Below are 72089 nucleotides of genomic sequence, written 5' to 3' on the forward strand. Positions count from 1 at the left end.
GGAGCTAATAATTCAGGGGGGCTAATAATTCAGACTTTAACTGTGTCTGTGTGTATGTACGTATGTATGTATGTATGTATATATATATATATATACAGTATGGATGGATGGATGGATGGATGGATGGATGGATGGATAGATGGGTGCATGGATGCATGGATGGATGGATGCATGGTAGGTAGGTAGGTAGGTAGGTAGGTAGGTAGGTAGATAGATAGACGTCATTATATAGATGTAAGCAACTGACTGTTGGCCTTTTTTTCTTCATATTGTGGCAGGACTGCTCACATACTTGAGGAACATCTCTGGGAGTTGTGAGCCGTACTCAAATCCCTCATCGTAGGTTGTAAACTTCTCCAGGAACTCCTGCCTGCTGAGAGCGCTGCTGGGCGAATTACAGCGGCCTAGTAAATTGCTCATCACTGACGGATACATCACACTCCTGTAAATAAGATAAGAAGACGAGAATTTGTCTTTTCAAAGAATGTACATATATTAACATATTATATTGGTTTGCCCCGAGGCAACAAGCCAAAATCTGGTGGTGGGGGGGTGGTGTAAATTTTATGATTGTTTTATTATAAGGGACCCCTAAGCACCTAAAAATTGCGGTGAAATATTTTTCCTTCTAAAACAAACATTTATGCCATACAGGGTAAGGGAACGTAACGTCTATTATATAGGTTGCAATATTTGTGTATTTAATTTTTTATCATGTAATTTGTATTACAAGATTGCTGTAACAATCTTTAAAATTAAGGCAATTTAATGTCATATTAGGTTTCTTGAAGAACCTGTTAGAAATGTCATATTTTTGTGATTTCATGTTTTTATTTTTTTAATTTCCCTGTTTATTAATGTTTTTGAATTGCATTACGGGACCTTGATCTTTCTTTCAACAACTTTTAACCTTGAAAAGTAAAAAAAAAGTGACTTATTAATATTTTGAATAGTTTAAAGTGATGTATTGTCTGTTGGTGTTGTATATTACACTACAAAAACCTTGTTATAAACTGGCAGGACATTTTCTCTTACTTTACAGACTTGTTAAATATATACTTTATATCTATATTATTTCAAACTACTAAAATGTAAAAAAAACTTAACTGTAGAGTTGAAGTTTCAACATCAAAAGTCGACAGAGCAGAGAGCAACATCCCATAATGCAATTCACAGCCGTAAATAAACAGAAAACTGTTATTTGGCAAATTATTTACAGTGTAAAAAGGTTTATAAGATTTTCAAAAGATTGTGACCAATTATATTTAGATTCTTCTATATCATTACAATAAAAACTATTTGGAACATTTTACTTTTATTCTAAGAGTGAATTTGTAAGTAATTGATAATGCTCCATAATATAAATGTACATTATTAAGCGCAGTGTGTTAGGCCTACTGTTCTCTAAGGGAAACTTTAGCCCAATGTAAATAATTGATGTGAGAAGACTATACTTGATGAGCTCATTTAGCTGTCCAGATCCTTCGCTTCCAAGGCTCTCCAAATGGTCATTAAATTCTTCACAGAGATGAGGAGAGAGCATCGCCGTGTTGCCCGGAGTCAGTCTGCCTTTGATTATAGCCGAACAGGTCGGATGGGACTCAAAGAAGTTGTCTTTGCTGATAGAAGCTGGACAGGAAGCCAAACAAGGTTAACACGAGTCACATTAGTCGGAGACTACAGTATTGATGACGCTTCAGCATTGAAAATAAGCCGGTCAAGGACACGGTAATAAATCATGCGCTGAGTTCAGAGTCTAAGGTCACGTTTAAGAGACTAATTGTGTAGATTAAACAGCTTTAGCAGTCAATTATAATGGCAAAGACTGATACCTGTGTTGTGAACGGGTTCTTGCACTGCTTGTTCAAAATCAACATCTTTGGAGGTGAAGAAAACTCGGAAGTCCTCATTTAGGGTCACAAATGTCATTCTCTTCCCAGCAGCCACCACTGTGAAAACTGGACCATACTGGAGGAAAAAAACACACTGTTATTTTATACTTTACAGGGTTAGTTCACCCAAAAACTTTAATTATCTGATAGTTTACTCGCCCTTATGTTGTTTAAGCCTTCTTTCTTCTGTTGAAAACAAAATAAGATATTTTAAAGAATGTTGGTTGCTACCATCAGCTTTTATAGTAGGAAATCACTTATTAATGATATATAACTGCAGGGTAACTGTTTATACACTCACTGGCCACTTTTTTAGGTACACCTTACTAGTACCTGGTTGGACCCTCTTTGGCTTGAGAACTGCCTTAATCCTTCGTGGCATAGATTCAATAAGGTACTAGAAATATTCCTCAGAGATTTTGGTTTATATTGACATGATGGCATCATGCAGTTGCTGCAGATTTGTTGGCTGCACATCCATGAGGCGAATATCCCATTCCACAAAATACCAGAGGTGCTCTATTAGATTGAGATCTTGTGACTATGGAGGCCATTTAAGAGCAGTGAACTCATTGTCATGTTCATGAAACCAGTCTGAGATGATTCGCGCTTTATGACATGGTCCATTATTCTGCTGAAAAAAGCCATCAGATGATGAATAAACTGTGGTCATAAAGTGATGGACAATGGGCAGCAACAATACTCAGGTAGGCTGTGGCGTTGACACGTTGCTTAATTGGTACTAATGAGCCCAAAGTGTGCCAAGAAAATATCTCCACACCATTACACCACCATCACCAGCCTGAACTGTTGAAATGAGGCAGGATGGACCCATGTTTTCATGTTGTTGATGCTGGTAAATGGCAATTTGGGGCCAAATGACACCCAACCATCCAAATGTCATAGCAGAAATCCAGACTCATCAGACCAGGCAGTGTTTTTCCATTTTTCTATTGTCCAATTTTGGTGAGCTTGTGCGAATTGTAATCTTAGTTTTCTGTACTTAGCTGAAAGGACTGGCACTCAGTGAGGTCTTCTGTTGCTGTAGCCCATCTGCCTCAAGGTTGGATGTGTTGTGCATTCAGAAATCTTTTGCATATCTCGGTTGTAACGAGTGGTTATTTGAGTTCCTGTTGTTTGGAACCAGTCTGGCCATTCTCCTCTAACCTCTGGCATCAACAAGGCATTTGCATCCACAGAACTGCCGCTGACTGGATAATTTCTTTTTTTCTGACCATTCTCTGTAAACCCTAGAGATTGTTGTGCATGAAAATCCCAGTAGATCAGCAGTTTCTGAAATACTCAGACCAGCCAATCTGGCATTAACAACCATGCCACGTTCAAAGTCACTTAAATCATCTTTCTTTCCCATTCTGATGCTCGGTTTGAACTGCGGCAGATTGTCTTGACCATGTCTACTTGCCTAAATGCATTTTGAAATTTGAATTAATTAAAATTTGCATTAACGAGCAGTTGGACATAATGTACCTAATAAAGTGGCCGGTGAGTGTATGTAATAGCTTTTACTATTTTACTTTTACTCACCCTTACCATAACTTTAACTAATTATCAAGTAACTAAGTAAATGATGACAGATTTTTCATTCTACGTCCTTTAAAATGTATTACTCCTCTCATACCCAAATGACCGAATGTTACCTAAAATGCAAATGATGTACAAAAAACATGCAGTTCAAAAACAGGCTATTTGTTTATCTACCCCATGGTGAACTTTAAAAGCACTCTCTTGTGTGATTTCTTTCCTTGGCAGATGCAATTAGCGTATTTTGGAGCAAACTGATTGTTAGTTACCATGCTTTCACAGGACTGTGCCCAGAACAGAAATTGTGTCAAAAAGGGCCTGTGTGTGCAGCAGTTGTCCTAGTTGCATAAATTAACGGTGAAGAGGTGAAGACAAACTCGGTTAGTGTGACACAGCACAAAAACAAAACACGTCAATATTGACCACGGGGCTTTAGCTGATTGTCTGGGTAATGGTTTTGTGGTTGGTGATGAAAGTATTGAAAGTATAATGGCATACATTTATTTATTTTTTTTTTAATATTAGGAGGAATACCATATTGCCATTGCAATTATTATGCAATATGTAAAAATTAAGCAATTCCTTCTTCAATAAGCAGCTTGAAATAAGTTTTTATATTTATCGTTTATTAATATTCATAATCTGCAGCTTTATTTAAGTAAAAAAAAAAACATCAATCTGTTACTCTTAAAAATACTGCTCTAGAAATCAAACTATTAATAAGCGCTTTTATATTTTTATACAGTAGGTGAGAGCAACAGGTTCATCAGAATTTGTAGGGGAGGAGCTGGACTTCTGGACTCATTGGCAGACCCTGCATGTTTTATGCTACAAACTGTCTGGTACCTTTTTAATTAGTCTGCATTTTTAGATATTCATTAAAATATATGTAGGTTAATTTCACTTTTAACTAGTAACAAATTTATAAAAATGTTCAAAATGAATGGAAAATCTTATGCAAATCTGATATGCAAAAGTACATATGCATATGCAAATCATATAAGTACAGTTTTGATTCCACATGCAGGTTATTTTCACTTTTAAATAATAACAAATTTATGAAAATTTGCAAAATAAATGGAAAATATTATGCAAATCTGATAAGCAAAAATACATATGCATATACAAATCATATAAATACAGTTTTGATTCTACATGCTCGTTATTTTCACTTTTAACTAATATCAAACGTATTAAAATGTGCAAAACAAATGGAAAATCGTATTCAAATCTGACATGCATAACCCAATAAGTACAGTTTTGATTCGTCATGCAAGTAATATCTCAAGTTTGCAAACTTACTTTGGCTCTGGCTTGCTGGATGAAATGCAAAGGTGCTTTGCCAAATTCAAAAGCAGCCCCAAACCAGGGTATCCAACCTCTTATACATGGTGGAGCATTGGGGTGACTTTTACCAAAGAGAAGATGAAACGAAATAATCACCACAGACACCGTCAGAATTAAAGTAATCCATTCCATGGCAAACTGAGATCCAGTGACGCTCTACTTGAACGCATATAATGAGTCTGTGCAGGAAAAGAGGAGTTATTATATGTGGACACGTATTAGATCGGATTCCCTCACTGCGAGCATCAGGGCCATCATGACACTGAATCCTCCCATCACACCGCTAACTCCGCCCACTGTAAACAACCCAAACATCCATTAACCCTTACCATTTTCGCTTCAGCTCCTCCTACCATAACGCTAGTCCCTCCCACTACGATCTCACACCATTACTTAGTCCTCCTACAGTATTATTAACCCCGCCATTTATTTTGATAGCTCCGCCCACTGCGCGACAGGCGTAGGATGCTGCTGACTGAGCAGTTCTTCATATTCAGTAGAAAGAAACAGCATGAATAACGGAGAGTTTAATATATCAGTTTTTAGTGGCTCAGCAATAAGGTCTATATAGCTATTGCAAACTGTATCTTATATCTGTAAAAATACAAATACATGAATAAATAAGATACATTTAGCTCCTGATTCATGTGTACAGTACATACAGTAGGTCTATATAAAGTTAAAATACTTCAAATAGGCCTAGTTTTATATTTTATAGACTTCACAATATATGCATTAAGTATTAAATGTTATAACCTACATACATACAGTATATATACAGTTGAGGTCTGAATTATCAGACCCCCTGTTTATTTTTTCCCCAAATTTCTGTTTAACTGAGAGAAGATTTTTTTCAACATTTCTAAATGTAATAGTTGTAATAAACAATTTATTAACTAATAACTTATATATTTTATCCATTATGACAGTACAGTAAATAATATTTGACTAGATATTTTTCAAGACACTTCTATACAGCTTAAAGTGACATTAAAAGGCTTAACTAGGTTAATTAGGTTAACTAGGCAGGTTAGAGTATTTAGTATTTCAAGTTATTATATAACGATGGTTTGTTCTGTAGATTATCAAAAAAATAGAGCTTAAAGGGGCTAATAATTTTGATCTTAAAATATTTTTTTTTTATTAAAAACTTTTTAGCTGAAATAAAACAAATAAAAATTTCTCCAGAAGAAAAAATATTATCAGACATACTGTGAAAATGTCCTTTATATATAATTTCCTTTATATATATATATATATATATATATATATATATATATATATATATATATATATATATATATATATATRTATATATATATATATATATATATATATATATATATATATATATGCATGTTTATTTTATTTAAAACATTCATTCATTCATTTTCTTTTCAACTTAGCTCCTTTGTTAATCTGGGGACATCATATTGGAATGAACCTCCAATTTATCCAGCATATGTTTTACGCAGCGGATGCCCTTCCACCTGCAATTAATCATTGGGAAACACCGATACACTTTCATTCACACACATACACTACGGACAATTTAGCTTACCCAATTCACCTAAACCACATGTCTTTAGGCTGTGGGGGAAAACTGGAGCACCCGGAGGAAACCCACGCAAACACAGGGAAAACATGCAAACTCCACACAGAAACGCTGGCTGACTCAGTAGGGGCTTGAATTAGCGACCTTCTTGCTGTGAGGTGATTGTGCTACCCACTGCACCACCGTGCAGCCCCAGTTTTTAAAACATTTGTTATTTTGTTTAATTTTGAAGTAAATTTATGTTGAAAAAGTGTGTTACAACTAGAGATTGCTTGTTTTGACACAATATTTAAAACTTTTATTATTAAAAAAATATTGTATTATTAAATGTATTGAATTATATATGTATATGTGTGTGTATATATATATATATATATATATATATATATATATATATATATATATATATTTTTTTTTTTTTTTTTTTTTTTTTTTTGATAGGGCATTACATCTGGGCCAATCAAAAAAACTCCTTAGCGTTTAGCCCTGTATGAGTCTAAATTTTCATTCATAATAATTTTATGAATTTCTTAAAAACTTTTAAAATTAACTTGGTGAAACCTGCAGAAACCCTGCTATTTTGTATGCAGCTACAGATTATAAAAAATAAAAAATAAAATAGAAAGATCATTGCAAAGTTTAAGAGTCTAAACCACCAAAAGTTTCAATGGTGCCTAAACTGACTTGTTGTGGGTCAGTTCTTAAATTGTATATAAAGTAGGCCTGTTTGTGTCATGCAAAACACACACACACACACACACACACACACACACACTTGCATATAAAAGGCAAAAGGCATGAAAATATGTAGGGTGCAGTAAAAGCCTTTATAATCTTATTCGTAAGTTATATGGTTTAAAAGTATTTGTATTTCTTTTCACTAACCCTTAAATAAGAGTGGAAGATGAAAAGCAAAATAATAATATTAATTTTTATTGTAATCTAAATTGTGCAGAGTGTATGTGTGTGAATGTGAGAGTGTATGGGCGTTTCCCAGTGATAGGTTGCAGTTGGAAGGGCATCCGCTGCGTAAAACATATGGTGGATAAGTTGACGGTTCATTCCGCTGTGGCGACCCCTGATGAGTAAAAGGACTAAGATGAAGGAAAATTAATGAATGAACCTACATATAACAGTATAAAGTAAATAATATATTTAACCAATAGCCCTAAAACTTTTCAAATATTTTTTTTCTATTTTCAAGCAAACCTATTATATATGCAGATACAGATATATAAAATGCATAAGGCATGAAAAGCATAAAATATGATACAGGGTGCAGTATAGGTATATATTATCTTATTCGTAAGTATGGTTTAAAAGAAATTGTGTTTATCCCACGCCTTTTTATTTTCATTCACCCTTAAATTGGAGTGGAAAATGAAAAGCAAAATAATAATAATGATAATTATAATAATTTCATGGAATTTTAAGGTAATTTGAACCTAAGTATAAAGCACATTCAAAATACATTTTTAAATAGGAGTGGAAAATGAAAACCTAAATATTATTAATAATAATATTAATAATAACATAATCATTTTTAAATAGGCTATTTAATTTATTTAGGATTTTATCAATTGGATCTCGCAGGATATGTTGTCAGTTTTAGGGTTAAACAAACCACATTTATACAGGTGCATATCTTCATGAACATTTTGTTGCAATCTAATTTAATAATAACAATTAGTCAAATTAAATAGCTAATTCGATAAAAATAAAATATCAGACTTCGTATTTTGTATTATTACCAACACATTAACAACATTCATTGAACAAAATTAACTATTTCAAAGCACTTTACAGGCTTTTACATATGAAAAAGCAGATTTGATAAACAGTCGCTGACGGCACATCTGTGACGCCACACTTCATCCGGGTCCTCCGCGCCTCGGCCATGACGTCACGGGGTCCAGGAATGGCGGCGCTGTCTGCAGAGGGAAGCAGCCCAAAGAGCCCGAAACTTTCTTCCTAACATCACCCAGCGGCCTCACGAGCTCCACCGCCCCGCCGACGGCCGTACCCGCCTTCTAAAGAGCCCGCGCGACGGCGGAACCCGCTCTCGACGCCGTTACCGCCGAATTCCGACGTTCAAGCCCCTATTAGTTTGGTTGACTTTGCGAGGGCCAAAAGACAACAGCAAAGACAGCGACTAACGGTACATAAAAACAACAACAAAGCACCCCGAAACATCCTCTTTCGAGTCCGTCCGTTTCACGGAAGGAGCTCGTTTGTGTTTTGCTAGTTTCTCGTCTTGCTCGTCCACCGCAAGGCTCGACACTGGCCCGATAAGGCGAAGAAAACCAGCCACCAGCTGCGGGTTTGATGCCACGATGGAGAGTTTAACACTGAGCGATGTCGAGCAGAAATATTACTCTGAACTCTTCCTCTCCTGCGATGTGGACAACGCCAAAAAAGTGGCTTCCAATGGCAAAGTTCTGGAGCTCTTCCGGGCGGCCCAGCTCTCAAACGAAGTGGTCCTTCAGGTAACGTTACTAGTGTGTGTTCATTGCATCTCATTCAAGCATATAACTTGTGCATTAGTCAGCAGATCTATGTATGTATGTGTGTATGCATGTGTGTGTTTGTACACATAAACAAGTTGAAATGATAGCTTGAGCTGATCAGTTCAGAAATGCCAGGAACTCTGGTGGATTATTATGGGCGATGTCAAGAAGAGTGTTTAGACCGGTTGATGAATCAGTCTGATTGTTGCTGAGTTGCACGGGTGAAGAAGGGTGATGATGCATCAGTAGGGTTAAACTTTGCTTCCTGTTGTGCAAGGCTGTAGATTTATTAGTTGTGCCTGCTTCCTTTTGAATAGAAGCATAAATAGTCATTTTCTGCTTTTGTCATGAAATGTGTACATGCTCAATGACTTTAGAAATGTGTATCAAAGCAATCAAGCAATAATGTGTGGTGGTGTTGTGCATATGATGTGCAGACCTCACTCAGACTTGTTGATTCAAGTAACAGACATTGACCATTTTATATGATGGGTTACAACAGTCAAGCTTCTTTTCATGGTTGATGGTTCTTAAAACAAACCATAAATAAATAAAAACATATTTAAAATTTTAATTAGACTTCTGTCTGTGTTTTATTGTAATGATTAAACACTAATCTATTTTATAGGGTGTAATAACTAAAAATGCTTTGTAGGCATGGGATGATAATCGTTTTCAAGGTATACCGCAGCTTGGAAAGGTCAGGGTTTTAAAAACACAAATTTTCTGTAATACACGTTTACTGTTCCAAAATATTTTAAATGTTTCTCAAAGTAAAATATATTGTTTTCAAAGGTTAAAAGTTTTAGTTTTTTTACCCAGACTTTTCAAAGGAACATATTTTACAGCTGTAATCACAATACCGTTAAACCAGGATATTTTTATCCAAGGTTATCATACCGTCAGAATCTTGCACCGGCTCATGTCTAGTACTTTTAAGTATTTTCTATGTTCAGACAGGGGATGTGCATGCAGGGTCCTAAAAAGTTTTAATGTCTTAAATTTCAAAATGAAAGTTTTATGCTTTAAAGTATCCTAAATTCACTGAAATATTGTGTCTTAAATCTTTTTAAACAGGTTTTTCCTATGTCCATGTAAAGCTACACAATCGTACCAACACATTCAAATCACTAACGTTTCATCTTAATAAAAGTTTTTACAAAATTTTATTTAATAACTCTTATTTGTTAACTCGGTTTACCAACTCTATTTCTATTTAATAACATATGTTTTAATTATCTTCCTACAATAACATTTATTTTTATGTTTTAACTGGGCCCTTAGAAAACAATCCTTAGCGTTTAGTCTTGTAAACTGTATTTTCTTGTAAGTCTGAAATTTCATTCATAATGGTCTCATAATGGTCTGAACCTAAAGTGAACTGGACTGACACGGTTTCAATTTCAATCCGCTAGAACTTCTATGTTAAGCTGCTTTGGCACAATCTACATTGTAAAAACACTATAGAAATAAAGATAAATTGAATTGAATAAAACGTTTTATATTTGACTTGATGAAACCTGTGAACCCTGTCAGAGTAAACAAAGGTTTCCATCCAATTCAATTGCAAAAGAATGATAGTGCTCTTTCCAATGAAGTCTTATTAGTTAACATCAGTTAATACATTCAAATCAACTGTAAGAAATAACCATACCATAGTTATGTGTTAAAATAAACTATTTGTTTTAAAATACAACTGAATCGTTAAAAACCATTTATGAACATGAACTTTCGATTTTAATGTATAGTCACTACCTTTGAAATGAACATCATCCAATGTTTTTAAATGCTTCCTTTAGTCGTCATTACACTGACTAGTTGAATTAAATGATGTGTAACCTTACTTTACAGAGTTTACGAACATAAAACCTATGAATACACACAGAATTTTCAATGGCGTAAAAACTTGCTGGATAAGTTGGTGGTTCATTCCGCTGTGGCGACCCCAGATTAATAAAGGGACTAAGCCGGCAAGAAAATGAATGAATGAATGAATGTCATTTGGTACTGTAAAAAACAACCACAAATACAACAACCTGAATTTTAATAAAAGGCACTTTAAACGTTTAAATAATAAATAGTTATTCACAGTATTTTGAAGTGACCATAATATCCGAGACGTCCACATTCACATTATTACAATATGAATAACTGAATAACAACAGTCCCCAAGGGATGCTCAAGCACTGGTCATGCATGTAATCACATTTAACGTTATACTTTTTAAAATAAGATAATGTTTTACTTAATAAGATTATAAGAATCCTGAAAAATGTGTTTTTTTCCTAATAGCAAAAATTGAGGTAGATTTGGTTTTATTTTCGCACATTCAAACTTTCTCCTTAAAATAATTTTATAATTTTGGAAAAGTATTCTTTGCAAATAAATATTGAAGTCATATTAGCAGCCAATAGCTATGTTCCCATCCACCTATTTTTATGCGCATTTTGAATATGCGCATAAAAAACTGTTGTTTGAAACTCCATGATGCGCATAAAATTTTAAAATGCACATAAAAAACATATGCGCATAACTGAGTAGGATAAACTTTTTATTCGATAAGAAAAGATGCGCATAAACTGTGATGGAAACACTTTTACCGCACAAACTCCAGCATGCGCATTAACAAAAGGTCATGTGATTTTGTTAAAAGAGATGTGTGTTGATAAAAATGTGTGTAAATGGACAAACCGTCAGGCTGAGCACACTGTAAAACATTTGAAATGTTGTTTTGGTTATTATAAAACGCCTTACCGTTTAAGTATTAGTGTAATTATAATATAAATGACCTCCAGAATCTAGAGTGTGTGTGCTCTGCGTCTGACACCTTCAAACGCCACCGCGCGTTCACTGCATGTCAGGACTGCTTTCTGAGGCACAAGTGATTATAAAGAAAAGATTGATGCAGCTTCTCCTACTGCAGCAAATTCAGTTTTTACTGTTGATATTTGGCGCCAGTTAATCAGGAAGTGACGATTTTGTTCGCTTTGACTCGTTGGATGGAAAGCTGCTTTATTCACATGTCTTTTATGCGATAATCCAGTTTTGCGCATAAAGTTCATTCGCATTTTTGGATGGAAACAGCTATTGTCTATCAAAGTACAATATTGTTTACTGTCAAATAAATACTGCTAATGTTGTTTTGAAGTCATGCGTACAATCGATTTCTGACCGAAAATTCAAAGTACCATAGTAAACAATATAGGGAGCGTTTCAGAAATTGTCACTGAAAGAATGTGCAAATATAAAACCAACTTTACCTCAATAGGAAAATTGTCATGATCGGAATGCCACCGCCGCTTCATTTTGAGCCAGGAGTGTGTTTGAGAAATCAATCATATTAATGCAGATTACAGCAGTTCATTAGATTGTTGTCCACATTCTTCTCTGAAGGTTTAATACTGTAAAGCTTCTTTTTATTCTTGATTATTCTTGATGTGCCATAGAGAGGTATTTTGTTTCAGCACTGAAGGGTGCTGATGATGAACACTGTTGCTCTAGTCGGCATAAGAAAGTTGCTTCTAAATCAGTGTCCAAAGTTTCTTGAAAAGTTGTTTTGTTTATTGTGTCTGAGCAACGGATTTATTGATCAGCAATTCTAAAGTAATTGACAGGGGTCATCAAGGGCATTTGGTTGAAGATAAGTGAAATACAAACAATGTTTTTGTCCTGTGGTTTAATCTTGCATGATTGTGTTGATTAAGTATTTTGGAATTTTGCTCAGTGTGCCAACTTGATTTAAAAATTCTGTCTTTTTTTCCTTTTAAAGTTGGTTTGTATTTCATGCTGCCATTATATTTGCCATTTTCTCTGGTATTGTTTTACAGGCAGCCGATAGATGGCATAGACCCCTTTCTCACATATTTTATTTGTTTATTAAATGCTACATTAAATGTTGTGTTTTTATACCTTTTAATCAGGGTTGAACAATATATAATTTAAAATACAACAATATATAAAGAGTAAAAGATAAAGATACATATGTTTTTATTATTTATGCAATGATGACCAAGTTATTTTACATTTGATTTTTCTAATTTATGTATGAACTCCCCACAAAACCCTAAATAACTGTTTATTTCACTTTTATTTTTGATCTGTCGCGTTTGTATATGCTTGTAAATTATTAGGATATTTATTAGGATTGCATGATTTATTGAAGAGTAAAAGATAAAGATGTTATTAATTTAAAAATTATTTATGCAATGACCATGCTATTTTATGTTTGTTTGTTCACTTTTTGTACTTGATTACCATTAGACTTTCCAGAAAACCATAAAGCACTCTTTATTTACACCCAGCCAATCTAAATGAATGAAATCTTTCCAAATAGAGCTATCCAGATCATCTGATGAAGTAATATTCACATCACAATATAAATTGCAGCAAAACAAAATATGTTAATGTCAGATTTTTCCAATATCGTACAGCCCTATAGATGGTTCAGTTAGATTGTGCTTTTGTTGTTTTAACTTTTTGTTTCTTAAAGTAGTTGAGATTACAGATTTTGTCTTCCTGTGCTCAGTATCATTTCAGTTTAATGCCACCTTAGTGCTTTATGCAGTATTTTTTCATTGTGCATTTATTTGTGTTTAATATTATTTTTAGTTTATGTTATTGTATGTACACCTTTGCTTTGTAGATATGGTAGATAAATGAGGGTAATTCGTCCAGAAATAAACATATTTATAACTCTTACTAGGGCTGCACGGTATTTGAAAAATCTAACATTGCGATGTTCTGTATATATATTGCAATAAGATTCCAATGACACCAGATGACTTAAATCTTTTTATTTGGAAAAAAAATTATAATATTAGTTGGATTGGGAGTTTTTTGTAGGGCATAAAATATATTAATCAATCTAAAGCTTACATAAATACAATAAGGAAAAAGATGCTATTGAAATAAACAGTGTTTTATTATTCACAGTATTCAATTATACAGCATTTGAATAATCAAATATGTAAAATTACGTTGTGTAGTTTTTGTTGTATAAATAATTTGAATTATCCACAATTTATTATGCCTATAAATACTAAATAAATCAACATACAGTCACAGGCCTAAAAAAAACACACATGTAGATGGTTAATTATTTTCCAGACTCAACATTGCGTATATTCTCAATAATCACATTGCGATATCCATCGTGAAACAATAAATTGTGCAGCCCTAAGCCTTACCATTATTTGATTTAATATTTAGGGTTAATATACAAAAATATACATTTCATTATTTTGTCTTCCCTAAGTTTTTCCAAACATATATCAATGTCCTCAAAAATAAGATATTTTGAACAGTGTTGCTGTCTGGACAGTTGACTATAGACATTAAATTGATAGTGTTTTTTTTCTACTATGTCAATATATAATTTGTGTAATATGTAGTCAAGAGCAGATCTCAACTAGTTACCAACACTCTTCAGACTGTTTATTTGTATCCTCATACAGGTTTAAACAGTCCACTCAATGTCAGTTTATCTGATTGACAGTTCTGTTTCCATTTATCTTAGATTACTGAGCTTTGCGGGGCCACACGTCTGGGCCATTTTGGCCGGAGTCAGTTCTACATTGCACTGAAGCTCATTGCACTGGCCCAGTCTGGACTGCCCCTGCGCCTCGAGAGCCTGAACACTGGTGGGTAGCATTAGCTTCTTAAAAACCTAATAACTGTTTCTTCAGCAAAACAGAATGTTCTTTTCATTTGAACTTATCACATCAGTGTCATTTTGCACACACTCATTTTTACAAATGAATCCATTGTGACAGTTGCAGCACATTACATAACAAGAATTAGGATAATCTTACTGGCTCTTTGATGAAAAGGGCTAAATGTGTTTATCGTGAACTACAAGAGCTGACTTTTAGGTTCAAATCTTGCTATAGTACGTTGAAATCAAAGTAAATTCTTCCTTTCTCTCTTACATTTGGTTGTTTCTGTGAATTGCTTGTTGTTTGTGCCTTTAAGCCAAATGCAAATGCTTCTGTTTGTGTGTTGTCTGTCACGGCTTGTCTCTCTCTCTTTCTCTCTCTCTCTCTCTGTATATAACTACTGTCTGACATATAGCACTGTTTAGCTCTGCATGAATTTTGGAAAAGTTACACAGAAAGCTTTATAAAAGCATGAAAAATCGACTGAGGTATGAATAAGTAGGAATAAAACCCATAGCCTTGAAGATACTGCAAGGAAATTACTGTCAGTGACCTGAAGTTTAGATATATTTGGGATCAACTTGGTTTTTTGTAGATTTCTGTCTCATTGATTTTGAAGTTGTTTAATTCAGTATATCTTTTACATGAATGTTCGTAACACAATTATGCTTAAGCAAGCAATCTACATGATCATGTAATGATTGGTTGATGATGATTGTTTTTTTTCTCACCATTTCCTCTTGAATTTCTTTCTCTTGATGAACACAAAAAATATTCTGAAGAATGTAAGCAACCATTAACATCCATAGTATTAACAACAACAAAAATCTATTGACGACAATGGCTGTTTTTTTAAGCATTCTTCAGAATATATTCCTTTATGTCCATTATAATAAAAAAATAATCAGTTAATCAGGGATTTTAGATTAGCTCTGGGTAAAATGTATGACACGGACAGCAAACAGCCAGCAACACAAAACATGGGAGGGTCAGTTTGATTCATTTCTTATGCGGGAGTCAGCACTGTTGAAGATGAAGTGATTTCATTATCAGAAATATAATGGATTTGAATACATTTGCAAGGCAAAATTAAACATTGTTGATACAGAAAACTTTTAAGAAGACAACTTAAAAATATATCTGTCATATCAGTAAACTCTTTTTAATAATTTAATTTCACAAGCAGCTGAAAAGAAAGTAATAAATAAATAAATACATAAATAAATCAATATATATATATATTTATATATATATATATATATATATTTATATATATATATATATTTATATATATATATATATATATATATATATATATATATATATATTTATATATATATATATATATATATATTTATATATATATATATTTATATATATATATATATATATATATATATATATATATATATATATATTTATATATATATATTTATATATATATATATATATATATATATTTATATATATATATATATATATATATTTATATATATACATATATATATACATATATATATATGTATGTATGTATGTATGTGTATGTATATATATATATATATATATATATATATATATATATATATATATATATATATATATATATATATATATATATGTATGTATGTATGTATATATATATATACACACACACACACACACACACACACGTATTTATATATGTCTGATGTGTGTTGTGTTTGCAGTCAGGGATCTACCCCTTCCTCGCTTTGTGATGGGCAAGAACGAGCAGGAGACGAGGCACATGGTAATGTTCACAGACGCAGAGAATCAGGGGCCCTTCCTCCCCAGACCTCCGGGCCGAGTGCAAGCCAAAAAAGTGTCAGCGCACGAGATGATTCAGCCCTGTGTGCCCACTGCTGATCCTCAGGTACTTCATCCTGAGAATATGTAATGTAACTGTTGTGTTGTGTTTAGATTTAACCAGCTATATCAGCCACTATCTATCATATTGTAAATTCCAATTGAACAAAAGTATCGACAAAACAGAAAGAAGGTCAGTTTTTGCACTAAAGGAAAGTGATAGTTCACACAAAAATGAACATTTCATGTTAAGTTACGCAACCTCAGATCATTCAAGATGTAGGTGACTTTTTTGCAGTAGAACATTGAAGAATATTTTGAGCTAAATCCCTGGTCATTTTTTACATGGACTGATCATTTCACTTCACAAGACCTCAGTAGGACCTCTTCATGAGCCTTTGCTATTGATTTGGATTTGTTTCTGTGTGTTCATTCATTCATTCATTTAATTTTCGGCTTAGTCCCTTTTTTAATCTGGGGTCGCTACAACGGAATGAACCACCAACTTATCCAGCATATGTTTTACGCAGTGGATGCCCTTCCAGCTGAAACCCATCCCTGGGAAACATCCATACACACTCATTCACACACATACACTCCGTACAATTTAGCTTACTCAATTCACCTATACCACATGTCTTTGGACTGTGTGGGCAACCGAAGCGCCCAGAGGAAACCCATGTGAACACGGGATGTACATGCAAACTCCACACAGAAATGGCAACTGACCCAGCCAAGGCTCAAACCAGTGACCTTCCTGCTGGAGGCAGTCGTGCTACAGACTGCGCCACTGTGAAGCCTCTGTGTTTATTTTAACCAAAAAAATGTATTCAATGCCTGTATATGAATCAACGAGGACCATGGATTCAGCTCAAAAGCTTCTTTAATGTTCTGCTGAATAAAAAAGTCATTTTCATCTTCGATGAACTGTGGGTGATTTTAACCTGGAATTTTCCCCCAAATTTTGGGTAAACTCTCTTTAATTGATTTATTGTTCATTATTGTTTGTTCACCTAAATAATTATTTGGAAAAAATACTTAATTAGGACTTAGCCTTAGACTTTATAAGCCACATGTCATGTCTATAAATACGTGTTTTTGATCTTTATGCATATTTTGGCCTATAGATGAATTTATTCCAGTTAAATTAGTGGTGTAACGTATCAAAGTTTTCCTGGTTTGGATCATACCATGGTTTTTGAGTCACGGGTCGAACCATTTTTCACATCAGAAAAAAAGTAAGGAGATAAATGTCATTTGCTTTTATACTGAAATATTACTGCAAAAAGCATTGTTTTAACAAACAGAACTTATAACCTGTAATTTTATTAAAAACAAAAATCAATAAAGAACTAGCTGAAAAAAAGGAAATATTCAATACGAAAAATGATCTTGGCTACTATTGCTGATAGTGCTAAATATAGAAATCTAACATATTGTACAACATCATATTTATCTTAAAATGATGATTCAACAATTCACACATAAAACTTCATGTTTCATTATAGACCTATCAATTTTGAAAACCTATTCAGTGACATAATTTTGATGATTGTTTGTCGCCACCCATTGGTTACTTAGTGTAATTGCTACAACATTCGCCAGGGTCAAGTTCCAATAAACTTTCATTTTAATTTTTCGCTTAAACATCAATGTTTGTATCTAAAAAATAAACTGTTATTCCAGTACTTCTGTGTTATTTAATTGTAACAAACTGAAAAAGTGTAAAAACTGAATCTCTTTTTATCTAATGCAGATTTGATGCAGTGTTTAGAAGAATTGATTTACATATGCAAATCATTATAATTTATCATTTATGTTGTGACAGTTTAAATTGTGATCATAATCTTTTAATGTTTAATTGTGCAGCTTTACACTAAAATAATTTGAATGATAGCTTCTATAAATTATTAAATGAAAATTTTAGTCTTGGTTCAATCCTTGGTTCATTTTGTTTCCAATTGTGATTTCTGGACATTGAAACTTAAAATAATTATTTATAATTATTATTTATAATTATTATTTAATATATATAAATATATATACATGTATAGAACTATATTACAATAGTAATATAAAATATAAGCAATTATATATCAATTTGTTAAAAAAAAAAGCAAAATAACAACAACAACTTTGTTATCCTGACCTGCGGTCCGTTCTTCGTATGTGGATTACTTAATTAGTTGGATTTGGTTATTGACCTTTCAACGTGATCCAGGATCATTTCGTTCTTCAAAATTTAGAGTTGTTGTCATAGAAACAGTTATGGTAGCTCAAACCTGCTCGGGAGCAGGCTTATTTTATATAAACAGGAATAGATCTGGTCATTTAAAGCAAAGTTAACACTAAAAGTTTGTACTGAATTCTGATATTTTCTTACAATAGTAGTTATATACACTTGGGAAAATAAATATTTAAAACAATATGTAAGTTTAAAAAATATATAAATAAAACTTATCAATAGATATGTACTTCACAACACACGCAGCAATCTTAGATCAGTTTATCCAGACATCTTAATTTGATTCACAAACTTGTTTGAAGAACCAACTTAGGCAGAGATCAGTTATCAAGATTAAAAGATCCAGGATTTGCCAAATTATTTTGGATAATTTTAGAGAGGTACGAAGAACGGACCCCTGTGCTTATTAAAAACCATGAAAGAATAAATGATCACAGATCTGAATGGCATTTATTTCCCAATGATGGGTTGCAGCTGGAAGGGCATCCGCTGTGTAAAACGTATGCTGGATAAGTTGGCGGTTCATTCCGCTGTGGCGACCCCAGATTAATAAAGAAACTTAATCAAAAAGAAAATGAATGAATGGCATTTAGTGTGTTTTGTTTTTCTATATTTCATGCTGTAGGTAATTTTTTGTTTTTTCTGAGAAACAATAGATTCTAATGAAAGGAGCGTTCACTCCAACTTGCTCTAAAGAGTCTGTATAAAGTGTACTGTCTGGATCTTTTAACTGACGACTAGTTCTGCTTTTCCAATGCATCTGTTGGTTGTAGGTGTTACTAAGTAATAATTTAGTTTTCTCTGACTCCAGCCGGACACCACATCTCCTGTAGTGTCTCCACACCAGTCCCCTCCGACTTCACCCCTTGCCTGGAGGAAGCACAAGCGACAGGCCAGTGGTGGAAACGTGGACAGGCAGCCCTCTGTGCCAGGAGTTGTTTGGCCACATTTTAGAGAAGCACAGCCAGGTACTCGTTGGTTAATGATAGATATTTAAGTAACAAAAAAAGTTTTCTTACTGAAATAGCTTTATCATATCATGTCATATATAAGTATATCATATTTAATTATATTTAGGAATGCCAGTCAATAGCAATATGTAGTTGCAAAATTCTGCATAAATTACCCCCTAAAAAGTTGCAAATCATTTGTGTCTTAAATACAAAAAGCATCAAGTGGCCACTAATAAAGAAGCTTTTGAAAAAAATGTTTTAAATCCGCATTTAATTTAATACACACAAATATTTTGAAGATTAGTTCAAACAAGTGCATTCTTTCAGTTCATTCATTGAGGAATTTTTGCCCCATATATTGAATTTTAGCAACCCATAAGTATTCTCTAGGCAGTAAATTGTCCGGCATGATGTTTGTAACCAATCATCTGTATGAAATGTGCAATGTATTAAGCAGATTAGAGTATGGGCATTATTATGAAAAATATTAATGTTATATATAATAAATGTGTATTTTGCTATAATTAACTAAATTAGTGCATTTAATTAACATTTTGTCATGATGCGTTACGTTATGTTACAAGATGTTATTATGTTGCGTTACATCGTGTATTGTCATGTTGTGGTTCCTAATGTTACGTTCGGTTACCTTATGTGGCGTTGTGTTATCTTATTTTATGTTGCGTTACTTTACGTTACGTAGCATTATTTAATGTTACATTGCGTTACGTTACATTGCATTACACTGCTACATTGTGTTATGTTATCTTATGGTACGTTATGATATGTTATGTGACAATTATATTGCCTTGTGTTGCGTTGGGTTACCTTATGTTACGGTGCGATACTTTGTTATGTTACCTTACCTTGTGTTTTGATGCGTTACGTTGTGTTATGTTTTGTCATGATACGTTGCATTATGTTATGTTGCGTTTTCTTTGTTACGTCACATTACCTTGTTACCTTGTGTTATGTTATCCTATGGTACGTTATGGTATGTTTTTTTTACCACTACGTTCCCATGTGTTGCGTTGGATTACCTTATGTCACGGTGCGTTACCTATTATTACGGTGCGTTACCTTATGCTATGTTGCGTTACCATATGTTACGGTGCATTACCTTATGTTATGTTGCGTTACCATATGTTATGATGCGTTACCTTATGTTACTTTGGGTTACCTTATGTTACGTTGTGTTATGTTATGTTACGTCTCATTACCTTATGTTATTTTATGGTACATTGTGGTATGTTATGTGACAATGATGTAATATAACATCGTTTATTAGATTTTTGCTAAATATCTATTATATTTATCCTTTTTAAAATATTTTACCCTTCTCTTTTTCTTTTCCTGTCTTCCCTCAGGACCAGTTCCAGGTGACGGGATGTGGTCGGCTCATTCACCTCCTCCAGTCCAGGAAAGTTGGGTCAGCTTTACAGACACACCTCCCTCCAGCACACTTCCAATGCATCCTCCCTCAGCTCAGGTAATGCAGCATTAGCCTCCATGAGTATTTTTATAGTGTATAAAATAAAGTCTGTCAGCACTAGCCTGCTGTTTGCGAGGGTTTTCTGACAGAACAGATGTTTACTGTAGTATGCACACCAACACAAGGGGGATTGTTGTAAATATTTGTCGAAGCCCAAATGGATGCTAATTATCATTCAAATAAGTAGTGTATGCTTTATGTTTATCAAGACCTGGGATCCTCTGATTTGTTATTTTAACTGTCTTAAATGTGTCACCATTTTTTTTAAACATTATACTCTGGCATACAACTGAATAGCTGAAGACATTGCATGAATGCTGTGCCACTATTTATACTACTGATTAAAAAGTAGGAAAGAATAATTGACAGACTTTTACAATTAAAATTCTCATATTCATCAGATTGAATAGTATATATATAAAAAAAACATTTAAAATTGTTTAATAAATTTTAGTTATTCTTAAACACACACACACAAACAGAAGCTCTTATATTAATGGATATAACTGTTTGATAAAATGCTTTTAAATGCTCCAAAATTATACATTTTAATTCATTTTAAAGTGGGTTTACTCAATGCTGAGCACTATGTATGTATGTATGTATGTATGTATGTATGTATGTATGTATGTATGTATGTATGCATGTATGCATGTATGTATGTATGTATGTATGTATGTATGTATGTATGTATGTATGTATGTATGTATGCATCTATGCATCTATCTATGTATGTATGTATGTATGTATGTATGTATGTATGTATTTATGTATTTATGTACAGTGCTTCCCACTCATAGACTTTACTATTGGGGCTGCCCAGGTATATTATCGGCAGCCCAAGCATATTTAGTGACACATTTTTTAATAACATTCTTTACTTTTTCCTTTGTATCCTCCCAATAACCTAACATTCGCCATCGATTAAGTAGTGGAGAATCTCTTGTTTACCCATTTCGTTCTGTGTGCGTGAGACCTGTCAGCACTCTCAGAGACAATCTCACGTGCTCTGCAGACTCACAGAGGTGTGCTTTTTTTGTCCAGTCAGGGTTCTAAATCAAAAATGTCTAGGATTCAACTTTTGCGCGTATGCGTTTTTGCATTACCTTTTTACTTACTTTTACATACCTAATTTCACTTGGCTTCGCAACTGTCACGAGCGAGAGAAACATTAAATACTTAATTTTTTAAATCTAAAAACTCAGAAAAACTTTACTATATACTCGAAGAGGACTAAATTAATGGTCTAAACTGGCTGCAAAATTTATGTACACCATTAGTAATGGTTAATCAACGCATTTGCCTTAGTTAAATAATCTACAAGTATTAATCTTGTAATTATGATCATTTTAGGATATATTGTCTATTTTTATTCCTTTTTCTGTCATTTATTTCTAATTTGCTGATTATTTCACTAATTTGATGTTGTTAATATTTTACATGGGCTATTTTATATACTTACCTAAAATGCCTTGGCATTCAAGTTTGCTTTGAACTTGAAAGTGAGAGAGAAGCAGATTATATCTGTCAATGGGTGCACATGGCTCCTGAATGGCATAAAAAAGAAATTGTGAAAGTCTTTTTTTTTCTATAACCCATCGAAAAGAAACTGTATAATAAACAAAATTATTGTTAAAAATGTAGTTATGTTGTGTTTATCGCTTATGGTTAACTATTTATGTGATGTGAGTAAATGGTGTGTTTCAAGTCGGCTACCACCGCAAGTATATTTCAAATATACTGTTGCATACATATATGCATATACAGTTAAAGTCAGAGTTATTAAACCCCCTGAATTATTATCCCCCAGTTTATTTTTTTCCCCAATTTCTGTTTTACGGAGAGAAGACTTTTTCAACATATTTCTAAATATAATAGTTTTAATAATTCATCTCCAATGACGGATTTCTTTTATCTTTGCCATGATGACAGGAAATAATATTTGACTAGATATTTTTCAAGACACTTCTATACAGCTTAAAGTGACATTTAAAGGCTTAACTATGTTAATTTGGTAAATTAGGCAAGATAGGGTAAATAACCTTAAAATGTTTTTTATTTATTTATTTTTTTTAAACTGCTTTTATTCTAGCTGAAATAAAACAAATAAGACTTTCTCCAGAAGAAACAATTTTATCAGACATACTGTGAAAATGTCCTTGCTCTGTTAAACATTATTTGGGAAATATTTAAAAAAGAAAAAAAATTCAACTGTATGTATGCATACATGTGTGAGTGTGTGTTTTTGTGTGTATGTATATAATTATTTTTCCCCTCTTCTGCTCTAGACGGAGAGCTCAACAGTACGGACTGTGCCATCTGCAATGACCACAAATGAAATCCAAAGACAGACCAGTGGTTACGACGACCCCTGGAAAATCACAGATGAGCAAAGACAGTATTACATAAACCAGTTCAAGACCATTCAAGCAGATCTAACTGGTTTAATCCCAGGTTAGTGAGACCCAGTTTTAAACAATAACATTCTCTCTGTGGTTTACACAATTAAACTTACCGGCCTAAAATATGTTGATCCTCTGTTATTCAGGCTCTGCCGCAAAAGAATTCTTTACAAAGTCAAAACTGCCTATTCTAGAACTGTCTCACATTTGGTAAGTACTTTGACATGAGATACATTGGTTTGGATTGTCAAAAACAGATGTGTAAAAAAGACCTACTAAATAACGACATCGGTTATTAATCATAGCCATTTGTTATTGTTGCTTGGAAAAAAAAGCAAGTTACTGTATAACACTATATTATTCCAGTGTGCTTTTTTTATACCTTAAAATATTTGTCTTATCTGTATCGACTGAACTGCTGTACCTTGCAGGGAGCTATCAGATTTCGATAAAGATGGTGCACTGACCCTGGATGAGTTCTGTGCTGCATTTCATCTTGTGGTCGCAAGGAAAAATGGTTATGACCTTCCTGAAAAGCTCCCCGAGAGCCTAATGCCAAAGCTTATTGACTTGGATGACTCAGCGGGTAAGCAGAAAAGCCTCATGCACACCACAGCTTCAAATTGAGCAATAAACAGCCTGGTTATTTCAAAACCTTTCGCAGAGCTACATTCAGGGGGCTGGTTAAACCTATTTTCTGAATGTGATTTGCTCAAAGTGACACAGGTGCACAGAAAGGTATGAAGAAATCATTCATACTTTTCACAAGAGACGAAATGTTACTTAAATTAGCACATTAGAATTATTTCTACACTGAAGACTGCCATCACATAAATGAATTACATTTCATTATTTATTAACACTGTTATGATGCAAAAAAAACTATATTTACTCATTATTTTCTCTTTCAAGTGGTGCCAAACATTTATTAGTTGCTTTATTCTGTTTAACACAAATCATAAAATCTGTCCCTATCAACTTCCATAGAAGGAAAAACAAATACAATGGTAGTCGATGGTTACAGGTTTTCAGTTTTCTTCAAAATATTATCTTTTGTGTTCATCAGAAGAATGAAACTCATAAAGGTTGGAAACAACTAAAAGGTGAGTAAATTGATGACAGAATTTTCATTTTTGGGTGAACTATCCCTTTAAAAACGGTTATTTAAAATAGTATTTTTTTACTGAATTTACTGTAATAATAAATGTAGCCTTGGTGAGCGTAAAATATTTAAAGTGAGACAAAACATTTACCAACCATTTCAATGTTTTAAAGTATAGTGTGGGTTGTCTCTCCTGTTTTGTTACTTTCATTTTAAATAACATTTTCTTCCAGACAGTCCCACTTCAGGATTTCTAAAAGTGATAAATATCTTCCTAAGCCTTCACCCTACTTCGCCTATGTTTTGGCTTGTAGTGAAATGTACTATGTATTTATTCTTTAGGGAAATGGTATTAGTGAGGCCAGCAGGGGGCACTCAACCTGCAGTTTGTGTGGGTTCTAACGCCCCAGTATTGTGAAGGGAATTCTATACTGCTTCAGTGAGCGCTGTCTTTAGGATGAGATGTTAAACCGAGGTCCCGACTCTCGCTGGTTGTGAAACCTTCTGGATGTTCTTCGGAAAAGAGTAGGGGGTTTAACCCTGGCGTCCTGACCAAATTTGCCCACTGGCCTCCGTCCATCATGGCTTCCTAACCGTCCCCATATCATAATTAGCTTCATCACTGTGTCTCCTCTCCACCAATCAGCTGGTGTGCGGTCTGGCGCAATATGGCTGCCGTCACGTCATCCAGGCGCATGCTACACAATGGCGGTGGATGAGGAGATTCCCCCCAATGTGTAAAGCTCTTTGAGTGTCTAGAAAAGTGCTATACAAATGTAAGGAATTATATTATTATTATTGTTATTAACCACTTGATGTACCATCTCATTTTCAAGGGGGTCCCACAATTAATCGCAAACACATAATAACACAAGAAGACAAAAACAAAACATAAGTTACATCACATCCATAAAACAACAACAAACATTAATAAAAGGGGAAGTAGCATACATATACACATAGTACAAAAAGATGTACAGTTCAGGTAATCAAATCACCACATCTTCAGGAAAAACAAGAACAGTCCAAAATAAAATATGGCAGCAAAGTTTGCTTAAACACCTTATATTATGCAATGGATCGAATGTTAGCAGGTAAATAATTCCAATGCATTCAAATCAAATCACCTTCATTGTTGCATCGTCAGCAGCACGTGTACTATGAAGAGTGGAAAGCTTAAGTGCTGGCTCCAGATATACAGACAAGTGCAAAATACAACCATAGTGCAAAATAACGACATTGGTAGTGCATAAAACAACATACTCCCAAAAAACAAAACAATATACAATTAGCAATGTTGACAGTAATATGTAGAAGACAAAGAGTAGGTGAAAACAGTCAGACTGTTGGTGGAAAATTATTGTAAGCAATATTGTAAGGATTGGTTAAAGTGCATCTAGATGCTATGCAGTGAGGGGTATGGAAAGAGTTTGTCTGAGGTGTGTTAAGTGTTCATCAGCCTGATAGTCAGTGGAAAGAAGCTTTTCTTCAGTCAGCTGGTGTGTGACCAGATGCTGCGGAACTGTTCGCCTGAGGGTGGCAGAAAGAAAAGTCCATGGCTTGAGTGGCTGGAGTCGCTGATGATTTTCTGGTGTAGATGTCCTGGAGGGAGGGAAGCTCACCTCCTTCCACATGGCCAGCAAACATAAAAGACCATTAAACATAAAAGCTCTTTTACCAATAGATAAAAAAAGGAACATTTTAATTAGTCTGAACCGAATGTCTAACTTGATAATTTAAGGGAAAAAATACAGACATTGTCGTAAATAATAAGGATACTTCAAATTAATACATTTAAATACAAATTGAAGTCAGTGAATATGTCTGTGAAAGAAAGATAGCCACTGGAGTAGATCATTGTATAATATATGATGTGTATAAAAAGGACAACCCAGAACAAATCTGCTAAGTCTAATATGTGCTGTATTAAGAGGAGCAAGACCTAATTTTGATGCAGTTATTATTATCACAATAATCAAAATTGGAAATTTAAGTTGAAGTCTCTTGCAAACACTAAATAGAAAACAATGTCTAGACTGATGTAAAAAGGTGGAAAATGGCGTAGCAGCAGCAATGGTAACTGGTCAACAACATTATGGAATCAGTCTGCCTAAAGAATGCTCCATATTTACAGCTGAAGCCCGTGCTTTACTTTTAGCATTGGAGTTTATAGAAAATGCCCAACAAAAGAAATCTATCATTTTTACAGACTCTAAATCATGCCTCCAAGTTATGGAATCTTCAAAGAATGATCATCCTTTGATTGATAATATTTTAACTAAAGTTCACCTACTACAAAATCAATTTTATCACATCATTTTCTGCTGGGTTCCAGGACATGTCTGACTTTCAGGCAATGTGCGAGCTGATGCAGCTGCTAAAGATGCTTTGAAGCAAGTAGTGAACAAATGCCAAATCCCTCCGTCAGAGATGAAACCTTTTATAAACGCTTACATTTTAAACAAGTGGCAAAAGGAATGGAATGCATTAGAAAACAATAAACTACATGAAATCCAACCTGAAATTTCACACAGAATTTTAAGATATTTTAACAATCGATTTGATCAAGTAGTTTTTACCAGATGTCGTATTGGGCATACGAGATTGACTCACGCCTTTTTACTTAAAGATGAAGACCCCACTCAATGTTTTTCCTGCAAAACTTCTCTTACTGTAAAACACATTTTACTGGACTGTCCTGCTTTTACTGATTCCAGAAGACTTTTTTTATAAAACTCTTTTAAGGACATTTTTAACAAAGTGAATCCAGAAAAGATTTTAGAATTTTTATCATGTATTAACACAAAAAATCTTATTTAATTTATGTTTTATTTTGTTTGTTGATTTTTTTAAATTGTATATTTATTGTTGAAAGATTCCTGCCATGAAAATAGCCTTGGTTGCTGACATGGCATTAAATAAAAAATACATTACATTACTAGACAGATGTAAGGATGCAGTTTGTTTAAAATTTTGCTTCTCATAGACCTATATTTACCATAATATGTTGTTATTGTCTCACATCTCTGCATTAGAGTTCTGTTGTGGTCAGAGAACAATCTAGCATTTAATTCTAATAATATAAGTACAGCTTTGCAGGAAGTGAGCTTGTATCTTAGCAACAGTTTCACATATTAAATTGAGACATACAATATATCCTTGGGACCTGAGCATCCTTGTAAATCTTTATGACATTCATGACCTTTTGTGCTAGTCTATAGTCTTATCAGTATCATTATTCTGTGTGTTTCAGGAGTTCCAGAACCTGCTCCTGAGGTGGGCTTCTCTGCTTCCCCTGTCGAGGTCACTCCAAATAAATCTCCTTCCATGCCTTCCCTCAACCAGAATTGGCCTGAGCTCAACCAGAGCAATGAGGTTTGGACTTTAGAGTACTTGATGTCCCCTATTATTCTGTTGATGTTGTTTGTGGTTCTATCTGCCTTTTGTCTTCACTAGAAAATGAAACTAATACTCTTCTGGGTGGGAGAAAGAGGTGCTTCTTTTCATCTCCTCACATGTAACATTCTCGGTAACATTTGTGTGGCAATAAATGCTTCCTTGTAATGACTGATTTATAGTCAAGAGTTTTACCGAAGTTACATTGTTTTAGTAAATTTTAGAATTCTTCGATTAAGCTCTGGGAATATGTTTGATAGAAGTCACTATGTACTGTATGTATGATAAACTATGTATTTAGTGTGAAACAAAGGCCGCGTATGGTTTGTATCATTTTAATGCAGCATGAGCACGCTATTTTTCAAGGTTATGTCAGCATAAAGGCGTTTTGTAAAAGGAGAAAGTTAAAACATTGATAAAAGATAAGCAAATTTCTATTAATGCACATTTCTGCTATTTAAGGAGGGTTAAAAGTCAGTTATCAGTTAGATAAAATCATACTTGTAAGATTAAAAGTCATAATTGAAAGATGGTGTTTAAGTTTGTGACATGCTACATTTTTTTTCTAAACAGATTTACTAAATATTGAAAAGTCCATTTTTGTCAAAAATAAGACTTTTTGTGTTTACACATTTGTGAGCAATATGTTTAATATTACATAAAAAGGCAAAAAATATGACAACATATTACATATACATTATAGTACATACAGTATAGTCAGTACTGAAGCCAAATCTGTAGCTAATCTAACAAAATAACTTACAATAATCGTTCAAAAATTTGTAACCCAAATTTATTTTTTAGGGAAAAATATTAAATACAAATTTTAAAAATCAAGAGAAACAAAAAAATATATACAATTTTGTTGAAATGTTGTAGTTTGTCATTTGTTTTGCAATATTTTGCATACTTTTAAATGTGTTATCTTTCCATTTCTAAAGATTCTCTGTGACTAAAGTATTATTTTAATAAATATATCTGTTTAATAAATCTCTTCAGTTTAAATGCACCAAAATACATTGCATATATTCACTGAGAAATGGATAACAATATTAATTTTCAAAATAGAGTGTACTCAATTATGATGAACACTCTATTATTTACAAACTTCTCAGACTTCCATTTTAACAGAGGGTGACGATCAAATTTATTAAAATTGATCAAAATAACTTGTCATAATTATGCTGATTTATTTATTTTTTCTCATAGTTAATACATTTATAATATACTAAGCTATAAAAATGACAAGTTTTTTAAATAATATTTTAATACATTTGCATTAACCCTTAAAGACCGAGACAGCCGCCCGCGGCTAAAAATAAGTATTGCTCTTAAATGTTTAATAACTTTTGATCCGCTGATCCGATCCATACAATTCAAAGATTGGCATAAAGAAGAGACTCTCAGCTTTCCATCGCTGTATCACATTACATTCACGGACTTTCAGAGGCTCCGGAATCAGTGTGGTTACGTCATCAAATTTTGACAACGCTGATTTGACAAAGGAACGCTCGTCACTTGTCTCTCCGGACAAACCAGACATGATATATGGATGCATTGTCCCTCCTCCATGCCCAGATTGGTTCAAACTCGCTCTATCTCAACCAATAAGCTTAGGTTTCGCTTTGTGAACCAACAATCAGCTATTTGAACAACACGGAATGAGAGATAGGCTACACATTTACGCGCGTCTAAATAAAACGCTAAAAAAAAGTTTTGCATGAAATAATTCTCATACTAAGTACTTTTGCATGCACAACAGCACAAAAACATGACAAAACAGTGACACAGCAAAGACGAACTGCTGCTCTTGTTGTTTTCAAAGGACGCAAATAAAGGTTGGGCTGTTTGTCTGCATTGCACGCGAACCATATACATATCCGCAGACAACCATATCCATGCTGGCACATAAAACCTAAGGATGGTCCATATTGAATCTAGTTTAGTTATGTAACTATTTATAGTATAGTAAATATTTATATCTATTTTTTACTGAGGATTTGCACCATGTTTATTTGGACTTTGACCCATTATTTATTATTTTCTTATTTTATATTTGTTTATTATAAGTGGTGTTGTTTATGGTAACTAAAAATATATTATTTGGAAAAAAGTCAAATTTGCTTCAGTGTTCTGTTATTTTGTAACATTTTTTTTCTGTTTAGTTCATTCCCAGAACTCTTGGGCAAATACATTGTCAGTAAATAAATGCATTTTTCCCCCCATTGAAAAACGCCTTGAAATAACATTGAAATAAATTGCTATAACATGCTCAGGGAATGGTGGATGTAGACAAAATTTATTGTGGAAGTATAAAACATCATAATATGTATTTCTAAAGAAAGAAAAACAAACTTCATAAGGTTTTGTTTATAATAACTAGAAAATGCCACTTTTTTTAAAAATCGTTTCTGGAAAATTCTGGAATATTTTCTGTCTGTTCATATGTTTTTGGACCAAAAAAAGTTTTAGACTGGACCTTTAAATGATACAGATTGAAACTTCAGGTTCTCCTGTTTAAAATAATATATGACACTTGAGTCTGACTGCTAAAATAAAAATAAAACTGCTTTAAAAAACAAAATAATAATATAGGCCCATTAGGTGCCCTCAAAATACCCCTAGGTCTTTAAGGGTTAAAATGCTTTTAAGAGAACTCTTAATGTTCACATAGGCCTTAAGTACACATGCAGATGATAAACTTTCACTCTATTGTGGTTCAGTTCTGCAGTGTCTTCACAAATCTCATATGTTTTGACCTGTGGATTCTGGTCATATATATTCATAACTTAACATTGCAAGTCACACATTGCAATATCGATGCTCAAATGATATATTGTGCAGCCCTAATTTCCCATGCCACTCTCTGATGTTGAAATGGAAGTCTGAAACGTTTATAAATTTGTTATGTGCTAAGCCATAAACATGACATTATATCATAGTTATTTGATAATTATAATTTTGTATCTTGTAATTTATTATAGGCTTGTTAGTAGTTGAAACTAATAATTATGTTATGTTAAATAATGTTAAATAATGCAAAAATAGGTTTGGGGACAGTTAGGTATTGATGTTTAATCATTACTTTCAATAAGTCTCTTATTTGTAGCTGTAATTATTGTTTTAGATGTTTATTAAAGTATTTTAACTTTAAACTAAATAAAAATCGACATTATCGATGCTGTAAAAGATACCTTATACAATTGAAAATAGTCACATCAATCTTTCTTCGGGAGATTTCAGTGGCTGAACAACACAAAATCTACATCAGTTTTGCCTGACTAAAATAATTTTAAAACATAACATTACCTGTCTAAAAGAAATACTTCAGCCATGGTGTCATCCTACCTTCCTCCGGCGTGCAAAAGTAACTATAATATTGATTCAGAAGTTTAAAAGGTTTTGATTTAGCATTTGTTTTTACTGCTGTTACTTTCTAGTGTGCACGTGAACGCACAACCACGTGCACGCGTCAGTGACAGATTTGCGTAAAGGGGTGCGCAGATGTACTAATCTACATTTGATGACAGACAGACATTTGAGGGCTATTTATCAGAATTATGGGAATTGTCGGCTCAACAAATTTTAATTGCATGAACATTTTTTAGTTTTGTACTTTACCCATAATTTCCATTATTTCCATTGCAACTAGCTTTTAAATATAAATGTTATTTTACCTAGTGTTCAAGTCAAGCAACAAAACTGGTGGTACTATTTCTATAGTTTTTAGTTTGACACAGCAGTATTGGCTCAACCAATGACAGTGGAGTATAGAGCAGGAATAAACTTTTGGTTGACCCAATGGTAGACAAATTGACTTTTCAGAAAACCTGTCGTGTTTGACAATGCTAGTTACACTCTTCTCATTTAACCAGGTCTGTACTATCTGAATATAGAGATGCTAATAATTGGGTGTTTCACTTCTGATGCCAGCAGCCTTTATCTATTAAAATAGGGAAATAAAAATTGCGCCATTCTCCCTCCCAGCCTATTAGGCCATTAAGAAAACAAAAGCTTCTCTGTGGACGCATGCAGCAGTACAATGCAGGATGAATCACTGGGAGCGAGGACACACTGTTGTTGTATTATGTCCTCTTTGTGCTTGTGTTAGGAGTGGACTGGCTCCACCTTGCTGACATGTTTCTGCTCTGTCTCTCCAGCAGTGGGAGACTTTTAGCGAACGCTCCTCAAGCTCACAAACTCTGACCCAATTTGATTCTAACATTGCACCAGCTGACCCTGTAAGTCAATCACTCAGTGCTCTTTCATGATTAATGATGTTCATTAACCCTGGTACTCTGTAAATTCTCTCTGAGAGCGCATGTCCTCAGAATAAATTCACAGCCGCAGTGCCATCATCAAGTGATTTTTTTTTTTTTTCTTTTGCTTGCTGAGCTGACCGATAATTCTTTTCACGCTCTTTCTTTCATACTTTATCATGTAATCCAAGTGAGTGATGACTCTGCTGGCTGTCCTTTGACTGAAATGTTTTGATGTGATTCCATGCTTGTCTAGTTTTCCATGTTATTGTTTGTGACTGAAGTGATTGGATGACAGCAGCAGTTGATGTGCTTGTTTTGCAGGATACAGCAATAGTTCACCCTGTGCCCATCCGTATGACGCCCAGCAAGATCCACATGCAAGAGATGGAGCTCAAGAGAACTGGAAGTGGTGCGTTCATATATGTGTGTTTTTACAGAGAATTCCGATGAGACATGAAAATGAAAGCAGTCATTGCGATTAACACCGAAGGACACCGATATTCAGATTTTAATATGATTAAGACAATACTCTAATTAAGAGTCCATGTAAACCATGCTTACAATGTAAACATTGATTTTTGATTACCTTAACCCGACTAAAGTCGTAAGGGGACTAAACAGAAATCGAATTAAGACATGTGGGGAGTTTAGGTTGTTTGCAATCACATGGCTCTGGTGACGCACAAAATTCAGATGGAGGGCAGGAAGTAACAAACTGAATGGGAGACATAGAGGTAAATCTATATTTTTGCTATATATATCATATTGTAAAGAAGATATATATATATATATATATATATATATATATATAATAACCACATAAGTAGGGTGAGATCATTATATCATGAAAAGGGTCGAGCTTTCTACTGAATTAAAATGTATTAAAAGGCGTAATATGCTGTGTAAGCTACATTACATGAAAAAGTTCTTTAGTAAATAGAGTTTGGAAGCATATTACTGATTATTACTTGAATTAAACTGTTGTAGTAATTTTATTGTTGCTGTGGTACAACCCAACTGTAGTAATAAACTCAGTAGGCTTCAGTTTTCTACGCTATAATTACACACCATCACAATGCTCACAATTTAAACTAATGTTACAGTAATTATTACAGTTGAACAGTTTACTATGTTATAACTATATCAAAGAGTTTTACGCATCATGCACTTTTCTGTGTGGTTCAAAAACATGTTTATTATAAATTACTATAGTTTTTTTTCCCCCATGCGGATATCTTCCAGACATCAGAAATAGAAATAACAGCTGAAAGCATACACAAATGTGGACACATAGTCTACATTATTATTTATTTATTCTAGTCAGTGGGAAAAAGTGCTCCAAAATAAAAGACAGTCTAGTTTTGCATTTCTTTTTTGTCCTTTCGATGAACTTGCCATCAGCAAACATTCACCACTGCTATGCATCTCGATGTTCACATTGCAGTTGTTTATTCCGCAGACAGTAAAGACTTGGCTTATTGCAAAACAATATGGAAATTTCATTGCAGCGATTACATGGCAGGATAAATTAATTATTATGTGTAAGTGTGGTGGTGTTTGTATGATTTTTATATGACACATTAACATATAATGCACATAGCTAGGCCTGTATTTAATCTTTATTGGTGCTGTCAAACAAATGATCGTGTTCAAAACAAGTTTGTACACATGGATGTATTAAAAAGGTGTTTATTACCTGCCACCTTTTCTTCCATTTTCCAGCCAGTTACTTGAACTTTCTCGCTTATGAGCAAAAACTTTTGGAAGTCCATAAACGCTGTTCAGCATTACTTATTTTGGCCAAATTAAACAGTTACAAACAACATAAAACAGAAACATTTTGATGTTCTGATAGTGATTCTTTTGTAGAAGGATCACTTCCTACAATGACGTCATGTGAAAACAACCCATTTTTATTTTAGTCACATTATTCATATAGAATTATTATTATAATTAGATTACTAATGTCTATGTAAAAGTAGACATCAGTCATCAAATTATAAGACAATAGTAGGATTAAAGTGTTTACATAAGTTGATTTTTGAATGTTTTACACTTTAAAGTACATAGTTTGATTACTGTCATTACGTCACCATTCAATACTAGTTTCCTCCATCATTTTACACAGCAACAGTTCATGTTCATCATTGCACCATATGTGATTTTGGGCGTTTCATTTTGAATTTTGAATTTTTGAATTCTCAGCATTGTTTCCCGCCTGCATCAAAAATGTGCTCTCTTACTTGAAGTTATTCTCAATTCTTTGTCGTCAAATCCCTGAACTGCTGTGTGTGCTTCCTGACGCAAAATGTCGCAAAAAGTTCTACAAAAGGGTAATAGTTTGATAAAGGTGTTTACATGTCTGTACTGCACTTCAATAATGTGACTAAAATAGGAATACTCCATTTCTTAGTTTGATTTCTGTTTAGCTCGATTATAACTTTAGTCGGATTATGGTAATCAAATATCGCTGTTTACATGGTAGACTCTTAATCAGAGTATTGTCTTAATCATGTTAAAATCAGAGTATCGGAATGCACAACTAATTGAACTGATATGTACTGTTGTCTGTGAAATGTGAGATGTATGTATCTCATAGAAAATGTCATGTTTTCATTTGCACATGTAATAGTGTTTTCTTCTGTTGTCTCTTTACAGACCTGAACAATTAAATATCAAACATCTCCAGATCTGCTCTGAGAGTCACTTTTGACCTTTTTAAAGGGATAGTTCACCCAAACATGAAAATCCTGTCATCCTGTCATCTCATCCTGTGCTTGTTCCAAATCAGTTGTTGTTCTGTTAAATACAAAAGATAATATTTTGAAGAATTTTGGAAACGTATAACGACATCCTTAGTTTTAGTTTTTTCTTACTATGAATGTCAATGTCTGCAGGTTTCCGACTTCCTTCAAAATATCTTCTTTTGTTTTCAGAAGAAAAAAAAAAGTTAGGGTCAAGGGTCAGTAAATTTTTACAATTTTCACTTTTGTGTGAACTATCCCTTTAACTGAGGAGAAACTGTTGTCATATCATATACACAGATATATCATCATATCATATACAACTGTGATGAAAAGTCTTCATTACAGGATAATCAAAATAAAATATTGGTTTATTTTGAATATGTTGTGACTGTAATATAATCCTGTTGGTTACTGGAATGTACTTTTCAGAGTAATAATAATAATAATTAAGTAATAATAAATTAAACTTTATTGTAGGGGTTATTAATTACTCACCCTCATGTCTTTTCACACCTCTGAGAATTTTGTTCTTTTATAGAACACAAATTATGATATTTCAGATAAAATCCAAGAGCTCCTTCATGCTCCATAGCCAGATGTTCAAATTCCAGAAAAGAAACCAAAAACATTGTCAAAACATTCCATGTGACTGCAATGGTTCAATTGTAATGACACGAAGCTCCAAGAACACTTTTGGGCCCTAAAACCCCCCTAGTAAATATGACTCACCTATATCTTCTTTTTAAAGCTTCATTTTGCTAATAGCTGTGGCCTAATGGTTAAAAAGTTTGTCTTGGAATCCAAAGGTGGCAGGTTCGAGTCCCGGTACCAGCAAGGATTGTTGGTAGGGAGAATGAATAATAATATCCACCTCAATACTACGGCTGAGGTGATTCCCTTGAGCAAGGCACCGACCTCTCAAACTGTGTAAATGTAGCATCTGACACTGAAGACAAAGATGTTTCTACAGCTTTTTTGGCACACAAAAGTGTTCTTGGAACTGAACCACTGAAGTCATGTGGAACTTTTTGATCATGTTTTTGATTCCTTGTCTGGACTTTGAACATCTTGGGATGCTGTCAATGCATGATGAGAGAGCTCCCAGATTTCATCTCAAATATCTTAATTTATGTTTGGATGATAAACAAAGGTCTCAGGATTAGAATAACATGAGGGTGAGTAATTAGTAACCAAATGTTTGGATGAACTAAACCTTTAATATAAATAAATAATATGTTATTTTATTAATATTAATTAATACGTAAATTGGTTATTGAAGTATTTTGATTATTTGCATTTGTTTTAACAGATCACACACATCCAACAAGTCCATTGATGACAAAACCCCCAGAACTGTCTGATGAGACTAAGCTAGCAGCAGCTATTAAGTTTCCTGGTACCGCTGTCGGTAAGTATGTCTGGACTATATTCAGGCCTTCAGTCGACTGACAGGAAATCCTCTCCTGTAATTTAAACTGAGCCATTACCCTTCATTCTTACAGGAGATGGATATAGCAGCTCAGATTCGTTTACATCCGATCAAGAGCCAATTTCCAGCGCTGTGAACAGGCAAAGGTATTTTATTTTTGATCTTCCGACTTTGATCTTTGCTCATCATTGTGCTGTTGTGCCTCAGGATTAGATTTGAAAGGAATTGAAGTTGCGATTTCTGACTTTGGTTTAAACATTTGGTGTGTCATTGCAAGCCTACAAGTACTCACAGTTCATGACATCACAGGTCTCACTCTGGCACGTCTCCAGAAGGACTGAAGGTTGTGGCTCCGCCTCCTCCTCCACCCCGCCCACACGCCTCTCACTCACGCTCCTCCTCTCTAGACATGAACAGAAACTTCGCTGCTGTCCCTGCAGGTATATATATATAGATGTTCTATCTCACACATACCCACACACGCTTGGTTTCAGAGTGGTTTCTGTTGTATATACAGCTTAGAACATCACTTTCGTGATCTGTTCTTTTGCTCATTCACTGTCTTCGCCATGATTTCTGGGTATTGTAACTAATTTTAAGGGATCCCTGTGCCAGTATAAATATGTGGGAGACTCTCAGAGCTTCTGGGAGAAGTCATTAAGGTTGGATGAGACACTAGATAGATGCGATCGCTCTGCTCGTGTCACAGCAGCTCAAAACACTGGAAATACAATGTTTGCACTTACAACAAAGAAATAATCACTCATGCGAGTCGCACCAATAGACTGTGTAAACAGGTCACACCGCATCTGTATGTATTTTAGCAATTGTGAAACGAACGCATCGATTGCTCACGCCCCACGAATCATTCACCTTCTCACGTATTGTGGCTGCTCTCGGCTATGCATATTATACGGGAGCGCACATGTGTCTTCATCTGCTTGTAAACTCATATACAAAGCCTTGCGATCGGTTCATGAGATCGCCCAGATTGGCAAGTACCAATCGAGAATTTAAATGTGATGATCGGCTGATCGGTCAGACCATCCCTTGTTTCTGTGTGCTGTGTTTATTTCGGTATGGCTGGGATGCTAAATCACATCATGTGTTTTACTTTTTGTTTGTTTGTTTTTTTTTAAGTGTGATAGTGTTTAAGTCCAAGTCTAAGAAAGTGTCTATTTATTTTAAGAAGCTTTTAGCTTGTCATATTTGGTTAACGAAAATAGTTATACTTTGCTTTATTGATACACAAGGAGCCATAATCAAGAGCACACGGCTGTGCTTTACAACACACTCGTGTAACTTAACACCACCATTCAGTAGCAGCGGTACCAGACTAGTTTTGAATTCATAATAGCTGCATTCAGTGCTCATAAATTGCACTACTTGGTAGTCTTTACCGTTGCATTGTTAAGTTTTAAACGTGTTTTAAACAGCAATTACAATATTTCCATGAAGAATAAAGGCTGCACAACCCAAGACCAAACACTTTATTGTACAGCTGCATTCTGAACAGAAAAACGTGTTCTGAAACAAATACGTGTATGGTTACACCCCTAATGCACACAAACACTTATCAGGTAAATCACAGCTTCCTTTTATGACGGGTTGTTGTTAAAAAAAAGCTGAAGTTCTTTTTGCTTCCACTTCTCAAGCAGGTTCCCAGCAGGCAGGAGTAGTGGCCTTTCCTCCAGCAGTGCCTCCACGACCACTGCCCACACAGGTACAGTCCAGAGCTCAGCAAAGAGGATTAAACTGCTGTCATCTCTTAAGCTTTTTTTTTCAGAAGGATAATTAAATATCTGATTTTCAAATCTTCAGACATCAGTGCCACATGGTCATCGTTCGGTAGAGGGAGATGGTCTTCCAGCACACACCAGCACGTCGCCCCAGCAAATGCCAGAACAGCCCAACTTTGCTGACTTTAGCCAGTTCAAGGCTTTTGCTGTGGACCAGCCAGCAGATGATGGGGAGAATCCATCTGACGGTGGACAGGTACGAATGGAGCCATTTATTTTGTTTAAAGCTCTATTTTTGTGGAGTAAAATTAACAGCTAATTGTTTTGCCTAAACATGAATATGTATTAAAGAAATGGGTCTGAGTTCACCCAAAAATTATGTCATTGTTTACTCACCTTTGATTCGTTCAAAACCAGTTTGAGTTTTGCTTCTTGCTGAACAAAAAAAGGTAAGTCAAGGATGAGTAAATGATGAGTGAATTTCTTTAAAATCTAGTTAAAGAAATCCAGTCATGTATTTTTACACTGATGTATATATACAATTGTGAATTTAAAGTAATTTAATAGTTACAAAACTATATTTAAGGAACAGATTACTTCTTTGATAACTGGAAAGGAATTTTTGAAGTTATCAACTTACAAAATACTGATACCCGTTCTCTTATTGATAATAACGGTCATGTTGGACCATTATTGCCTTTTTAGCATGATTGAGGACAGAAACTAGCCTGACAGTAATGTATAAATTGTGGAGCAGGCTAAATCTAAAAAAAAAAACATCTGTATTTTTTAGCAAGTGTGCTCTTTTGTTTTGCTTTTATTCTTGTCATAATAAAAAATATTTTTGTAGAGCAACTCATGTTCTGTTGCCATTAATATTTTATTAAACTTTAATAGGTAAAACTGTCCAAGATACGAACAAAAGCAAGTGATGCATCAACGTTTGATTTAAAAAATCTTGAATTGTTATAAAAATCCCTATAATCATTAAAATAATTTATAAAAACAATAAAAATAATTAGCTTAAAAATTCTGAATGATATTAATGATTTGACGTAGTTCAGGAGACTTTCAACTTATCTGTGTATCCGTCTGTCTTTACGGATTTCTTTTTTTCTTTTAAAAAATATCACAACAGTGAACGCGGCGAGTATAAAAGCCTCGTCCGTTTCGCGAGGTGCGCACGCAGTCAGCAGAGATGCGCGATGCGGCACCAGGCGAAAGTATAAATCCAACTTTACACTTTATTGTATCTGTCCAAGAAAGCTAAACATTCATGATCGATTAACCAGTAGAAAATCTTCTCTCGCTCTGCACGTTTCCTACTGCTGTTTCTGTGTGCGCGAGAACAGTCAATACTCACACAATCCGACTGTTGTTTTTGAATCTTCTAAAATGTTTGGGATTCGGGTTTTCGCTTTCTAACATTGCCATTATTCGTTTGCGTTTTTGCTTTTCATCTTTTCGCAATTAAAAGATTTATTTAAATAATTAATCATTTTTGAAACGACCAAGATAAACTTTACTATATACTAGGACAGAACAAAATATACTGGCTGAAAAATATTTGTACACAATAAGAAATTACCAATCAACTAATTTAAATAATCTTCACTTTTTATTCTAGTAATTATTGTCATTTTTAGGAGTAATGTCTATATTTATTTCTTTTTTCTGTTGTGTATTTCTAATTTTCAGTATATTTTAATAATTTAATGATGTTAATTTATTACACACTTTATACATATCTAAAATGCTTTGTCAATACTGTACTATGTCATGCCAATAAAGCAACTTTAGAGAGAGAGAGAGAGCAGTCTTTAACTGTCTGTGGGTGCACATGGCTCCTAAATAACATAAAAGTAAGAGAAATAGTGGATTTATTTCATTTCAACAGCCTTTTTAAATAACTTTAACCCATTGTAAAGAAAAGGTGTTTAACAGTGTCATAATAAACCCAAAATATAGTTAAAAATTACATTATTTTTTTTGTTTGTCGCATGTAGTTGACCATTTGTGTTGTGAGTAAAAGGTGTTTCAATCAGGCTACCACCACAAGTATATTTCAGACCTGTGAAAAGCACTGAATTACATAATTGTAATAAATGTAAATGATTTATATTATTTATATATATTAAAATGAAATATGTATATAATATAGTTATCTATCTAAATATTTAAAGTTGCTATTATATTTAATTAAGGTATAAAGAATCCTAATTAATTATATTGATATTGATCATCAGTATTTTAGTGGCTTTATTTTTATGTTTATATACCCAATACAAAAGTTTAATATTGTGAAATTGTTATTAAATATAACAGTTTTTCTATTTTAATTTATTTGAACAATTTATGTTTGTGATGTCAAAGCTGAATTTTTAGCAGTTAGGGAAAGAACTGTGTTTTTTTTATTGCAAACCATTTTTTTGTTTGTTCAGAAAAATCGTATGCTTTATAAAACTATTTTGTTTTGTGATATACTTTATATAATCAAGTTCAAAGGATCAACATGGTTTTTCCTAACAATGTAAGTCTTCGCTGTTGCTTTTGATAATATTAATGCATCTTTGGCGAATGAAAGTGGTAAAGTGTTCATTTCTCTCCAAAAATAACTCTACATATACAGGCAGAAAGATTGCCAGAAGCTGCCGGGACGATGAGAACAGCAAAGAACGACGTTCAAGCCGAAGAACGAAATGCAACCACTGTCAACTCTGTAAGGCAGTCTCTGTGCACCACAGTTCATATTAATAATAGTGCTTCACTTTGTAATTCCTGAATGTGTGTTATTTATAGGCCAAAGTATCCACTCCATTGGCCCCGCCTCCTAAACCCGTCCGTCGAAGACTGAAGTCAGAAGATGAGCTCAGACCAGATGTGGACGACCTTCCTCAAAAGTCTAACGTCATAGCCACTGTTCTAGCAACACAGCCCTCAATTCCTCGGTAAACATCACTGTTTTGGTTTGGTTTGGTTTGGTTTGATTTAATTTGTGCTTTGTTTTCTATTTGGTTTTATTTTGTTTTGTGTTTTTTTTTTGTTTCATGATTTGTTTGGAGTTATGTGTTTTATGTTTAGTATTGCATATGTTTTTGTTTCCTGTATTGTGTTTCTTTCGTTTATTGTTTTTCATTTAGTTGTGTTTTGTTTCGTGATTTTTGTGTTTTTGTGTTTAGTTTAGTTTTTTTTTTTTGCATTTTTTTTGTTTTATGTTTTGCGGATATTTTGTTTAGTGTTTTTGGTTTAATGTTTTTTGTTTTGTATTTTGTTTCATGATTTGTTTGGAGTTTTATGGTTTGTTTTGTGTTTAGTTTAGTTTTGTTTCTTGTTTTTCATTTAGTTTTTTGTTTCATGTTTTGTTTAGTTTTTTTCATGTTTTGTATTTTTTGTTTCGTGTTTCATTTAGTTTTTTTATTTTGTGTTTGGTTTTATGTTTGGTTTTGTTATGCATTTTTTTGGGGGTTTTTCATGTTTAGATTTTTGTTTCATGTTGCAGTTTCTGTTGTTTTTTGAAGTTTTATTTTGCATATTTTATGCTACACAATTAAACAAAACAAATCTTTAAAAAATGCTGCTTGGATACCTACATCCTGGAATTTTTGCTGTGAGATTTAACCAGCATTGTTCACTGTATTTACATGTGTATTAACGTCTGCCTCCTATATGCTCTGTTTAAAAACAGGTCTCTCGGTAAAGACAAAAAGGCCATTCAGGCTTCCATTAGAAGAAACAAAGAAACGAATACGGTTTTAGCCAGACTCAACAGTGAATTACAGCAACAACTGAAGGTATTTTAAGGTGTCTAATGAAAGGAGCTTATCGCATTGAAAGACACTTAATATTTTAATGTCTTATAATTCATATTTTCCTAAATCCTGTTTTTTTAGGACCTGCTAGAAGAAAGAATATCGCTTGAAGTGCAACTGGAACAGCTTAGACCTTTTTCGCATTTGTAACCAGTGTGTGCAAGCTTCAGATTGAATGTTTGTGTGTATGAAAGAATGGTCACCCCATTTTTTTCCCCTTCTTTTTACTTGTTTGTTGTGTTGTTTTTTTTGAGTGGTCTGTTGGATCCTCTGGCAGGATGTCCATTTCACCCATCTCTGCTCCTCTGTAAGACTGTGAGAGAACAGACTAAAATCGCTGCTTCCTCCAGATTCAGTTCTGTCTTGTGCAGCCCATTCAGAGGAACAGAGTCCAGAAACATTGTCCATTATGGCACTTTGATGAAACAGAATGTTTGAGTGGTTGTATGTGTAAAGCTCCAGAAATCACAAGTTATCTTTAGCTTGTGAAGCCTGACGTCATGGCCGGCAGCAGGCTGTAATTCTGGTTAACATGAAGGAGCCTCTTCCCCTCCTGTTCTCCAGAGTCCCGGGGCAGCTTGTCACGTTCTTCCATGTTCGAGGCACCCGTGTGTGCGCTCAGACAATCATTTTAGGCCATGCACTGGTCATATAAAGGGGAGAACTCATTTCTTTGGGAGATCATTTTATTTTAGGAGTATGCTTCGGAAAATCGGTTCTGACAGGCACTTGTTAGATGGATAGTTCAACCCCGGAAATAATTATTTTGTTTTTATTTAACTCATCATCCTTTCGCTTCAACCCAGTTTAAGTTTCTGTTGGACACAAAACGAGATATTTTCGCATACTATTTTATTTCCTACTATAGATGCCAGTGGAGCCAGTGGCTCTTCTTTTGTGTTCAACTGAATAATTAAACTCCTGAGGGTTTGGAAACATTTAAGGGTGAGCAAATAATGAGCAAATTTTAATTTTTGGGGTCAAACATCCCTTTAAGTGGAGAGTTCAATCTGAAATGATAATTCTTTTATTTGTCCTTATGTCATAACAAACATTTATTATTATTATTTTGGATAATATTTTTAAGGTAAAGAAAAAAATTATAATGATTGATGTTGGCAAGCTCCACAAATGCAATGGAAGGAACAAAAAGTGATCAAAATTTTAGTTCTGAAATAAAATTGCTTTGTGCAAGAAACTTTTGCTCCAGTGAACTGCTGATGTTGAATTCAAAATTGCTGATTCTTTTTTTCAGAATCATCAGAATCATTGAATCAAAATCAAGTGAGTCATTGAATCATTGCAAATCAGACAGTGCTGCTGCTATGAAAAAAAAATTACCAATATTATCTACTAAACTTTTTTTCCTTGCACAAAGCTATTTTATATTAACAGTTCTATAGTTTATGATCCATTCATTCCTCTCTTGTTTGTAGTCCCTCATTTACTTTCATTTTAGTAAAAAGATTGGCTTCAGTATTCTTCAAAAAGTGACTGAAGTCATAGAGGTTTTGACAAATTTGGGTCTTTAAGCAAATGTCAGAATTTTTATTTTTGGTTGAACTGTCTGTTTATATCTCTACCTTGCCATACGAGTGGACGGCATGACTTATGTAAGAGAGTTGGAGTACAACAGTTACCAGTGTATGGCATCAAACACAGCTTTTTCTTCTGTTAACAAACACAAACAATCAAACGTGTACAGTTTTTTTTCTTCCCGGGAAGGCAGACTTTCCTCTCTTGGTCTCAAAATCCGGTACATCATCAGATTCAATCCTGCATCATCAACTCTGTGACATCATCAGTACGTAAAAACACGAGACCTGAAACAGTGACTGCACTTTTCTTCCCTCCGGTGTCGTTTTGTTTGTCTTTACACGTCACAATTTTTTGCATGTCATTCACAATTTCATTTTGTAAAGAAGCAACCCCCCCCCCTTCCCGATATGAACCACTTGATTTGTATCTGTAATGTCTGAGCTAGTGTGACGTTTGTGTTGTTACATAGACTTTGCTGCGTGTCTCTCATTCATTCGTTTGTTTTGACCGATGTCCATGTTTTCTTTTGCTCATCCTTAAAGCCTTATCTCCTGGTGTGCAGGTTTTCACAGTAATGTCCCCCCCATGTTAAATCAAGGTGAGCCTTTCTCTCCCTGCTGTTCAGGCTGATTTACTGTATCAGGGGTATGTTGTATATTGTATTATACACACCTTTTGATCTCATATGTAAATTTGCATTAATTGCTGACTAACAGCAAATATTCTATTTAATTGCTTATATAATGGCTGTGGGATTATAAATGTTTAACTGCATGGATGTGTCTCTGCAGAATGAACTAGCAGCTGTGTGATTTTTACACAAAATAAAAATGGCACAATATTTTAATAACTTCCTCTTTTGTTTTTAATTCTCCAACGCTCTCAAAAAATGCTGTTCGTTCAAATGACTCATTTACAATGAGCTAAACAACACAATTCTTGAGTTTTTTTGGAGAGGACAACTTAATTGTTTTATGTTCAATCCACTTACATTTGTAAAAACTAAGAAGTTAACTTTATTACTTCATTCCCCAGCGTTTTTTCAGTGCACATTGTACACTGTAAAACCCCAAAAAGTTAAGGTAACTCTTAAGTATTTAAGAAAAGTTTAAAAACTAATCCTAATGAGTACTGTGAACGTAATCCATTTGAGTAAACAGCAATTAGAGCACAGTAAAAGCCAATAAATGAAGAGTACTCAAACCAACTGAGTACTGTAAAACCCATTAAGTTAAAACAACTCAAACTGTTTGAGGAAACAAATTGCTACAAATCATTTAAGTTGAAACTAATCATGTGAACTTTACATAACTCATTACCTTCAACACAGAGTTCAAAAGTGTGTTTTCATGCAGAATGGTCATCATTTTGTGACTATTTACAGGTTAAAGGCCTCATTAACAGAGAAATTGAAGCATTTTTTGGGTGTCTATGATAAAATGTACTATTAACCATCCTTTAATTTTCAGAACTAATTTTTTTCTTGTTAGACTCTATAAACTAAATAAACTTTGTTATTTTAAGCTAGATTGGCAGGTTGTGGTATTAGCCTGTTTCATAGTTATTACCATTATTATTAATAATAATAATATGACTTAATTCATAAGATAAATAACTAGACATGCAAATGCAGATCTACCAACAAAATCTCATGGCAATTCGTAACTTTTTGATTAGTGTCTAATTTGAATGAATTTGTACGATCTCATTTGTACTATTTAGTACGATTGGCTCATCCCCCAATGACGGTTGGGTTTAGGTGTGGGGTTGGGTGCCACGCCTCTTTTTTAATGTCATAATCACTTAACCAGACCCCTTAGCTTTTCGCGATTCCGCGATCGCTAAATCCACACAAAATCAACAAGTCTCAAATTTTTTGACCCAGTAATACTCTTAATTAAACGCAAAATACTAGCAAAAAAATTAAATAATCTAATAAAGCATCAAATTCCAAACCATATAATTAAATTATATTTATTTCAGTTTGCAATTTATTGTTTTACATGACTTATAGACATTGCATATGCAGTGCATGTGATGTATTTGAGCGTCTCTCGAAAAATGACATCTCACCTGCGCCCTCACAATCCAACCATTGCATGGAAGTAGGGGGAAATGTTTTGCAGCCTGTGCAGTAAGCAAACGCGGATGAAGTGTGTGATTTACATGTGAAGTCAATGCAAAGATTTGATTAAACATTCTGTGGCACACCTAACATAGTAGGCTACGCTTATACATTTTTATTTAGGTAAACCATCAACAAGGCATATTCACCCACAGAACTGATCCTGGAATATTATTGTTTTTTAATCTGTCTTTTTTATAAACATTTTAAACATTGAGTTCACACTTAGCTGATGATTGATTATAGAGCGTGTTTGGCATGCTGTTTTGGGAGAGAGCCCTGAGCCCATAAGATCCTCGAGAGACTTGGACCAGTGACATTCTAGCTGTGAGGCAACAGTGCTAACCATTGGGCTGCTGTGCTGCCCTATCGAGGAAAAGAAAGGATGAGTAGTGGTGGAAGGGGGGATTCTTCAAACCGAAGATGACTGAGGTAAGGAGCTCTGGTTATTTATAATGAGTTAGGTTTCATCCGATTGGTGAATCATGCAGTAGCTAATGCGGGACCAGCAGCATTTATTTTCAGCCAGAATAATGAATTTATTAATTAATAATAATTGATTTAATATTATTCTAAGAGTGAAATTATTGCAAATTAATTGTGCTATCATAAAAATTTCCAGAGAAGTGCAAAAGCAGAGCAGAGCAGGAATAATTCATTTTTAAGTGCACTTCATAGTAAGGTGGTGAATTAGAAGAGATGTGTCTGCAGCCTTTAAAGATATCTTTTTGGATGGAGGTCAGACGTTCCAGCACTGGAAGAAGGTGAATGATTACAGGAGTTGAGCCTTCATCAATATGTAAGTAAAACTGCAGTCTGGATTTGGTGTGTTTTATTGATGATTGACAATGCATTCGATTATAAGCTCATTACATAAGCACTTATTCTAAACAATCTCTGTAGCGACCCTGAATGTGAAGCAGGATGAGAACAGCAGGAATGATGCTAGACATCTGATATCCAGCTACTTGAGTACAATATTTCTTGGTATAATAATGTGTTGTAATTCATACTGCAAGGATATTGGAGGGCTTTTCAGATTTCTTGGAGAACATATTTTCTTGATTGGAAGTGTCTGTTCTCGGGAATCCTATAGCTTTGTGATTCTGAAAAGGAAAACAATGTAGAGGTGTCATTTTCTTGATCATGATAAAATTTTAAACTTATTCAAATGCATTAGACTTGCAGTTAAAGTCAAAATTATTAGCCCTTCTGTGAATTTTTTACATTTATTTTTTTATATTTCCCAAATGATGTTTAACAGAGCAATTTTTCACAGTATTTTTTAAATATTTTTTTTCTTCAGGAGAAAGTCTTGGTTGTTTTATTTAAGTTTAAAATTTATTGTCTGTTCTGCTTGCCACAGAAAGGAAATTTAACAATGGATTTAAAACAACAGTTGCATGCATACAACAATCACACAATAACAACACTCATCAAGACAACAACACAAGTTAAAAGTTTAAAAACCAAATTGGCTCCATACAAGCTACTGCAGATCATTCTTGGCAACCACCCCATTCACTTCAAACAGTGATCTGATTTAAAACAACAACTGCCATTGGGATAAATGACTTTTATTAAGCATTTCTTCGGGAATTCTAAACCTGCGTTCTAATGGTAACAATTCAAAAGCCGAGTGAAGGGGGATGTGTATTATTTGTAAAAATCGCAATTGGTGTTTTTTTTTATCCATAAAGAGTCAAATAGAATCTGCAGTGAAATTTGTTTGTGACCAGTAATCTTATTTGCCTGATTGATAATTTGCAATACTTTTTTCTTCTGTTTAAGTGTTGTGTTACCAAACCATAAATCAATATTATATGTGAGGACACTCTATAAATGATCTATATGCCTTGTTTAAAGTCTGTGTACCAACATTAAAACTTTTCAATTTATGGAGGAGACAGAGGCGCTGACTTGCCTTCTTATAAACAGCCTCTACATTACTATTAAAATTCAGTTTATTGCCAATAAGTGTGCCTAAATCCTTCAAATTTAAGACCTACTCTACTATTTGTCTGTTTATGATGACTGGTTTATAAAGTCTAGTATCTACTGCTCTTGTTTGACTCTTTAGTTTTCCCAATATTTAGGTGTAATGAACTTTTGCCAAACCAGTCTGTAATACTATGAATATATTTAAGATATAAGGAGCTTTTCATTTCTTCCTGACAGGAAACCAATGCCAGATCATCAGCATATTTATGAGTGAGAGCATCATTATTATTGCACTGCAGTTCATTAATGTAAACAAAAATAAAATAGGTGATAATACACATACCTGAGGTAACACTATATTTAAAACAGAACAGTCAGACATAACATGATTAACACAGACGGGTTGTGGTCGGAGAAAGTCTTTTTTGTTTTTATTTCGGCTACAATAAAAGCAGTTTACAATACAATATTTATTTATAGAGCAAATTTAAAAACAACTAAAGTTAACCGAAGTCCTGTATAGGAGTACTAAAGGCAGAGAATAGAGCAGAATATAAAAGAAACACATTGAACAAATAAAAGTAATAAAACAATGATCAAGGAGTATTAAGAGCGAGAGAAAATAAATAGGTCTCAAAAATGGGTTTAAACACAAAAATGGAGGGGGAAAGAGTCTAATGGGAATTGGTAGAGTGTTCTAGAGTTTAGGACCAGCAACAGCTAATGCTCAGTCACCTTATTTTTTAAGGCGTTCTAGGCACGGTGAATAAATTGAAATCATAAGATTTCAGATGGAGAAGAAGGAGCAAGATTATCGACAGCTTTGTAAACAAATAATAATTTTTTCGAATCAATTCTGTATTTAATGGGTACCCAGGGAATCGCAGCTAAAATAAAAGTTACCGACTCATACTTGCGGGTGCCACAGAGTAGTCTAACAGCTGCGTTTTGTACCAGCTGCAGACGAGAGAGAGAAGACTGAGAAATACCATAATAGAGAGTTACAGTAATCCAGACATGTTGTTATGAAGGCATGAATCACTGTTTCAAAGTTTTTTTATTTAATGGTAATTTTATGATCAATTATTAGGCCCCTTAATGTTATTGTCCTTGTTATTGTCTCACTGTTATACAATGACCAGTTCAATAACCCTAACTTGCCTAGTTAAGCCTTTAAATGTCACTTAAAACTGAATACTAGTATCCTAAAAATGATCTATTAAAATAGTATGCTGTCATCATGGCAAAGATATCAATCAGTTATGAGAAATAAGTTATTAAAACTATTATGTTTAGAAGTGTTGAAAAACAAATTGGCAAACATAAATTCCGTCTGTTAAACATAAATTCAGAAAAGAAAAATATACAGGAGGGCTAATAATTCTGACTTTAAATGTATGTAAAGACTCACACAGCGTTCTGTTTGTAGCGATCCAAAGCTTCCTGTGCCACCACTTCAGAGAATTTTGGGTCGCTCCAGGGAATATCTCCTGGCACTGTGTAGATCATATCAGGCCCGTCAAACAGTTTGACAGACACTCTGGTGTCAGCAGGATTCTCTGCATTATCTGAGCCTTTGGACATCACCTGCACAAAAAGCAATGGCATTTGAGTGATCTGCATAGGAAAAGATCTTACAACTGTTCTCAACTGCATAATTAAAGGCATAGTTCACCCTAAAATTTAACTGGAGTATATGCACGGCTACTGTTTTTCAGACAATGATGAACTTCCGGTGAAAGCTTTATGTGACTATTTTTAATTTCATAAGGTTCCTTTTACAGCATCGATGTTGTAATGTAATTCAAATACAATTAGTGAAATAGACTTAAGCATCATTTTGGTTGTTAACGCATAAAAAGAAGAAAGACTTTAAACACAGGTGCCGTCATTAGCAGCAGGCCAGCTGAAAAAATTCTATTGAAAATACTGGGGTGAAATTGAGACATTGGGTGGAAAAATATAACTTAATGCAGTGCTTCTTGTTTGTTCTGATACCCACTTTTTTTTAATTGTTAACAAAAGCTGAAAAACCTATATAATGAAACATATCAATTCAAAAAAAAAAAAAAAACACCCCCCTCCCCTGTTCTGATACCCACTTTATTTCGTATCTCAGCCTTGCAGTGAAGATCGCTGTTTTTTTTTTTGGTGTTTTTCTTAATAAAATCAGAGCTGAAATGCGGCAATTTTGTATGGGATGACAATTAACCGGAAGCCCTCGAGCTAGATGACTGAAATTAAAAGTCTGTGTGCATATTGCCCATTTACTCACCCATTATTTACACACACTAAGATGAATACTAAATGCATGCCAAATATCACTACCTGCACCTTCTGATGATGCACTGAGGTCTTATGAAGCAAAACGATCACTTGGTGGGAAAAAAAAAACTTTTACAACTTTATTGTCTGTTATTCAAAACTTATGTGAATGGTTTCTTAGCATTTTCATTAAGTATATATTAGAAGAGTCTTGTTATGTAATGATACATTTGTGGATACAAAATCACAAGAGATGATGTTCTTGGGTTTGTTTACCACAGACAGAAAGTTTGTGATCATGAATAGCTCAGGTTGTGAATAACAGGTATTAAAGTTAATGGTCATGTTCTGTGTTTTGCACTGGGCGATTGTTTCACTTCACAATGGGTCATCAGGAGCTGTGGGTGGTAATTATGTTTTGCATGCATATGTTTTTTTAAACCTCAAAGTGATGGCTCCATTTGAGCTCCATTATATGGATACTAGAGGACAACGGTTTCAGCTAAAAAAAAAAAAAACTTCTTTACTGTTACTATAAGTAAATAATAGCACTTTTATGCGTGAATTAAACTTTTGAGAGCCAGTTGTTGGAATTTTAAAGAGTTTTCCAGCTTTCAAAGACTTGCTCCAGTGAGGAAACCGTTACAATACAAAGTGCTCAAATAATTAGCCAATATCATTTGTCATTATTACAAATAGATATTTCTTATACAAGAACTATCCATGACTTGTAGGCACTGTTATCTTATACACAATAATAAAATAATACCTTGTTTTATTTTTTAATAGTTGGCGTGCTTCTGTGCTGCTGTGCTAATCTGTTTGTGTAAAAAGCAGAGTGTACATGCATTTTGCACCCATAGGCGCATGCTACAATGCTAAAAATACCGCTTCATAGACTTGTCCAGGTTAGTCAATGGTGCAATTGTTTTCAGCTGCCTTAAAATGGCAGCATGCCAAAAATATGCCTCAAGACACCTCATTTCCAGATGGCTGCAAGGGCACTTGCCACGTAATCAACATGTGAAAATTTGCTCTGTGTCTGGCAGAAACTATAGCAAAAATACTTGCATTTCTCTGGGTGTATGAGATTTTTTTTCTTTTGTTTAACACCAGAAATATTTAAGGAATGCAGGAAAACGGTAGCTATTTACATCTATAGTAGGAAACAATACCTGTGGCTACCAGTTTTCATGACTGTATTCAGCAAAATAAAGAAACTCAAGCAGGTTTAGAACAAGTGGAAGGTGTGTAAATAATGAATGAATGAATCCGTAACACCTACTGCCTGTATCTGAAAGAAGCCGTCTTCATTTTGGGTATGGTTGGCGAGAGAGGAAACCCAGCCGAACTGCTTGTTGAACAGGTCGAGCAGACTTGAGGTGTTGAACATCTGCTCCTGGAATATATTTAACAGGTTGTTGAACTCTTGGGTGAATTCCTCTGCCTTGCCCAGAGCCCTCTCCAGCTCCTCCTTCAGGGGCCCTTCCAGGGGCCTCTTTCCAGAACAGTCTAAAGAGGAAAACGAGGCTCTAATTGTTAAATACCATGCGCTTCTCATATCAAATTAATCCCATGTTTCATGTTCGATAATATAACACCAGATCAATATCGCACTCACCAATATGCTGGATCTGTTGACATTTTTCACACTCGTCTTTCAGTTTGACGCAGCCGAAAGAATTGCGACGGATTTCCTTGCAAGTCATCTTATCATCTGTAGTAACTTTCTCATTCAATTTCCAACCTGTAAATATAGGTTAACAAATTAAATGAAAGAATGATCTGTAACTAGACAGATAGTGTGATAAAAGTCTTGTTGTCGATTCCTGTTGTAAGAGCAACAAATAGTAACTTGACTTCTAATTGATCATTTGGAAAAGTGGCAGAAGGAAGATTTTCCCGATGAATTATCTGATGAACTGCATCCCAATCATCACAAATACAGCAGAAGACCTATTGAAACCCATATGGACCCAAGATTCTCAGAGAATCAGTCAAGTTTGGTGAAGGAAAAATCATGGTTTGGGGTTGCATTCAGTTTGGGTGCGTGAGAGATATCTGTAGAGAGAATGGCAACATCAACAGCCTGAGGTACTAAGACATTTGTGCTGCCCATTACATTACAAACCAAAGGAGAGGGCAAATTCTTCAGCAGGATAGCCCTCCTCATACTTCAGCCTCCACATCAAAGTTCCTGAATGCATAGAAAGTCAAAGTGCTCCAGGATTGGCCAGCCTAGTCACCAGACATGAACATTATTGAGCATTCTGGGTTAAGATGAAGGGGGAGGCATTTAAGATAAATCCAAAGAATCTTGGCATGGTCATATTTTATTTTGCCACTTCTGATACCAAATGATCAGCTACAAGTCAAGTCATTATTTGTTCATAAAACTTGCATAGACAACATAGACAACAAGTCTTTTGTCAGGAAGCGTATTTATTAGCATTAGCTATGCTTACAAAACATTTATTCATCATTTACTACTGCATTATTAAAATCCAAATTCATGCTTGTTAACATTAGTTAATGCACTGTACCTCAAAACAACATTTTAATTAACTAAAGATTAGTAAATACTGTAATAAATGTTTAGTTCATTGTTTGATCATGTTGACTAATACCACCTTATCGTAAAGTGTGACCAAATACATTTTGGTAAATAAATATGTTCAGTTTCCATTGACTTCTATTGCACAGACAGACACACACAAAATAATAAATGAAGTCCATGGGAACTCAAACTGTGACAACATTCTTTAGAATATCTTTCTCCATTTTTCACAATAAAAATAAATAAATAAATCATTCAGGTCTGTATCAATATGAAGTTGATTATAAAAAAGAGTTTAGATGCAAAAACATTAGTGGCATCTGAAATTTTCCTCTGATGTTTTTTCACTCTCCTGTTCATTATCAGTTATCTCACTTTAAAAGCAATGAACATAACCAATTATTTGTACTAAAAGTAAAATTACTTAATCTACACACAAAAGCCTGATAAAAATGCACATTTTGATTGAACATTTGTGACAGCACTTGGGGGTTTTTGCATATAAACTCTTCACATCATTTATTCATTCTCCTTCAGCTTAGTCCCTTTTTTATCAGGGGTCACCACAGTGGAATGAACCACCATTTTTAAAATGATAAATTGTTATGTAGTTATCAATCTGCCATTTTTCATGCTGATTCTGAAATGTACCTTCTGAGGTGAAGTTCCTCTCTTCATTTTTTCCAAACATGCTCATGGATCTCTCCATAGGCCTGAACAAGCTTTGGAGGCTGTGAAACAAGGAGTCATGCATTGGAGACCTATAGATGCGGCCAGCATGGGTGGAGCCCTCATGCCCACCAAACATACTGGGAAACTGGAATCTACTGGGGAAGAAGCCGGGATGGTGGAACATCTGCATGTGGTCAAACACCTTCATGCTGTCCGTAAACATATTTTCCACTCCATCTGAAACCTCAGTGTAACTTTCCTCCAGGTCCTGGAAGTGTCTGGTCTGCTGCTGATCCTCACTCAGCAGGGTCTCGATGCTCTGGCCGTTTATGAAGATGGAGATGGGAGAAGTCCTGTTCAAAATCTCCTCCAGCTAAAAAGATGGACAAAGAGAGAGAGGGATCGTTGCTTTTGGCTCTCACCTGCTGGTTTGATTAGATGAGGTAAGTATATACTCTTAACAATTACCATTTGTGAAAATGAATTGAAATGAATTATCAATAAACTAACAACAGTGTAAAAAAAAATATCCGTAAATGAGCAGCATCCAACAACTTTTGACCTTAAAATGTTAGAAAAAAGTGACTTTTATTAACATTTTTAATAGTTTAAAGTGATATATTGTCTAGGTTGGTATTGTATATTTTGGTACAAAAACCTTGTAATAATCTGCCAGTACATTTTATTTTATTTTAAAGACTTATTTTAAGTCAGGCCTGCTCATTTTACGACCCCCGGGCCACATGCGGCCCGCTGGACTTATTTGATAGGTCCATTTAATTTAAATATATTTAATATTTAATTTAAATTAAACCACAAACAGGGTCTTGCAATGCGCAAGTCTAATATTGCAGGTCAAAAGGTTGACTTTTACATAGAGCATCTTTTGTGTGCGTAGTTTCGTTATTTCAAATGGAGACGCGCAGGTTCACAGTGTAAATAGAAGGGGATACACATGCGGTATGTCACGCTCACATTTTCCAGGCACCACGAGTTAAAAAATCAAAACATTTTAGAATTAAAACATTACAAGTCGTGTGACAGGAACCAACCAGGCAGCTTTACACTTTCTATGGAATTACACAGTAATAAAGGTAGACTAATTTCCTCAGATTAACCATTTAACATATCCAGATACAGAGCCTCTATTAGAGTTGATCATTACATCACATATCCACTTCACATTTAACCTGACTTCAATACACTTGTTCAGCCCAACACAGGCTAGAATTCTCTCACTGAAGTTAAATGAATGAGTGAATGAATAAATAAATCAATAAAATTAACTAAGGTGAAGCAATTAAACAAACAACCTTGTGGCATTTATATGAAGTTGATATTGTGATGCTGGTTTTTCTAAAAAAATTTTGTGTAAAATTAATTCTTTTTTAAACTTAAAAAAAAATTATACCACATTAGTATATGTGGAGTGTATAGAAATGAGGTCAGAGTATAATGTTAATAGAATGCTGGCGTAGTTCTTATTAGTTCAAAATGATTCGGCTCAATTCAGAACAAATATCTCTGTTAAAAGACAATGAGTAAGATTCTAAGTGTTACAATAGAGTAGATGTTAGGAAATGAACATTTATTAGAGTAAACATTTATTACAGTGTTACAGTATCTGTTAATGTTACTTATTGAGAATACAGTTGTTCATTGGTAGTTACTGTTAATATGGAGTGCAATCACAGGATTGAATATTAATAATGCATTAGTAATTGCTGACATGAACTGTGATTTAATAAATGCTGTAGACATTGTTGTCATCCAATTTTTTTACATTGTAACGGCATATTTAAGTATTGAGTAATATTATTTATTGTGCTTACTCTATGGTTATGGTTAGGATAAGGGTTGGCATTAGTTGTTTTAGTTTAGTTTTTGTTTAGAACAAGTGTAACAATGACATCGTAAAATAAAGTGTTATCATATTGTTCATTCTTAGTTCATGCTAGTAAATATATTAACTAATTAAACCTTATTGTTAAGTGTTACCTTGATTTTTTTTTTGATTATTGCCTGTTTTCTATGTAATGCTGCATCGAAACAATCAATTTGCATTGCTTAAAGGGGTATACACAGAATAAAGAATGACCGGACTAGCAGAGGAATGGAGTCAGGGTTATTTCAAGGTTGTTTGTGCAGATTTTTTACCTGACGTCCCACCAGGCCGGATCCGCTTCTGCAGGTGCGTGAGTAAAACTTCACACAGGTCTTCCTCAAGCAGGGCTTACACTCTTCCCACAAAGCCTCCATGGTTTCATTACACACACTCTGCTCCTCACTGAGCTTCTCCTTCATCTCCTGAGCCATCTTCAGGGCATTCTTATCGAAAGAACAGCATAGAAACATTAAGACTAGACACTGGAGGTGAATTAAAATGTTATATTTTCCCAGTTAATTGATTACATTTAGTTAGCATTGAGATTTTTTTATGTGCTAATATATATACCTATTTTAGCACCAAATTTGAAATAAAAGTCTAGTCTAGGCTAATGTACATCTTTATGAAATAATAATCAGTTTATAATTAGTTCATTTGTAAATAATCAATTATCTAAATAATATTTTATTATTAAGTTCAGTTTGAAATGTTAAGCTATTGATGTACTGTAGATTGTGTAGCTCAAATCCACAATTTGTTTATTTATTAATATTCTATTGAGTCTGTTTTTTTATATTTTATATTATATTTTATTATAATACATCTTTTTATCCATGTTCATGTTAAACTATAAATATACTACTGGTTATTAATTAATTAATATTGGTGATTAGATCTACACTGAAAAAAAAAAAAAAAAAAATATATATATATATATATATATATATATATATATATATATATATATATATATATATATATATATATATATATATATATATATATATATATTATAAAAGAATGTCTGTTTTAGGAGCCTTTTCACTGTTGAGTTGTACTGATCTATTACAGTAATGTCAAAATTATTCAATATTAATATTTATTTGTTTATTTTATATTAGAGTAGACAGTGTGAAAACCTAACAAAATTAGTGAAACCTGTTCACCACTCATGGTCAGCTGTACTTAGCACTGGTTTCAGGCTTTTCCCAGGAGAGTATCATAAATTGACCCATAGAGGGCGCTGTCTTTGTGTAGGAAATGGTCCAAGTTAATTTGTGAGAAAATCTGAACGAACTCATGTGAGATAATCTGCCTCCACCATTTTCTGATAAAATCCATCTGAATGATTTGTAAGAAAATCTTTCTGAATGCATTTGTAAGAAAATCTGTCTCGATGCAGTTTTGAGAATCCGTCTGAGTGCATTTATTCGAAAATCTGTCTCGATGTATTGGCAGATTTGCAAATGTTTACAACAATACTGGGTAAAATTGCCCCAGTCAGACTTGAATGACTGCAGTTCAATCAGCATGTGCTCAATAAAGAGTCCTCCTTGAGAGGTCCCTGAGTCTTCTGGTTTTTGTTTCGATTATGACAGTAAATAATATTTTACTATTTTTTTAAAGATTTTTTAAGTGACATTTAAGCGGTTAATTAGGTTAACTAGGCAAGTTAGGGTAATAAGGCAAGTCATTGTATAACAGTGGTTTGCTCTGCAGACAATCAAAACGATAATATTTATATATTATTAAAATAAATACATTCTTAACATAATAGATTGCATCACATCCTAATTTAAATTTCTACATTCATACCAAAAAACAAAGCTTGATTGCAGTAAAATCATGTAATTGACTTTTGCAGCATGGGATGTGCTTCAGTTATTTGTATTATTAAGTATCTAAAGCCTTTATTCATGTTTTTAAAAGCGCCAAAGAGAATTTGTGCTGTTCTATGCGTTCCCTTAAGGGATATATTTCCTCACTAATGTCAAGAGCAAATCTACAGCCTTGATTTGGATCTATGTTTATTTTATTTACTTCATAAACACTATTGGTCATTTCATCTTAATTTATAAACGTTAAAATGTATTATTTCATAATTGTCATTACTCTGACGACTAAAATTGTCTCTATTCTACATAATTGTTTAGATCCATGTTTATTTTATACAGAAAATTTTTATATTTTATTATATTATTAATATTTGATAATAATAGTATTCCATATAGTGATTGTTCTACATCATTTTAGATCCATTATTTCAACTTATAAATGTAATATTGATTATTCTTTTACAATTCAGAGTTTAATTGAATCAATATTAAAGCTCAATACTTTATGCCAACATAGTCATTTTTAATTGTATTTCATTGTTCTTGTTCATTCCAGTACATTACTGTATATACCTAATAAATATATAGGGAAAATATAAGCTCTATATTTCACCTCTTTCTCTTTTTGGGTTTTCTCCATCTCCGACAGCATCCTCTTGTGCTCCTCTTCGGATCGCTCCATCACAGTCTTCATCTCCTTCACTCCACTGATGGCATTTTCAATCTGCCTGTCCAGGTATTTCTCACCAACTTGCGACATCTCTGCCAAAATACAATAACTGGCTCATTTTATTCTTGTGCTTTTTATCATGTCTGCAATGTTTGAATAAACACACTCACGGTTAAGCTCTTCTTTGGATGGTGGCAGCAAACATTCGGTGGAGAGGTAGAGGAGAAACAGCCCCAGCAGAGACCACAAGACCTTCATCATTGGTGTCTGCAAGAGTCTTGATTAAAACCTGCTTAACACTGTGAACAGAGGTCAGAGACATAGTAGATCACTCAATAGTGAAACTTTTTTTATTTAATTAAGCTGTGCTGAAAGTGACTCAGCAAGTTCGTGACATTTGCAAGCCCTGTATTGTGTGTAGTTTGCAGTTTGTGTAAGACACACTCCAGCGGGTTACGATTGATCCATTATATTCGTGCATCTATTTATATTGTAGCTTTGAAACAAATAGTAGCAGTGACTTTGTCTTTCTGTGACCTCAGTGTTTTCTGAGAATAGCAAGAAACTGATTATTGCGCTATTTTGCACCATGTTTTTGAAATGGTTTTATTTTCAGCCGTTTTACATCATTAGCAAAAATGTTAAAGAGCCCCTATTATGAGTTTTTGACATGTATGACCTTCCATGTAGTGTGTATCACAGCTCTAAGTGAACTGAAATATCCAGCTAAGGCTTAAATCTGAAAGTGCACCATGATTAAAACTATTGGTTTATGTATAAAAGAGTTGATTCATAGTGGTTTGAATGAATCGCCGATGTAACAAGTCTTTAACTACTAATAAGCCGTTTATTAATCATTAGTATGGTAGAAGTTGGGTTTAGGTTTTGAGTAGGATTAGGGATGCAGAATAAGATCATACTTTATAACTAAGTAATGGTAGGTAAATAACGACTCATTTTTTGGAGTAACCAATATCAAACCAAATTGATCTGAAATGCACAATCAGTGGAAAAGTAGCAATCTCACGAGCTCTTAATGTTTTATGTTCCCTTAGGAGATTACATGGATTTGAGCACAAATCTCCTTCAGTAAGTCTTTCTAAATGGTTTTTCTGGTCAAACGTAATCTCTGTTTTGTGAGTTTGTGAGTAGGTTACCCTTTTCAATAAGCATTTTTAATCATGTTAGATATTTCTACACACAGCTGGTCCTCGACAGCTGCCGGTGAAGCCGTCATTCACACCAGAGTCAAAGTAAACATAATAAAAGCTTTGGCTCAGACATGAGGACAAGTTTCCTTTTTTTCTACCGGTAAGTGTACATAGAAACCCATTTTCACACAGTTTAGAGCCAGGAGCCTAGTTACATAAGAATAGCCGCACAAAAATTTGACTTTTAAAGGGATGGTTCACCCAAAAAGGAACATTTACTCTCTCAAGTGGTTTCAAAGCATTATGAGTTTCATTCTTTAGTTTAAAAAAAAATATTTAGAAGCTAAAAACATTGATTTCGGTAGTATGAAAAACAAATACTATGGACGTTAAATATTACAGGCTTTTAACATTTTTTAAAATATCTTCTTTTGTGTTCAACAGAAACTCACAATTGTTGGAAACAAGTAAAGGGTGAGGAAATTATGGCTTTAGTGTGAATTATCCCTTTAAATGTTATGCTTTCTCCATAACCTAGCAGCCTTGAAGTATATTGCTAACATGCCATTTTATCTTTTGTTTTGAGCTAATCTCATTCGTAATCTTGCGATATTTGTTTTGGAATGCGCATCCACATCTCAGGCATGTGCTGTTTATAAGGAACAAAGTGTATCAGACAGATGGTCTGTTCTGAGTGAGGGGATTTGCATTGTTTAATGATATCTTGCCAGGACACAGTGTGCATCCTGAATGCAGTTGACCTGGCTTAGTTTGCCTCATCGGCTCGGGGCTAAGAGGCAAATTCCTCTCTGTAATGAAAAAAAAAATCAATACAAATTTGCCTAGGGAATGCACTGACTCTCGACTCAGCCTAGTTTGATTTTTGGATGATATTAACCACATGAGGGTGGATTGCAATCAAAAACAAGCAATAGAAATATGTTTATGTTATACCTTGCCAAGTAATGCAGCACAGACAGAATCTTGTTTACATTTATACTGCAGTGCGTAGTTATAGCAGTTTCACTGTACATTATTCACTAATAATTAAAAGGTATTGCATTTACTCTAATATGAATTTACTCTGAATATAAATAATGGCGTACATGAATGCACATACTATAAGCAATTATCTGTTAAATCAAATTACAACACAAGTGCAATGTGCTGTCTGTACTCACCCTGCTTTGATTCTTCCTCTTGTTCGCAGAAGGACTGAACCTCCTCTAGTTTGTTTTTATACCAGGAGGATGGCTGATGTTGACGACATGATTCACGGGATGAGAATGACTGTGGCTTTGGACTTTTCCAGAAACAATGGCAGATGCTGGCCCTGACCAGAAGTGGGCAATGTTGTGCCGTCTTTCTTTCTCTGCTTGCCAAAGCACAGCCTGGACATGGGACTTACGGGAAAAAATGCCTTTTAGGATTTACCGGCAAAGACAGTATGTGGATTTTTTTTTTCATCAGTGTCAGGCATTTTCAACATTTCACAGTGGTGAATCACCTTAACATGACCCATGTGACATCTGCTTTTTAGTGGTGCAGAAATTAATCAGATAAATTAGCCTATACATTGTACAAAATGCAGGGTTCATCATCACTCATTCATACAAAATAATCAATTTAAATGAATTGGTTTTGACAAGTTTAAGTGGATTGAACATGATGCAGGCAGCGCAGTGGGTAGCACAATCAATCACCTCACAGCAAGAAGGTCGCTGGGTCGAGCTTCGCCTGGGCCAGTTGGAATTTCTGTATGGAGTTTGCATGTTCTGCCCGTGTTTGCGTGAGTTTCCTCTGGATGCTCCGATTTCCCCCACACATTCAAAAACATGTGCTATCGGTGATTTGAATAAGCTAAATTGTTTCTAGTGTATGTGTTTGAATGAGTGTGTATGGATGCTTCCCAGTGATGGGTTGCAGCTGGAAGGGCATCTGCTGCGTAAAACATATGCTGGATCAGTTGGCAGTTCATTCCACTGTGGCGACCCCAGATTATTAAAGGGACTAAGCCGAAAAGAAAATAAATGAACACAATGGAATCAAGTTGTCCAAAAATATTTTAAGAATTGTGTCATTTCACATAAACAGGAATAAAAGAGACACGTATATAAGAAAAAATCAAAGACATAGAGTATAAAAACAGATTAAAATGTGTTAAAACAGGTTAATAAAGATGAAAAAGGAGAGAAAAACATAATAGTGGGTTCGAAATAAGTTTGTCTAAGTCAAGTTTATTCATAACCTAATTTCGAGAGGATCACGTGCTTATGATTGACACGGCTGGCCCTGAGTCAAGCTAATGTATGAACCACAAATTAGACTATTCCTACCAAGTATAAATGACCAAACACCTTACCTTTAGTCATCTTCGTCTCCCCCTTCCACCCCTTCTCCTCCTCTTTGTCTACAGGGCAGCACGGCGGCCCAGTGGCTAGCACTGCGGCCTCACAGCAAAATGCCTCCGGTTCGGGTTCCGGTTTCCTCCCACACTCCAAAATACATGACACTTAAGTAAATTGACTAAACCAAATTAGCACCAATTTCGATTCAATTCTGTCAGCAACGCATCACCTTAGCAACCCACACGCAACAGGAGGGTGGGGGGTTCTTGAGATCTACCCGGGCTCAAACTCCTCTCTCGCCCTGCAACGGGAGGGAGCCCCGGGCTCGAGGTTCTCATGAGCTCGGGGCTCTCTCCCGGGACAGCATGCCAAACTAGCTTATTACCAATCATTAGCTAAGTGTGAACTCTTGAAAGAAGGCAGTTGTGGCCTATATTTGACAAAAATCTTAACTTAAGGTAAAAAAAAATCAACTTAAGGGCTGTGCAAAATTTAAGAAAACTCAGATACTTTGATACTTTTCACATATAGACAATACAAACAATGTGTATAAACAGAGAGACGTTTGCCTTCACACCCTATGGCACAGGTGTCAAAGCCAGTTTCATATCAATGTTTTGAAATCTCAACAACAGCTGGATTCGTAGTCCAAAGCATGTTGATGCAATGGTTACAATGCTGATCCTATACTTCTGGGTTTCTTCCCTCCGCAGCCTCACTTTCGTTTTTTAAAATGGTGGCGGCTTGAAATAAGAGCCCACTGCTCCAGTTGTATATTCACTGTTTTTGTGTTTGTAAGTGTGCTCTAACTCCTCACTCAAAATGTGTGTGTGCGCTTAGAAGGGTTAAAAAACAGAGGACCAATTTTGAGGATGGGTAAAACCATACTTGACACAGCTCACTTCATGTAAAATAGCTCAGCAGCTCTGGAATAAGTAAACAAGTGTGCAGGTTATACAAGCCTGAGTTTAATAAGCACACACGACTAGACTTGTTATGCTATTACAACCTATTTGGCCTGACGTAGTCACCCAGGTGGCTCCAGTTGTTTTGCCGGTTATGTATCATTACTCAGTGCAATATTAAAAGTGGTCAGTGAAAAGTGAAGGGACACTGAGACCTATAATGCTCACAGTCATAACAGATGCAAACATGTCATTTTCTAAAAGATTATTATGTGTGCTTTGACCAAAGCACGTCATTACCTATTGCTTATTATACAGACTGGGCCACAGCCTCAGTAAATCATTCTTGCAGAGGATGAAAACTGCAGTTTATACGTCCACTAAACATGTCATAACTTGTCAGGTAGAGTTTTTTTGTTGTTAGATGTTCCAGAGCTAAATGTTAAGGAAGTGCAATTTCATTACTTTATATTTAACCATAGATGTTTCAAAGTTTAAGTTGTGTGAGATTTAGTTCTGTAGGAACATGTCTAAAAAACACAGCAGCACTATAAAGCCACACCCTCTTTTATGTCATTCGTCTGTTAAAGGTTATGTCATCTAAATCAATAAATATAACAGCAAAATGTCTGTTTAGCTCTTACCCACCATTTTAGTCTATTCATGGTGTTCATCGGACAAACATTTTGATTTTTTTTTTTTTCATGAATATGGTTTTGCCTTTGAACAAATCTGGGTTATAAAGGATTAGCTCAACCACAACCACCCTTCTTTCTCATACAACAAAAGGAGAAATAATAACAAAAAACTTCTCCTCCATAAAATAGCAGTGAATAGTTACAATAGTTTTTTTAAAATGCAAAAGTATCACAAATATTCAACCAATTCAACAAAGTAGACCAAGCGCAGGAGTGCTGCTAGGTTGGGGAAAAATCAGACAATTCTAAAGACCCTTGCAGTTTTGGGGCCCTCAGAGTTACTATCAGGGGTTCTAGCCCCCTCTTAACCCCCTCTTACTCTTCACTTTTGTCCACGACATCATCTCCAACCCGCCACTGAGATCATGCACGGCCCATAAATATACCCTTGTTTAATTTCTGTAAAACTTAACTTGCATAAACCCCTTAGTGTGATATTGTATTGGGTTGGAATCACTTTCAAAATGTTGTTCTGCAGGTAATTGGATAATAAAAATGGCAGCCAATCAAAATCCAGTCTGCAGAACTGCAGTTCTCGCTTTTATTATCCTTTGGCAGCATAATGGTACAATGTGTGTGCTTAGTACAGTTATTGATTTTTATCGTTGTATTTCTATAAACCTATATCTATAAACTATTTTTGTTTTGGACAGACTTAGCTGCCTAGTAATCACAACAATCCGACAATTATTAGCCAAAACTTACCATCATCAGTTTTTTTAAACTAAAAGTGTTGTTCTCTCATATTCTTCAGAGTAAGCTAAATGAACATTTAATTAACACATGTCTGACGGTAAATAAGCCTTAAGTATCAGGGGTCGTTACGTGAATATATTGTGACATTAATAGCCTATAGTTTTTATAGTGCCAACAAAACAGACACATTTTACTTACATTCAGCTAATATGACTCAATGACTTGCCTCCACCTCCCTGTCCTCTCAAATGGGGGTCTCAGTTCACAAAACATTGCCGGTGAGTGGTCCTCCTCTGTCAATATCAGTCTCAGCAGCACGCTGTACAGAATTTAGCGGTCCACCCCTATTTCTTGGCATTTTATATGTGATCATCATTGGGGGTTCATATCTAAAGGAATGCTTTGTTTCTCCTGCCATTGCTTTAAGGAACGTCTTTTAATATTATTTTAAGTGAAAATAAAACTTTTAAATAATGACAGGATGTCATTTTTTTTTTTTTTTTTGACATTTTACATTATGTGGCTTTTAATTTTGTCCTCTGGGGGGCAGTAACTCGTATAAAAAAGCTGAGGAAAAAAGCACAAGCTGTGGCTCACACAAGCAGAAAGATGCATAATAGTCTCTTAAAGAGTCATTTAGAATATATATTGTTTCTGGGGTTTTTCCCCTCATGGAACAGCTGTGTAAAATAGTGTTCATTTAACGAATCTCCCTAATTCCAGCATGCATGAATTTGTGTTGTAAAACAGTGCAAATGCAAGTTCTGTAACTTATTTACTTGTAAAGCCATCTGAATCAGTTTGAAAGCATATTAAGTACCAGATGGTTGTCGTGCTAGTCTATTAAACACTACTCTATTTGCTGGCATTATTTATAGATTTGGCAGGCAGATCAGAGTTGGTGGTTTTGGAGTAATTTGATGCACGCTAACACTCTGTTTCACCGCATATGGAGGTGCACTGCTGCAATTAACAGCAGATCATCCACTAAACCTCTCAATCAATTAAACATATGTGTGTTTTTTTCTTCTTTTATGGTTTGTAGTCCCCAAAAAATACCCAAGGAAAATTGCACAACATCATTTTTCAGCATTACATGCTAGCTGCAAGTAAATCATTGATCGTTCCTCTGTAAACACATGATCAATCTCAATCAGTTTATTTATTAAAAGCACATTTGTCTGCGCACATATTAACAGTGAAGCTAGATAGTGAACTGTGAACGCCAGCCAAGTGAGAGCTTGCACACAAGTCAAATGAGAAACATTGTGCCTTTCTGATTAATTCAGTCCAGTTTTTGCTTTATTTAAAGAGTCGCGTTTGTGAGAACAGTGGGTTGGGAAGTGCTTAACACAGGCCAAAATGTGAGTGCAACCAAATGGAAGACTGTCAGATAGGTTCTATTGCATTTGTATTGTTTTTAGGCATGGTGGGTAATATAATATTACCAATGTTGCATTTTGAAATTGCATTCTTCACTTTATTAGTATGTGAAAAGCTAGCAAAGTATTTCTAAATTTACTTTTATAAGCCAGTAGGCCAGAATTTCCAGGATGACCTGCTACATCTGTTGAGATTCTAACCCATTTACTACTCAGACCCCCTAGTTTTTCTCAATTCCGTGATCGCTGAATCCAAATAAAAAATACACAACAAATGTTTTGTAACCTGTGCAGTAAGAAGACACGGATTAATGTAAGTGATTCACATGTGAAGTCAGTGCAAAGATGGGACATCTTGTGGCACGAATTGGGCATTTTGTGAGAGGGGTCTGGCTGCAAACCTGGTGCAGTGCAATCTGGGCTGCATCCAATACTTTTTAATGGGCTCACCTAAGCCCACCCCTAACTCTACCCGTCACAGTGACTTCACTATCTTAATTTGAGTGCATAGTGTCTGACATTGCATCGCTGAGTGATGGAATCTCAGCTTGGATCATAAAGGCTCCATCCAGATACTATTGCATTTTGTGCATTTGACGCGCTTCAGACTGCAAAAGAAAGTGGGAGCAAACATCTAACAAAGGTAGCAAGAGATCAAGCAGAAAAGCAAACAGCTTACAGTTATGGATATTGGTTCAAGGGTGACGGCCGCTAGAGTCACCGAGTTGAAGGACATTATTTGTGCTTTACATGTATGGCTGGTAATGTGATGTGCGACAAATTAATAAATGATTTTGTTTAACTATTTCCCTGCAGTTAACAAAAGAAAACTCTTCCTGCCATTGATAAGTTTTACTAATCCGTGTTTTAGGTGTATCACGGCTGGTGGAAGCCCTAACGCAAGTCCTAAGTGAGGTCCATGATGTCAGATGCTTCAGGGAGTGAAATCTGAGAGAGGGAAAGTACGTAATATACATAAAGAAACTTTATTTCACTTATTCTATAAATTGCACTCACATTAAACTTTTTTGGAATAACAGTATTTTTGTTTATTGTCTCTATTTAAATGATTAAAATTTTTCCATAAAATATATATTTCTGTATTTTTATGATAATGATCATGCTTTCGATCTTGTTAATTTCTTTGTGTAACACGGTACATTTTAAAGTATAAGTTCCTAAAGAGAAATACCTAGAGTTAATACTTTTCCTGCTGAAATTTCGTTCAATATTGAATCTATTAAGCTTATTAATATTAAGAATTATAATAATGATAATCTTTTTTTCTGAATGATTGATTCAATTTTGTATTCAATAAAAAATAAAAATAACAAAAGAGAGGGAAAGCAAGATCGTTAATAAAAAATGTGAGTTATATAACCTTCCTTTGGCTTAATCCCTACTGTTTTAGATCTGTTTTAGACCTTGTCTTGACCATAATAAAGAAGCTTTATTTGTATGATTCGTGTCAATGTCATTTTGTCAGATTGCACACCTAACATAATAGACTACCTACTGTAATATGATAAATAATGAAAACAATTTTTTGCATTTATGTATATATAATTTTTAAATTAAAATGTCATGAGGAACCGAGGAAGGCATTGTGCCGAAATGTTTGTGTTTTTAAATCACCCAAAGAATGTAAAAATAAAAATAAAACAGTAGGAAGCAATTACTTGATGAGTGTGAAGCATTACCTTTTTTAATAATAGCTTTGACAAGATTGATGCACCAAAAGAGTTTCTTTGAGAGCCGCAAGCGCGCAGGGCAAACTTCAGCACTCTAAATTAAAATGTCCCCAAATTTCTCAGAATTCTCATCACAAGATCAGTCATTTTTATCAGAAAAACAAAAAGAAATTGTGAAAAACTAGGTGGTCTGACTGTTATATACCTAAAATTCATTCATATTCCTCTTTGACTCTCTGAGGAACAATAGCAGACATATGAGGGAGCTGATCCTGAGGTGGAGCACAAACAAGTTTGTTTTTGTAATGATTACATGAAGAAGAACAGAAACCTTATCTCTTTTACTCATTTTTCTCAAAGCTCTGTGAGTGATTGGAAAACCTCCACATGGGATGCAGAATTCACAGAATCTCCTGTACTTGTTTGACCTTTCTTACTTGATAACGTGGCAATTATTATTCTATGATGTCATTGTGTTTGAGGCTATGATTGACATTATTTGACTCTTGAATAGTGCATGATTAATGACTTTGGATGGTTTTAATTAATCAATTATTCTTTAATCCTGACAGGCACCACAAATCCCACATGCTTAATCATGAACAGAAGCCATCAGAGATATGCTTGTCTCTCGTAAATTAAGAAAAAGAAAAAAAATCATGTGGCTTCATAAGCACAGGCCATTAATACCTATAGATAGAATATCTAAATAATAATACAAATAAAAATACTCTATAATAAAAAAAAAATAATTCTGATCATATATTTACCCTCATTTGTTGCATGACTTTATTTTTATGGAACACAAACAAAGAAGTTTAAAAGAGTGTTCATGCTGCTCGATTATATACACACACAAAAAAAACATGTATTTAGTTACCCCATCTTTCAAGCTTCAGACACACATACTTGTACATATGGTTTACAAGGACTCTCAATAGATTTCATGGGAATGTTATACTGTAAAAATCACCTATTATATGGCCTTTCCGCACCCCTAAACCCAACCCTTACAGCAAAACAGTGGTAAATTTTAAATGTCAAAATGCCCTGTTAAGTAATATTTTAAAGAATTTCGGATTACGAGGACACAATATATGTCCTTGTAAACCAGCTTAATAGAGTACAACTAGGTCATACCCATTATACAATTTCAAAGTGGCCCGTATGCGTCCTTCTGAAACCATACAAATTAAACAAATCTATTCAACCAATTTTATGCCATTCAGTTTGAATACTATATTTGAATAATGTCAGTTTAAATACTAATATTGTTTTTATTGAACTACACTCACCGGCCACTTTATAAGGTACACCTGCCCAACAGTACATTGACGCAAATTTCTAATCATCAGCCGAATCACATGGCAGCAACTCAATGCATTTAGGCATGTAGACATGATCAAGACAATCTGCTGCAGCTCAAACCGAGCATCAAAATGGGGAAGAAAGGTGATTTAAGTGACTTTGAACGTGGCATGGTTTTTGGTGCCAGACGGGCTGGTCTGAGTATTTCAGAAACTGCTGATCTACTGGGATTTTCACGTACAACCATCTCTAGGGTTTACAGAGAATGGTCCTGAAAAAGAGAAATTATCCAGTGAGCGGCAGTTCTGTGGGCGCAAATGACTTGTTGATGCCAGAGGTCAGAGGAGAATGGCGAGACTGGTTCGAGCTGATAGAAAGGCAACAGTAACTCAAATGACCACTCTTTACAATCAAGGTATGCAGAAGAGCATCTCTGAATGCACAACATGACAAACCTTGAGGCAGATGGGCTACAGCAGCAGAAGACCACACCGGGTGCCACACTTGTTCAGCTAAGAACAGGACACTAAGGCTACAATTCACACAGGCTCACCAAAATTGGACAATAGAAGATTGCCTGGTCTGATGAGTCTCGGTTTCTGCTGTGACATTCGGATGGAAGGGTTAGAATGTTGCATCAATAACATGAAAGCATGAATCCATCCTGCCTTGTATCAACGGTTCAGGCTGATGGTGGTTGTGTAAAGGTGTAAGGGACATTTTCTTGGCATACTTTGAGCCCATTAGTACCCTCTGAGCAATGTGTTAATGCCACAGCCTACCTGAGTGTTGTTGCTGACCATGTCCATCCATTTATAACCATAGTGTACTCATCTTTTGATGGCTACTTCCAGCAGAATAATGTGCCATGTCATAAAGTGTGCATCATCTCAGACTGGTTTCTTGAACATGACAATGAGTTCACTGTACTCAAATGACTTCTACAGTCCCCAGATCTCAATCCAGTAGAGGACCAAAATATCTGAGGAATATTTCCAGTACCTTGTTAAATCTATGCCATCAAGGATTAAGGCAGTTCTGAAGGCAAAAGGGAGTCCAACACAGTACTAGTTCCATGTACCTAATAAAGTGTCCGGTGAGGGTTTATTATATTTGCATGGTGAGATGTATCCTTTTTGAATATTATGCGGAAAAAATAAAACATAAGTACAACTAAATGGTCAGTAAATAATGGCAGTATTATTTATTAAACAGTGTTTTAAGTGATATTTTTAAAACAATCAACGTCTTATCTAAACAAAAATGCTCCATTAAAATCCCACCGGTAACATTCCATCATTTGCTTAATTTCAATTAATTCATGAATAATCAAAAGTCTGAGTTTATGTTTACAAAGTGCTGCTTTAACAATCTTTGAATTATGCCTGATAGATTTGTGCAACATTTTCAAACTCTGACTCAAACTCAACTTTATTATCCCGTTAAGGAAACTAGAATTGCAGCAAGGTGTTGTAACAGGCTAAGTTCCAAGTACACATTAAAAAAAAATTAACGCATGGCATACAATACATCATGCATCCTCTGGACTCATTTAATGACCCAATGGCCGCCATTATAAAAGAATTTCAAATTCTATTTGTCCTGCAAATAGGAACTTTAAAACGATGTCCTGATGGCAGCAGCTTAAACACAGAGTACAATGGGTGATCCGGGGTGCATAGGATTCTCTGAGCTCTCTTTATCGCTATATTTTTTTCTGAACAAGCTTCGCATTTCTATTTAATAAAAGTACACCCCCTTTATATCTTAATTTTAAATTAATATGGCTTAATATGACAAAAAAAGCATCTTGAGCATGTAAACACTCTGTTGTTGAGAAAATGTGCAGCAAGTAAAGCTGCACTTTGTTAATAACACAGTAAAATTTATCTCTCGTCTCAACAACAAACTGTCATATGGGGAACAGCATGTCCCTTTCTTTGCTCCATATGGCAAGAGTAACGTGTAAATCTCCATCAACAGAAGATGAAGGTGCCTGTTGCTCCAATACCAGACATTTGCAAACAATTAGGCCGGTGCTCAAGACTGACTCACTGAAGCACATGTCCCACCTCCTCCCTTTCTCCTCCTTCATCCACTCCCTCCCTTTCCCACACAGAAACAATCACTCCCTCTCCCCAGCATGTTTCCCAAAGCTGCACATGGTTACTGTCCAAGGTATTACTTTCCTATGGCTCTGTAGCAAAGAGGCAGCATGTTGTAGAGTGGTGTTGCATGCTGTGCCCACAAGGGTCCTCAACATCGGATTGGTCTGCAGATCTGCTGGTATATTTGGCGTAAACAAATCAGTATGCTTCTTGGTTGATGCTCTGGATCTTGACTTTGATTTTTATACCAAGTCTGAACATATAACAGAATCAACATGAAAGGTAAGCAGTGTTTCTTTTTACTGATTATATTGCAATGACAGATATGGTTTTTTCATTCATGGGTGATGGATTTATAAATCTCGGTCTAACATGAGTATGCTGACAGCGGGCATTCAGAACCGCAACTCTGAAGGTCTTGAGAAAATTGGAACTGTTGATATTGGATGCAAGTTTACATTCTGTTACTTTGTCTGACCACTCTCAGCTTGACACTCTGAATTATCATATTTCATTTCAGATACTGATCTTAACAAATAATAATTCGATTCAATTAACGCTTTTACAATGTAGATTGTGTTAAAGCAGCTTCACATAGAAGATTATAGTGAATTGAAACAGTGTCAGTCCAGTTTTCAGAGTTGAAATTCAGTTTAGTTCTGTTCGGTGTGGTTTAAATTTCACTGCTGAAAGTCCAAACACTGAAGATCAAATCCATAATAATATAAGGTTGTCGGTTTTCTTTTTGAAGGCTAGTGGAATGTGGATCTGCATCTTTTGGTTCTGGTGGTATCCTAAATTTCCAAGAAAAGCATCCGAGATTGATATCAAATTTTCTCTCTTTTTAATGGATAATCCAGAGGCTTGTGAAATAACCTGGTTCTTAATGCATTCCTGATGCTGTGAGAGATGTGCAGGGAGTTCTTCATTCGTGATGTGGGCAGCAGGTGTGAAGCCAGTGCTAACCGCACATTCAGCTGTTTTTCCAGTACGCCTGTTCGTAATAGACAGAATAGCTCTTCTTAATCATGGTCGCTGCAATTGAAGTGTGCCTGAACTAATGAAAGAAACTCGCTCTTCATATTTGCTTATAATTAAACACAGAAGGACCTTTTATTGGTCCAAAAAATTGTTTGTTACAGCCTAATGGGGTTGTTTTTGAATTTCGTGGCTTCAGAAAACACACCGTAAAATATCCCAGAGTGTGTTCTTTGATGTAATTAAGGCAACTCATGTGTGACGGTAAACATGCCGATATCTAAAGATGAAAGTAAGATTCACCTCCACTTTAAGTAAGAATGTTTTCAATTACATTTCATTGAACTGCACATACTTTTTCAAATGCGTGTAAAGCAGTTGTACATCAAGCAGAACTGTAGGGACACTTGTCTTTATTAGTTGTGGTTGGGTTTCTGTGGTTTGGAAGGACCCTGCCCTCTGCTTCCCATCTTAAGTTTCAGGCGTTCCTGTCAGTTGTTTTATACCCAGCTGCTCACATAATACCAGCATTACAGTGTGTTTCCTTTGTTTTGGTCCTTTTCAGCTGTGTGTATCCATTTAAAGGCATGGAAAAACTTTTGAACCCACAGTGTGCCATTCTTAAGGACTTCAAAGTTTAGAATTGATCCCAAAGAACACCTTACCAAATAGCTTGCCATTGCGAGGTTTGAAGGATTAAGAGAATCCCCAGAAATCGTTGCTGACTATAAGAAGGTTATAAAGAGGTCAACCTCAAGTTCAGCAGTTATTGTCATCTAAAGAGCTCCCAACTCTTGAACTCTGTTAATTCTAAATATGCTGAAAAGAGGATCAGATTCATAACAAATCACATATTATGAGGGAAGAGTTAAAGACCGCATCTTGATGGATTAAGTGCATCCTGGTGACCAATTTTTTAGAGCTGGCACAGACAATATATTATTTTCTCAGATTAGTATTTTACAAGTCACCGTTGTGAGTCATATGGTTTTGGTTATTCTCACAGTGTTTGGAAGACCCGGGATGAAATTTAAACCTGTACTGATTGGGCAGGGCACAGATGTTGTTTTCGTAGCTGGTTACTAACATACTGTAAAACATCTGCCCAAGTGGACGCTTATGTATGTGCACCTGAGATAACTGATGTTTTAAGATTTTATTCTTTAAATGCTACTTAAGTTGTGTCTATGCCAAAGGGATAGGGATCATACTCTTTAAAAATGCACCATATTGGACAGGTAAAAAAAAAATCTTTCTAAATTTAAAGTTTAAGAAATGCTGTTGATTTTAAAGAGTAAACAGCAGACATGGCCAGTATTATAATGTTGCATAACATGCAAACCGAAGACTGCTTGCTTGTTCAAATCTTACATCATGCAGCTAAATATTGAAAACACTCAAATTCATGCCACCTTTTGTAAACATGCTCCCAGAC

General features: G+C 34.6%; 4 protein-coding genes across 10 annotated transcripts in view; 2 read left to right on the plus strand and 2 right to left on the minus strand.

Moving 5' to 3' along the window:
• cyp39a1 (cytochrome P450, family 39, subfamily A, polypeptide 1) overlaps nucleotides 1-4961 on the minus strand; it is a 28759-nt gene extending 23798 nt beyond the window's left edge. Inside the window, exons 1-4 of the mRNA NM_001030189.2 lie at nucleotides 4737-4961; nucleotides 1833-1968; nucleotides 1455-1629; nucleotides 293-442 (exon numbers count right to left, since the gene is read on the minus strand). Of these exons, the coding sequence (NP_001025360.1) occupies nucleotides 293-442; nucleotides 1455-1629; nucleotides 1833-1968; nucleotides 4737-4913 (638 nt within the window). The 5' untranslated portion in view covers nucleotides 4914-4961. The remainder of the gene's footprint in view (nucleotides 1-292; nucleotides 443-1454; nucleotides 1630-1832; nucleotides 1969-4736) is intronic.
• A 3235-nt stretch (nucleotides 4962-8196) lies between these two features.
• Nucleotides 8197-44283, plus strand: reps1 (RALBP1 associated Eps domain containing 1). 5 transcript variants are annotated; one of them, XM_005160831.6, is made up of 20 exons: nucleotides 8197-8822; nucleotides 14359-14482; nucleotides 16204-16388; nucleotides 19378-19534; nucleotides 20887-21008; nucleotides 23300-23465; nucleotides 23560-23623; nucleotides 23845-23999; nucleotides 27769-27890; nucleotides 32072-32152; nucleotides 32495-32582; nucleotides 36230-36328; nucleotides 36423-36495; nucleotides 36659-36789; nucleotides 38005-38072; nucleotides 38171-38344; nucleotides 40718-40807; nucleotides 40888-41036; nucleotides 41774-41879; nucleotides 41979-44283. In XM_005160831.6, the coding sequence occupies exons 1-20, from the start codon at nucleotides 8670-8672 to the stop codon at nucleotides 42045-42047; spliced, it is 2376 nt and encodes a 791-aa protein (XP_005160888.1). In that variant the 5' UTR covers nucleotides 8197-8669; the 3' UTR covers nucleotides 42048-44283. The 5 variants fall into 5 exon arrangements, 4 of the variants coding, with proteins under 4 accessions (XP_005160888.1, XP_005160889.1, XP_021324153.1 ...); NM_001045056.2 differs by having other exon boundaries at nucleotides 8670-8822; nucleotides 38008-38072; nucleotides 41979-42047; XM_005160832.6 differs by lacking the exon at nucleotides 32072-32152.
• A 2095-nt stretch (nucleotides 44284-46378) lies between these two features.
• On the minus strand, nucleotides 46379-59825 carry clu (clusterin). The gene is made up of 9 exons (NM_200802.2): nucleotides 59722-59825; nucleotides 57560-57688; nucleotides 57333-57481; nucleotides 55154-55324; nucleotides 52976-53369; nucleotides 51389-51514; nucleotides 51053-51279; nucleotides 48914-49089; nucleotides 46379-46667 (listed from the first exon to the last, which is right to left on the minus strand). Exons 2-9 carry the CDS (start codon nucleotides 57645-57647, stop codon nucleotides 46652-46654), a joined length of 1347 nt encoding a protein of 448 aa, NP_957096.2. The 5' UTR covers nucleotides 57648-57688; nucleotides 59722-59825; the 3' UTR covers nucleotides 46379-46651.
• Nucleotides 59826-69695: 9870 nt separating this feature from the next.
• Nucleotides 69696-72089, plus strand: part of scara3 (scavenger receptor class A, member 3) — a 16874-nt gene continuing 14480 nt past the window's right edge. For all 3 annotated transcript variants that reach the window (XM_073933590.1, XM_005160848.6, XM_021468663.3), the window contains exon 1: nucleotides 69696-69958. Coding sequence is in view for 2 of the 3 variants with exons in the window: in XM_005160848.6 (XP_005160905.1) it covers nucleotides 69952-69958 (7 nt within the window). In the remaining variant the exon portion in view is untranslated. The remainder of the gene's footprint in view (nucleotides 69959-72089) is intronic.

The sequence above is a fragment of the Danio rerio genome, chromosome 20, assembly GCF_049306965.1.
Source record: "Danio rerio strain Tuebingen ecotype United States chromosome 20, GRCz12tu, whole genome shotgun sequence".
NCBI classification, from domain to species: domain Eukaryota; kingdom Metazoa; phylum Chordata; class Actinopteri; order Cypriniformes; family Danionidae; genus Danio; species Danio rerio.

Coding starts and splice junctions, on each gene's coding strand:
- reps1 (XM_005160831.6), top strand. CDS start 8,670: ATGGAGAGTTTAACACTGAGCGATGTCGAGCAGAAATATTACTCTGAA. Junction 21,009..23,299: donor TGCATCCTCCCTCAGCTCAG/GTAATGCAGCAT, acceptor CTTCTGCTCTAG/ACGGAGAGCTCAACAGTACG. Junction 23,466..23,559: donor TCTAACTGGTTTAATCCCAG/GTTAGTGAGACC, acceptor TCTGTTATTCAG/GCTCTGCCGCAAAAGAATTC.
- clu (NM_200802.2), bottom strand. CDS start 57,647: ATGAAGGTCTTGTGGTCTCTGCTGGGGCTGTTTCTCCTCTACCTCTCC. Junction 53,370..55,153: donor CCGGCCTGGTGGGACGTCAG/GTAAAAAATCTG, acceptor CCATCTTTTTAG/CTGGAGGAGATTTTGAACAG. Junction 51,515..52,975: donor GAGGAACTTCACCTCAGAAG/GTACATTTCAGA, acceptor CTATATTTACAG/GTTGGAAATTGAATGAGAAA.